The 72,089-nt window shown below is 40.5% G+C and overlaps 3 protein-coding genes and 1 long non-coding RNA gene across 4 annotated transcripts; 1 reads left to right on the forward strand and 3 right to left on the reverse strand.

Annotated features, from left to right (window-relative positions):
* Window positions 1-3,475: 3,475 nt before the first annotated feature.
* LOC149464437 (keratin, type I cytoskeletal 17-like) lies at window positions 3,476-13,275 on the reverse strand. The gene is made up of 8 exons (XM_089674408.1): window positions 12,894-13,275; window positions 11,679-11,761; window positions 8,947-9,103; window positions 7,516-7,674; window positions 6,953-7,078; window positions 5,243-5,457; window positions 5,120-5,154; window positions 3,476-3,989 (listed from the first exon to the last, which is right to left on the reverse strand). The coding sequence occupies exons 1-8, from the start codon at window positions 13,215-13,217 to the stop codon at window positions 3,886-3,888; spliced, it is 1,203 nt and encodes a 400-aa protein (XP_089530534.1). The 5' UTR covers window positions 13,218-13,275; the 3' UTR covers window positions 3,476-3,885.
* Window positions 13,276-32,231: 18,956 nt separating this feature from the next.
* On the forward strand, window positions 32,232-39,931 carry LOC149464438 (uncharacterized). The gene is made up of 3 exons (XR_016312356.1): window positions 32,232-32,983; window positions 36,128-36,182; window positions 36,291-39,931. It is a non-coding gene; the product is annotated as an uncharacterized LOC149464438 (long non-coding RNA).
* On the reverse strand, window positions 33,249-47,836 carry LOC149464439 (keratin, type I cytoskeletal 17-like). The gene is made up of 8 exons (XM_089674409.1): window positions 47,454-47,836; window positions 45,305-45,387; window positions 39,176-39,332; window positions 38,354-38,512; window positions 38,136-38,261; window positions 37,496-37,710; window positions 34,833-34,867; window positions 33,249-33,493 (listed from the first exon to the last, which is right to left on the reverse strand). Exons 1-8 carry the CDS (start codon window positions 47,790-47,792, stop codon window positions 33,396-33,398), a joined length of 1,212 nt encoding a protein of 403 aa, XP_089530535.1. The 5' UTR covers window positions 47,793-47,836; the 3' UTR covers window positions 33,249-33,395.
* Window positions 47,837-65,017: 17,181 nt separating this feature from the next.
* On the reverse strand, window positions 65,018-70,070 carry LOC149464440 (keratin, type I cytoskeletal 12-like). Its single transcript, XM_089674410.1, has 8 exons — window positions 69,621-70,070; window positions 69,317-69,399; window positions 69,058-69,214; window positions 68,737-68,895; window positions 68,520-68,645; window positions 67,281-67,498; window positions 67,099-67,136; window positions 65,018-65,296 (listed from the first exon to the last, which is right to left on the reverse strand). The coding sequence occupies exons 1-8, from the start codon at window positions 70,059-70,061 to the stop codon at window positions 65,199-65,201; spliced, it is 1,320 nt and encodes a 439-aa protein (XP_089530536.1). The 5' UTR covers window positions 70,062-70,070; the 3' UTR covers window positions 65,018-65,198.
* Window positions 70,071-72,089: the final 2,019 nt, after the last annotated feature.

Below are 72,089 nucleotides of genomic sequence, written 5' to 3' on the forward strand. Positions count from 1 at the left end.
CCCAACCCTTTTCTTCCCAAACTGTTTACCATCCCCGCCTTCAAAAACCTTGATACCTCTGCCCGCTGCTATGCAATACCAAAAAACCCCTTTAGCAATGCGCCCAATGTCAGCTCCCCGAACATCCTCACAAAGCCAGCCCCCGAAACCAATGCAGCAGTAACTGCCCCAATAGAAACAAGAAAAGGGACGGTGGGTTTTAGAAGCTTGTCCAATGCTGCCCGTGCTGGGAATGGTAATACAAGAAAGACCACCTCCCACAAAACCCCTCTCCAGCCAGGTTTGACCCCTCCCCACCACACCCCATGATCCTCCAATAAGATAAGGCTGTCTATATTTAAAACATGACCCTCTTAACCCTCTCAATTCCACAGCCCTGCATCAGCAAACCCAGTCATGAAGGCCTTTTAGTAATGCTGTGCAAAAGTTCCCGGCCTGATGCTTTCTTGCTGTATATTTCAAATATGAGCAGAACTACAATTGAGACTGTGACCAATTTTTACAATCAATTTGTTTCTGTAATAAAGTTAAAAAATGAAAATAGTTCTGACTATCTAATCGCTTCCTTTTGTGACTGAACATCATAAAATACTGATTGAAAGCAACTAAGGCCCTGTTCATACCTGAAGGATTTGAAAGGCGATTTGGGGCTTCACCAGAAGTGCTTCAATGCACAACCCTAGGATCTCCATCATATTCATTGATGCCTATGCACAACTGAGTGTAATGTCGCTTGAAGCTCCTGGCTTGAAAAAGTACAAGCTTCTTTAGGGCCAGAAGCATCCGAAAAACGTGCTAGTAATTAACTGTCCATTGGCTACAAATGAAAAAAAAGACAGTCAAGCTCACGGCACACACAAAAACACTCAGACAAATTACCTAAGATGCTCACCTCCAGCATGAGTGATCTGGGAGAACCGAATCCCAGTACGTGCACTCACAAATGGTTTTCTAGCCCACAGTATACCTCTAATGGTTAGTGGTGGCCCGTGGGAAGAATATCATCCCCTTACATTGGGGATCAAAATGTCACCCTTACAGTCATAGCAAGAGTTCTGCCAAGTGTCCTTGGACCTGGAACTATGCAGACACAATCAGATGGAAGGTCAGTTAGCCACAGCTCAAGAACCTTGAGCAACCTCTAGAGGAATGATAGGGTTCCACATAACCCTGGATGAGCATGGCTGGCATAGAGTGTCTACTAATTTTTCAGCCAAATTTATATTCACTAATATATCATTTGGACAGTATAGAAATCTTGTTTGACTACTAAGAATATGATTTATTATCCAACTTTCTTTTGTTACCAAAACAAGGTAGTTTATCATGGCACCCAAACAATTGGATTCTACAGACTTGTCCCTTCATGTCTAAATCTGTTAAAAGTTAGACCTCCCACAATCAAGCTTGAATTGTTTTTTATGGCCCAAAATGTAAAATGTTAGAAACTAAACAGCTAAGCAGCTTAGCCTTTGGTAGCCACACTGTAATCACCAAGTACAAGGTGCTTCTTGATGTTTTGCCGTGGATTAATATATTTACTTAACAAAAAGCAACTGTCTTCATTAAAAATGAGGCATCCAGTTTCTGGATACCTCAGAATCTCCTACCTCTGAGCTGCCAAATACATGCATTTGTTTAGAAATTACCTTTATACATACCTTAAATTGGGCAGTCTTCTGGTTGGTCACCTACTATTGTAGGGTCTTCTACCTGTGGCAGTGGTGTGAAGTCTTCCATACTGCATTTTCCTATATGACGAGGGTACTGTTTCCCAATAAAAGTCTCGAAATTGAAGTTTAGATTTAGGTTAATAGCATTTATGGGGTGACTAAAAAGATTGTAATTCAAACTTTTCAGGCACAGTGGTCTCTTCTGTAATTAATATCTTCTGAAGAAAAGGCCAGCATACCTAGAAAATGTGCACTGCAATCCTTTTGATTAGCCAATAAATGGTATCAGCTTAAATCCAAACTTCTTTTGTTAAAATCCTCTTGTGATTGCAATTTCCACCTGCAATCCCACAGCTACAGCTAGGCAAAGGATGAACAGACATGGATTTGGGTTATATAATCCTTACTATCAGCTTGCACTACCATAACAGGTCCTTGTGTGGTTCGAATTAACACCTCAAGAGGTCCATTAAGTTCAACAATTCAGCAAATCTATGCTCTCTTCAAACACCTATTCAGTTAAAAGGCATTTAGGAAAATAAAGTTTATTGGCTGCTCAGATTAAACATGGGTTTGCCAGGTCACAGTTTAATTATCCAAACTCAAATTTGCTAAAGAACAGGACTACCATCTAAGTGCCTGAATATCAAGTTTATATGCACTTTCAGTCTTGAAAACAGTTATCCTGCTTATGCCATATGCCTATGGTTATCACAAGATTCCTTGAGGGTTAACTAGAGTGGGTTACTGGTGTTTTTTCTCAGAATGATTTTTATTTTCATGAAAAGCAACTCCAGGTAAATAATATATCCTTTACTTTTTAAATTACTCCATCTGTACTCTGCCCAGATACCCAACTTTTCTTATTGAGAAAAGCTCTCTTATTTCCTGATAGTGTTAAGCGGTCCCCACTTCCTTCTGCCTCTCACACATTCTAGTTGGCCAGTGAGGTGGGCAATCATAATGATGTGCAAATATGTACCTATACCTTCCCACACCTTACCTAGTTTATACCTGATTGTTCATTCATTGATGCTTTAAATTCCTAATTTATTCCATTGTACTTAAGCCAAGGGGAAATAAAAGATCTATGGGTCTCCAAAACATGTTGGATGTTCGTTGTCCTTTCCATGGTCAGTTATTGAACCAAAAAATCATTGCTGGGCTTTTCTTTGCCACTACCTTTTGGTACAGCTGTACATAAACTACTCAATTTGGTTGACCTTTGAGGAGCCCCCACCTTGTGGAGAGCTGCCAGAACCAAGCTATTGGGCTCCACTAAGGAATTCCTTCTATTGGTAGAGGATCCATATCCAGCACCTCTCGCCCACTTCATCTTAGGTTTCTGTACTTTATACCAGCAACTTTTTGTTCCTTTGTTAAAGTAACAGTCAGTTTTACCTTTCATTTTAGCAACCCCCCATTACCTTTTCCTATACATTCAACAACATGTCAGCTAAGAGTTGGATTTAGGACTGTAGTGGGAGTACCTTATGTACAGTGGTGAGTTGTGTCTTGTTAAGGAGCTTAGATTGTTAGGAGGTAAGGTTGAAATGAAGGAAGAATGGCCCTACTTGTTGTAGTAATGTTCACCTGTAGCCCAAAGAGCAGCCAAGATGAGACAGTGACCAGGAGCCTACAAAATTGCAGCCTCTAAAAAGGCTAGTCACTCACTCTATAATTATGTCAAGGTCAGATATAATGAGTTTACTTTAGCTATGTGCATTATGAATTTCACCTATTAATTTGTTTTCTGATAGTGACTTCCCTTCAGTTATAGTAATCAGAACACAAAGCAGAAATTATTTGCACAATAAAGCTTTATTGGATAGGTAAGGAAACAGATACTTCACACCAAGTTCCCACTGATACCACTAGGCCTCATTTATGAAAGCATCTAAGAGAAGAACCATCACAGACAGTATCAACATATTCAATAAATTAGTGCAGAACAATTATGTCCAGAGAAACCAATCAGAAATTTTGTCTTAATTTAACTCACTGCAGAAAAAAATAAACCCTTTTTGCTTGACATGAGTTGCAGCCTCTTAGCACTACCTTATTGAGTGTGTTGACCAGAGCATTTGATCATATGGGTCATTCTTCATCTAATTGGATTCTGAGACTATTGTGGATACTGTCCTAAATGAGGCCTAAGTGTTGCCTGGCACATATGAGTCATGAAACTTTTATATGTGCTTCAAAGTGTCAGTTAGATCTTCAACTTCTCTTCAGTAGCATTCACTTTCTGTGACACTATCCGACCGTTCACCACTTCCTCTACAATGGTTGTGACTTTCCTGGTTTTGTTGGGCTCTAGAAATGAAAAAGAGGTTTTAAAGTGCATCTGTACCAGAGAACACAACAGGTCAATTATTTTAGCCTTATAATAGAGATTACAACAGCTAATTGTTGAGGGAAAAAAAACTATACTTAGAGAAATATATAGGCAACCTTTGCCGACTTCCTCTTGTACGTTGCCTGGCTGCCGTCCTGACCCACTGAACCAAACATGTATGCAGAATATGAGTTCTAAATTGATGCTTATTACATTTTTGTTTCCAAATCATGACTACTGCAGCACTGAAGCTAGAGACAGCCAGACAAAGGCGTTTTCCAAAGGAGGTTAGCAATGGCAGCCTATCTACAGTATCTGTCTCAAATGTTTTTAGGGGTGCGTGGATACGGTGTAATACCTACTGTATTCCTGGCCCTACCAGGCTTCTTCCATCCATCTGATCGGACCAGCACTGAAGCCTCTCTAAGGTGTTCTCTGCCATGGTCACATGCTTGCCTCCTCCACATTCAGTGCATGGCCCTAATAGCCCTGCACTGCACTGGATAACACCTAGGGATCTCCCACAGCCCAGAGCATCAGGTTAAAGAGAACAATGCTGGAACCTACCCCCAGACTAAACAAGCATTTAAAACCTTTTAGTGTGGGGGGCCACACTTCAAGGGTAGATATTTTTCAAATCCCCATACCTCCTGTGGCCATTATGAGGGGCTCCCACTCTCTGTGTTAAATTTGTGATCAAAATTGCATAGGAAGGAATGTAATAGTGGGAGCTGAAAAATACAAAGATGGGCAGTAACACTCAAAACTCAAAGGTGGAAAGGAACAGAGTTGGGAACTATGGCGAGAAGATCTCATTTTTTTACGTTTTTCTGGCATACCAATAGGAAGTCAGAGGTTGACTCTATCTGCCAAAGTCCATTTATGACTATATATCCCATTTGGATGGACTAACCCTTGAATTAACTTGCTTTTCACAGGTTGTAAATGTCTAGAAAACCTTGCTGAGATAAAACTTTGGACCAGTCAGCAATCCTGCATGGTATTGAAGTCCCAGCACTTCCAGAGTATGCTGGGATTGTGGCTGAAATTCATCTGGTTTCTCCTGTTTTCTTAATGTCACCAAAGATTTTTAAAAAAGTAAATATACCTTTCACAGGGATTGTTACTTCTTTGTATTGCCATCTGCAAAAATGATGTTTATAAATATCAGTATATTTTTTTAATATCAAAATAAATATGTAAAGTAGATCAAATAAATGACCAGACTTACGGTTCTCCATCAAGAAGTCTGCGGTATGTCTCAATCTCTTGTTCCAGACGAGTCTTGATATCCAGTAGAAGTTTGTACTCTGCATTCTGACGTTCCAGATCACTGCGGACCTGGCTGAGCTGTTCTTCTACATTTCCTACAACACCCTGCAATTGTGCGAGCTGTGTGCTGTAGCATCGCTCTGACTCTGCCAGGGAGCACTCTAGAGACTTTTTCTGGAAGAAATAAATGTTAAAGTGTTATTTCCACCAGGAAAAAAAAATGTCATGCTACATCGAATTATGCTATTGTCATAAAAACCTTTAGGTTTGTCATAATTAAAGAGTTCTTTGAACCCATACACATAGACTGAGTAAGGCTTTCACATTTTGGGTTGTATTCTGAACAGTATATTCTGACAGTGATGGGTACTGCTGTTGGCTGAATGAAAAAAAAACTACCCGTCTATGGCTAGCATCAGAAGTAGGTGTCCTGGTACTGGGATTCCCAGGCTATCAATGCAGCAGCTCTTAGTGGAGGATCAGGTGAGTATGCAGCAAAATATGGGTTCATTAGTGCTATGGTTTACTCTGGCCATACACTATTAGATTTTTTTTGTTCAGCTTGTAGGGCATGCTGTACAGTGTGGATAGATAGATCCCCTTGCGGGGCTATTATATTCTGACAGCTGGCACCAGTGGCTGTCACAATACCAAACAGAAGCTGCATCTGGTTGGATGTAACTGCTGTTTGGCTGTCAATGTTCTTCCCTGTTCTTTTGATTTTTCAATTGAAGGATGTCAGGCAGGAGGCCAACAGGGCCACCCAATATGTGAATTTTTCCGACACATCAGGAAAATTTGCAAAGTGTATGGCCAGCTTTAGTATAGAATATAATGGTTCAGTGTATTAGGAATATTTTTTTTTTTTGGGAGGGGGGGGACTTGGGGTTAAGTGTAATGTGCTCACTCTAGGGGTTATGTTAAGCAATAGAGGGAGTTAAGTGGTAGGGTGAATGGTTAATTTATAGCATTGAGAGTGTTGGGGCTTGTGTAGGAATTTAATTAGGTGTGAAGTGATCAGGTAGGAGAGGGTTACCTGTTAGGGGGCTACTTAGGTGTATGTGAAATTTTCTTTTTAATTGCTGTAAGGGTCATGTCACCTTAGCTGTTGGCAAAGAAAATACTCATTGGTCTATGAGTTGCTCCCTTGCCAGCTGGATGAGTGAAGAGTCACCATATTGCTGAAAGAAATGCTGCAGAATGTACATTTTCTCTACCCTGTTTAACAGTGTTAAATTTATAGTAATCCTGTTGCTGGGAAATTCTTGCCAGTGGAATGATCTCTAATGCAACATGGCCATTAGGAAAGCAGCAGATTTGACACTTCTACTGTAAACTCCCAATGCTGAGAATAAATGTATTATAAACCCCTGGTCTTTCTAATTGGAAGTTTGAGGAGACCTGCAACAGAGGTTTAATGCATGAATGTTGTGTTCTCTATGTCTTTTTTAATTATATGACTTTATACATAACTGGTTTATCTATAATGTGTAGACATTTGTATCATACCAAAACCTCTGCTCTTTCGGCAAGCTATGCTGACAGATTACCAACAAATTCCAGTCAACTGTAGGCTCTCCTTCATGTCTCAGAAGGCAGGATCTCTACCCCACGTATGTGAGATGTGGTGTGGCATGTAATTGTTAAAGAATTAGGGAGGAAAGGTTACCATAGCAAGTTGTGCCTGCAGCTCAATCTCCAGTTCTTGAAGAGTACGTCTCAGCTCTGTCAACTGCGTCTTCTGACATTCAACCAATTCACTGCTGTGGTTTATCTCCTTGTTGAGCTCCGCACTCTGGAATGCATGAATAAAAAGAACATGTGATGAATATTGACAGGCCCCATACAATCCAACTTTGAGAGACATTTCTGGCTTAGTTGTAACATGAGCTTGGTTATTATGAATCTTCTATCTTGTACTTGAAAAAAAAACTGACCTAGGCTGTGGAGTAGGTAGGCCAGGCTGTGGGGTAGGTAGGCCAGGCTGTGGGGTAGGCACATAAGGCAGCCTTGTGCTCTTCAGCAGGACTATAGGTGTAAAAAGGACAGGACCTGCAACCTATACTGCTACAGCCATTCAGAGCTCATTGTGGAAAGGAGGGCACACTTTGACCTTTTCACTTTTGGTGCCAAAGGACCTTTTCCCGACATTGTCATCCCATTGACATCCCTTGTGCCAAAACAGTTGAACAGCAGTGAAGTACACATTGATCTTCTTGAGGATTGGATTACCTTCTCATTGAACCAGTCTGCAGCCTTCTGTCTGTTCTTTTCTGCAATTTCTTCATACTGAGATCTCATATCATTGAGAAGTTTGGTCAGGTCCACTCCAGGGGCAGCATTCATTTCCACGTTGACATCAGCTCGCTCTCCCTTCAGAGAATTAAGTTCCTAGACAAATGCAATGGGATGGCACATGACTACAATCTGTTAGTTTACCCTTCTCTTGTAATACTATTTAATCATGCCAATCTTTGAGTTGATACTTTACTCATTGAAGTAGATCTAAAAACATGTTGTGAGGCAGAGGTACGAATTTCAGTTTTCTTACCATCTCTAGTAAAAGGTGATGGACTTAATGTAAACCTCTAAGAATCCATCCACTGGGATTAAATGGACAATATTTTGGTGTTTTTTAATGAACTTCTTTAAAAATGTGCCTGTCTGGTTGACAAGGACCTGGTAGCAGTTGGTTTGTGGCCTGCTGCTTAGAGTATTATAGAGTTTGTACTAGGGTAATCATAACACGGCTTATAGGCATCTCTAAGATTATCATTTCAGCACTGTTCTAGAAACATTTAAGGCTCCTGGAGGTGACATGTATTTAGAATGCATACCAAACATAGGTCAGTAAAATCCCATTGGCTTGAATTGAGCAGTAGACAAGGCAGTTCAGAGGATGCTTTAATCTACTTTGCATTGGGATGTGTTTCTTTGGCTTATCCTATTGAGGTGCTTTTGAACTGCAAACAAAGCAGGTCAAACACAGCTTTTTCTTATCAATTGCTGCATTTACCTTTCAAATACATGCATTTGCATTTGAATAGCAATCTCAGTGTTTAAAAAGAACACCCCTCAACATAAGCCTCTAAAGAGACCCTGTCTCTCCAGGACAAAATGACAGTGTCTGCACATAGCTAGGCCTCTAGATGTGTATACTTACCCAGCCATGCTCCTTCTTTGTCTCCCCACCCTGCTGGTGCCCTTACCAACAGATCGGGGTTTCTGGGTATGGGGAGCACATGACCTCCCTTATGTGACAATGCTTGGGTCTAAGTGACCGATCACTAGGCCTGAACACTGTCACATAGGCTGTGCTATTATGTCATCTCCAGTAGGTGTATGTGCATGAATGGTAAGTGGCTATGCCCATTAGAAACATCATCATTGTATCACTTTTTAAATTTGCATTTATGTGCTACTGAGCAAATGGTCAAAAGCCAAGAGGCCAATCATGACAACTGCGCAGGAAACCTAATGCAGGTTCTCTGTCTTCTTCAAGGTTTTATCCCTCCCTTACATGCTGATTGCCTCAGTCCTTCTTCATGTTTCGTATATGCATCCTCTTTAGTCTATATCTGCCATTGGCAATAATTGACCCGAAGCAATATGGTAACTGTTCACTAAAAACATTGACACGGTTTTCCCCACTAAAATCCATACCACTTCATGGTTCTTCTTCATGCATTCAAGCTCTTCGTTCAAACTCTCAAGCTGTGGTGCCAGGATGGACTTAGCAAATGTCAGTTCTTCTAGTACCCTACGTAGACCACATATGTCTGACTCTACACTCTGACAGAGGCACAGTTCATTCTCGTACCTGAAAGAGAAACATTCATTGAACATCTTCATAATGAATTACAGCCAAGGTTGTGTATCAAGCTCAAGTTGGCCTAGGCATATTTGAGTGATAATTCTATTTTTTAAGGTCTTATTTTTTGTCAGTCTGCATCTTATGTGATTTTTTTTCTGTGAAGATTAAAGTGGCAAAAAAGCAAAAGAATCAGTATTTCTTTGGAGTACACGTTTCCCCCTATTTTATCCCTTTAAAGATGTTGCAAGTACAGAAAATGATCTATGCATCACCAGAAATCCAGAGTTCTCCTAACTTCCTGTTTTGTACTGACAATACAAGACTACCAAACTCCCCAGCCCTTTTGTCCCTCTGTTCACGCATACAGTAATTTCTTTTCTCCAAAACAATGCAGCCGTCTTGGCCTCCAAGAGCTTCCCAGTATACTATATGTAAGGGAAAGAGTCTTGAGAGATATAGTTCTGGGGGCAACGCTACATCAAGTGGAATTGTGTTTCCAGCATCTGCCCCATGAGAATTTTACCAGCCTGGTGATGGTGTCACAGGACAGAGAAATAAAAGCTGTTTTCGGCTGCAGAAACAAAGTAAAAGAAAAACAATAATGCTGGGACATGCTCAAGAGGGGCAGAATGTAGACTTAGTGATAAATTGTGCTGTCCTCTTGGAGTTCAGCATTAAAACCAGAATGATTGAAGACAGCATGCTTGAACAGAAGATCAATCAAAACACAACTTCCTGTAGACCTGAGAAACTGAATAGTTTTACATGTCATATTTACTCTACTTTTCAATAGCAGGAAAACCACCAAGCTGAATGAACAAGCAACCAGAGAACCTGCTTACTTCATGGTAAACTGGACCATAAGTAGAACTAAAGCTGGTCATACATGTATGGATTTCTTGCATGCAACAGCAAGGATGAAGGAATTTCTCCTGCTAGTTTTGTATTTTGACAGCTGGTGCTCGCAATTTTCAGAATACCCAAATAGTAACTTCAACTGATTGGTTGCAGCCACTAATTGGGTGAAAGTTTTTCCCTTCAATCTTCAGATCTAAGTTTGTCAAGACAGATGGTTCCAGGAATGCCACCCACAAATCGAATTTCAGCTGATTCGACAGGAAATGGTTGAAATTCAATCTGTTTTTGGCCACCTTTATTGCCATCTCTTAACGGCTGTAATATATTACCAACAAACAAACATTAAAAGGGGAGATCATTCAAAATGATGAATATAAGCAAAGTGGTTGCATCCTTCAAACTAATCTAAAAATAACAAATCCCCTAATGCAATCCCCTTTAACCCCTAAACCAATCACTTTTATTATTGCTCCTTGGACGAGACACATTTTATTTAAGGACAAAATTCCTGTCCTATATGTAGAGCTGTCTTTTAACTGTATAAGTAATTTAGGTGTGTGTGTGTGTGTGTGGGGGGGTAATCTATCATTAAAGAATCTGCTGAGATGAGATAACGACTTCTTAATATTAAATTTAAAAAAAGAAAACCAGAAGAGTTAAATAAGATTTAACAGCCAGCTAACAACAAATGTTGGCAGCCAGAAGAGAACTGAGCTTCCCTGTTGTTTTGCAATTAACAGGCTTTCTAGCTATGTACTGGTTCCTGCTGTGTAGACAGGATCTGCCATCTGCAGGTTGATAAAATTGAATGGCACTTGCTTTTATTCACTTTCAACCACCAGGGTCTGACAGCACCCATTTACAACAAAACATACATCTGCCTGCAAGAAAACATATATACTGCATCAGTGTAATATCCCATTGGGTTGCACTAAATGGAGGTAAATGCTGATGGAGCCTAAACATCCCGAAACACCCATTATACCTTTCCATAAAGTTAGGCCTGGAGTAAGAGAGACAGAAGCATAGACTCAGGGTCTAAGGGCCTACATGACTGGTTTTGAAGGAGTTTGGCATAGCAGGGGTTTAAAGTTTCAAAAGAAATATAGTGATGGGGTGCATACCTAATTGGTGGGGCCAGAGTGGAACAAGAGGAGCTTCAGGAGATGTTCTAAGGAGGGTTCAGAGGATAGCTGACATTGGGCAAACTTCCCACCCCCTTTGTTTTTCCTTTTTTGTTACTTTCATTCGGAAATGGGCTGTTTGTTGGATTTTTCTGGAAGCCATAGCAGCTGGTGGGGTTACAAGATCCCCGAAGCTGGTTATTATGGCCAAATGTAAATTGGGTAGAGTCCCATCTCATTTTATATGGCTGAGTGCAAGTAAAGTGGTGGTTGTTCATGATTGTATTATTGGTGCAATTGTCTGTGTTGTGCGGCTGTAGGCCCAGCTTCGGGGTTTATGCAGATCCTGAGTTAGGTAAAGTGCCTACAAGGACCTTGGGGGCCATTCCTATTGTATTGAAATTATTCTGTTATTTATATGTCTTGGTAATAAAAGTCTGTTATGGGCATTAAACTCCATTTTGTGTCTTGAGTTGGCTATTTATATTTGTTGTTGAGCAGTCTTGTGCTGGTCAGACAATACAGGAAACAAGTCATCTTTAATGCCCTAGTCATAAAAGAGGAGTGTTAATCATATCATAGCTGGTGTCTCCACTTACTTAATTTTGAAGTCCTCAGCAGCCAGCTTGGCATTGTCTATCTGCAGCACAATTCGGGAATTTTCAAAACTTTCAGCTAAGATCTGGAGAATAAAAATAATTTTGGGTAAATAGAACAACATGTTTCTTTCTTGCTCATACAATACATTAACATTTGTTTTATGGCATTGTTTTCTTTTTAGGTTTTCACTAAATTATATATTACGGAAGAGCTTATCAAGTATCCATGAAGAATACCATATTTATTTAAATATTCCAAAATCATATAAATTTAGCATTAATATCATTTCATATTTAAAATATTTTCCAAATACTAACTTAAAAGCCCAATTGGACTTTCAGTTTAAATCAGCAATGTACAGTCCAGGAACACCAAAACAATCAATGTCTTACAATTCATTTTCTTTCAAAAAGTAGTAGAAAAGCCTGTCCCTGTTAGCAGTTGCAGAAAAGAACCCTTGGATCCTTGTTCTCTCTGTGGAAGCAGTAGGCCCTCTGCAGAGGTCTGACACCCCCCCAGCTGAGTTAGACTCCTCCAATACATTAAAAACCTGTTCTAACTGCTGGCAGTGTTGACAATTTGGGGTTTATTTACTAAAGCTGGAGAGTCCAAAATCAGACTCCCTTCTGCATAGAAACCAATCAGCTTCTAACCTCAGCTTGTTCAATGAAGCTTTGGCAATGAAACCTGGAAGCTGATTGGTTTCTATGCAGAAGGGAGTCTGATTTTGGACTCTCCAGCTTTAGTAAATAAACCCCTTTAAGTCTGCTGTCTGAAGTGTTGAGAAGTGCAGACTACTTTTTCTGCCTGAACCTGCTTAGTTTCATTCTACCATAAAGAAGAAGCTTTTTTTGTACATATAACAGGTTTAAGCCCAGCATCAACCCATGAGGAGGTTGCCAAGTCTCTGACGAGAGCCATTCCAGTTATTTCTATGTGGTCAGATACAATGGGTAACAGTAATAAGAGATATGGAAAGGATCCTTCTAGACATGCATAATGGGATGCCCATGTCTGATCTTCAATGTTTGGGGGTATAAATAGTATCGCCTTGATGCACTTGATGGTGGCCCATTACCATTTTGCTTTAGAGCCCTTTGAGTTCTTCCACTGATGCTTGTGGCCTTTTTTTCCCACATAATGTTCTGTTTGACAATACCAGCTCCAAATTTGTTAGTGCTACTAAAATCCATCTAACGTCTTCTGTAACCCACCTTGGATCTGAGTTCCTCAATGATGCGAAAGAATGGGCTGTAGTCTTCAACTTTAGGTTGATGCTTAATGTACCACTCCTTGATTTTTGCCTCAAGGTCAGCATTGGCATCTTCCAGAGCCTTGACTTTATCCAAGTAAGAGGCTAGGCGAATGTTGAGGTTTTGCATGGTCTCCTTTTCTCCTCCATGCAGAAGACCATCATTGGCTCCATGACTTCCAACTGCAAAGTGTTCAGCTGCTGTAGCCAAATCTCCAGCTAGACTGCTGACCCTGCTCACGCTGCTAACTGATCTTACGGATCCACTTTTCCAATGACAGGACATGGTGCAAGATGGTGGGTGCAACGTTGTAGATTTCCAAGTAAGAAGCCCTCAGTGGATCATGCAATACTCCACCACCACAAGGTTTATATACAGGTTCTGGGATGGGTGTAGTATCGCATCGCCTTTTTTTTATATAATAAAACACAAACTAAATCCAGGTTGGATTAATACAAATTGCATGTAAAAAATATACAAGCTCTGTTTTACATAGATTCGTGAATGCGTACAATTTTTATGTTGTAGGGGAGATCCTTGGTGTTGAAAAACAGAAAACAATTACTCAGGTAAATAACAATTATGACGTTGTTTTTTATAGGACAGCTTTCTAGTGATATGTGTTACTGATATTTTAAGGATTATGACTGTCTCTGAAAATGCATGGGGCTAATCCTGCATTTAATGTGACACACTAATGCCCACAATTTGTTTGTAAATTGGTTTAGTAATAGATATTTGAAATTGTTATAGAAAAAATACTTTATTCAGTAAATTAAAAAATAAACCTGTTACATTAAACCAGGGTTCTCCAAACTTGAAGGTCGGATGGTGCCCTTTGTTAGCCTTTATTTGGCCCTTGGGGTACTATGCCTTCCAGTGATTTAAGGGAATATTCCTGCCACTGACACTAATGATAGGGCAATATTCCCCTCCCTGATATCAATGATGGGGCACTATTCCTTTCACTGAGATCAACAATGGGGCACTATTTCTTCCATTAATGCCAATGATGGGGTACTATTCCTTCTACTAATACCAAGGATAGGGCACTACTAACCACTAAGCCTGAGGTCACATTTATTCTCACTGATGCTGCACCCAGTACATTTTCTACCTCCAGTGGCACCTCCTAAAGTCTGAAGGACAGTAAACTGGCCCTTTGTTTGAAACGTTTGGAGACCCCTGACTTAAACTGTTAAAAGTTCACCCTTAGAGCCTGTTCACCAGTGCATTCTAAAGCTTTTAAAATGTGCTGTGGTTAAATATAAAGTAGAACTGGGAAAAACCTTTTTTGATTTTTTTTACTTATTCTCCATAGAGTAAGAGAGGGTTTTAACCCTTGTCAGGTTTTTTTTTATTTTTTTACATCTGTGAGATGTCCCTTAGCCAAAACAGGAAGTGGGATGATATTCCTCTGAAGTGAGGAAATCCCTGGAAGACCCCAAGGTCAGCAGCACTAATGTCCCCATTGGAAGATTTTACTGTTGTAGTGATCACCAGGCCCCAAGAACAGGACACAAAGGTGCTTGCATTTAACTACGTTAGTCAGAAAACCCTTCTCTGTGCACCCCTCTAAAATATATTTAACTTTGATGTTAAGAAATAGATTTCCATGACCTGTGCTACCCACCTAACCACCTTTCCCCTGACCAATGAGTGGGCATTTTCTGGCAACAGCGTCACCCCACATGGAAGAAAAATATATTTTAAATATGTCTCTTAGATTGTAAGCTTGAAAGAGCAGGGCCCTCAATTCCCTCATGTTTTGCATTGTATTGGTATTGTTCTGTCCCCCTTTGTAATGTACAGCGCTGAGCGAACTATTGGCGCTTTATAACTACTGTATAATAATAATGTATTAAAAATATTATTCTCAAATATATTGACATACTGTATATTTGAAATACTACAATTTTGGCTGTATTCAATATATTTCAAAATATATTATAGAAATTATATATATATATAATTATTATTATACAGGATTTATATGGCGCCAACAGTTTGCTCAGTGCTTTACAATATAACGGGAGACAATACAGCAACAATACAGTTCAATACAAGAGGGTTAGGTGGGCCCTGCTCCTTGGAGCTTACAATCTAAGATATATATATATATATATATATATATATATATATATATATTTACACATACTGTATGTTGAAATGTGTTTTTTATATATTACAAAATATATTAAAAATATTTTTAAAAATACATTTTCAAATACACTGTATGTCTTTAAAAATACATTTAATCTACATTTTTGGAACGCATTTACAAATATATGTAAAAATCTATGTTAAAATTACTTTTTTATATGTTAAAAAAAATCTGAAGACTATATTTCAAAAAATATATTTCAAAAAATATTTTTCATATATTTTGCAATATATAAAAAACGCATTTCAACATACAGTGTATATGTAAATATATATTGAAAAATATTTTGAAATATATTGAATACAGCCAAAATTTTTGTATTTCAAATATATGTCAATATATTTGGGAAGAATATTTTTAAATATATTTAAAATATATTTTTCTTCCATGTGGGACTGGACAGGGGGTAGCAGGTTGGAGGAGTTTAGCCCTAATATGGAACAATCAAACCTTTACCAACAAAGTGAGTCCAATGAGTCAGAAGTGGCTTTTCTGTTTAATATTATAATAGTGGTGACCTTGGGTTACTTTCTCTTAGATGGATATTTTAGTCCGAAAAGCTTCAAAATAGTTGACAGATTTGCTTGAAAGAGCATCCCTCTTTCCAGAAACATTTCCTCTGCATCACTTGGGAGTCTATGTAAAAAAAAAAATCCCTGTGTGAATGTCTCAGCATTCAAGCACCCATCGCGAATAATGTGTTTAATATGTATATTTCATATGATCATTAGATTCACCGAGTGGCCATACATGGTGTTTTCCTGAATTACCTCAATCAGGAAAACACTGCTTTATGGCCACTAGATGGAGCTGATGATCATATGACATAAACGTATTAGACACATTACAGGGATTATTCATGACTCATAACTCTGCATTGAAACAACTATTTTTTAAATAAAAAGACCCCATAAAGTAGATTTATACCCTAACAGAATAATATTTAGTTTGAAAGAGACCATTGCTTCCACACAGAGAGAAATGGTCATTCATTACAATATGCTAGTGAAGGACAGGAATGCAACCAATGCATGGAAACAACTGGTAGTGTGGCATTTACAGGGTTAAAGCAGGCTGAGGGAAGGTGACAAATCTCCATCTCACTGTCTGTCAGGTGCCTCAAAAGTGATCTGAACATGGATCGCTTTTAAGAGGAGCAGCAGTGACAGCCACATATATAAATATAGCCTTTAGCTTGAGTGTCCCCAACAAAATATAGTGTTTGCAGATAGGTTGTTTCCAGCCTGAGCTTTTTTCATGTTATTTGGGTTCATTGCTTTCTGGTAAGATCAAGGATATCTGCTTTTTCAGCTGCTTTTGAGTGTTCTCCAGTTGAGAGAGTATTAGCCTTTTCACACGAGTTTTCCGATCAGGTCTTCTTTTAAGTTTTTCAGGTGGACCTGATTGTAAGCTCCTTGCAGCCCTATGGACAGGCGTTTATACCTTCCTAGGTCATTACATCCTTTTCCATTTTTGCAGACCTAAATGTAGCAGATCAGAGGAAGCCTGATGTAAAAGGACAGCAGAGTCCATTTACATCAGACCGCCCAAAAAGTTGTCACGTGTCCGCTCGTGTTCTGAATGGGCACGGATGGGCACGGATGACAGAAAACTGACATTCATTCCGAATCTGCTCAGGGATCTCCTGCTGATTGGAGTGGAGTCTGCTCCATGTGAAAGATGCTTAAGAAGATACAACGTATTGGGTTTTACATATCTATCCTACCTTGGCCAGACTAGCCTAGTTTTTGCCAGTGATGTTGGCTGGGCAAGAAGATAAATAGCTTCTAAAAGGGGCCTTCCCAGTCAGGCTGCTGCCTGCCTGGAGAGGATGTAGCTTCAGAAGAGTATTTGCCTCCCAGGCTTTGCTTGGGGAGGATGTAGGTGTAAGAGGTCCAGTATTTGCCTCCAAGACCCTTTGCCTAGAGGAGGAATCCAGAGCTAAGAAAGGTTTTGTTGTCCTAGCTTTGAGTGTCCTAAGTGGCCTATGACAGAAGCCAAAGAAACTAGAAGGTAAACCCATCTGTGCCTACAAAATCTACATTGGCCAGTGGTAGAGGCCCCAAAGTGTTCTAAACCTGACCTGTGGCAGAAGTCAAAGTAATCTAAGCTTGCCTGTAGTAGAGATCAAATATACTTGAAGATAGTAGCCCATTAAGGCCATAAAGCTGCCTATGGGGAGAGATTTTTGCTGCTGTTTTGGGCTATCCTGTACTCCTAACCCTCTCTTCTCAAGACAATTGAGGGAATAAATTAGAAGGAACGGATTGAAGGTGTTGAACTTTGCCACCATTGTTGAGTTGGGTTGTTGAGTTGTTTGGGGTTCAGTTACCAAGCAAGTCACCATTAGAAAGGCTAGGAGATTCCTGTAAAAATCCAGTAGCTCTTTTGGGGGTAATGCTACATTAGTATTCATTTCATTTAAAGATTATTAACCACATGCCGCCCAGCCACTGTAGAAATACGGCGGTAGGGTGGCACGGCTGGGCAAAACCACGTTTTAAAACGTGTGTTTTCAAAACAGGTAGGGGGCACGCACAAGGCATGCCGCCGCCCTACCTGTCCCGCCGATCACGGCCGCGGATGTCAGTTGCCGGGTCACAGCCGGTCGTTACCAGCTGAGTCCCGGCGATTAGCGGCAATCACTGACAGAGAGCACAGCTGCAGTAGCTCTGCTTTCTGTCAGTTCCCTGACAGCTCCTGACAGGCTGATCGGGAGAGAAGAGTTTATCTCTCCCGATCAGCGGTGTTCCCTGCAGTACACACCCCCGCCCCCTAGTAAAACACTCCCCTCACACAGTTAACCCTTTCACTGTATTATAAAGTTAACCCCTTCCTCCCCAGTGCCATTAGTACAGTATCAGTGTTTTTTTTTTTGCACTGATCACTGTATTGGTGTCACTGGGGATGTCAGTGACCCTAAGTCAGTTCCCCCCCCAGTGTCAGAATGTCCGCCGCAGTCCCGCCATAAGTCTCTGATCACCGCCATAAGTCACTGATCGCCGCCATAAGTTGCTGATCGCTGCCATTATTAGTATAAAAAAAATTTAAAATCCCAGTATCTTTCCCGCCATTTTTAAACGCTATAACTTTCACATAAACCAATTAATTTACACGTATTTGGGTTTTTTGTAGCAAAGACATGTCGCAGAATACATTTTGGCTGAAATTTATGACTAAATTTGATTTTTAAATTTTTTTTTACTGGACATGTTTTATAGCAAAAAGTCCAAAATATTTTTTTTTTTTCTCAAAATTGTCAGCTTTTTTTTTTTATAGCACAAAAAATGCACAGGCGATCAAATACCACCAAAAGAAATCTCAATTTGTGGGAAAAAAAGGAGGTAAATTTAATTTATCTACCGTATTGCATGACCGCGCAATTGTCCGTTAAACTAGCGCAGCGCTGTATAGCAGAAAAATGGCATAAATTGCAGTATTTATACCATAGTTTGTAGACGCTATAACTTCCACACAAAGCAATCAATATACACTTATTGGGATTTTATTTACCAAAAACATGGAGCAGAATACATTTTGGCCTAAATTTATAGCTAACTTTGAGTTTACTATATATTTTTTATAGCTGAAAGTAAAAAATATCATTTTTCTTCAAAATTTTTGGTCTTTTTTTGTTTATAGCGTGAAAAATAAAAAGCGCACAGGGGATCAAATACCACCGAAAGAAAGCTCTATTTGTGTGAAAAAAGGACGTAAATTTTGTTTGGAAGCAGCATTGCATGACCGCGCAATTATCAGTTGAATTAGTGCAGCGCCGAGTAGCAAAAAGAGGCCTGGTCATTAACCTCCTTGGCGGTATTCCCGAGTGTAGCTAGGGGGAAAATTTGAGTACCAAGAGCGGTAACCCCGAGCTACACTCAGGCTTACCATGCGGCGTTGCTCAGGGGGTCCCTGCAGCACTTACCTTGTCCTTCGCTCCCATGATGTGTCCCCTGCAGCGTCCCCGGCCATCTCCTCCGGCCGATGCCGGCATCCGACTTCCGTGTTCCGGTCCCTGTGACGTCGGGACGTACGGGCGCCGGAACCGGCGGCAAATTTGAAATTTTAAAAAAATTTCATTTTTTTTCAAATGATTATTACATTGCTGTTTCAATGCATTTCACATACATTTTGTCCCCAGTGCTTTGTCCTGTGCCCTGCCTGCACAGGACTCTTCTTTCTGCCTGGAAACTTAGAAAAGTCCATGGCGTCCAAAAAGCATCCCTTTACGTCAAAATCGGTTTTAGACCGGCTAGAGAACAGCGATAGTAAATCAGAACCACTTGCAGAATTGAGTGATAATGATTTGTGGGGAAATTCGTCATCAGACACTGAAAACGATTTTGCGACTTTGCTCAGTGATGTGCGAATTTGCCTCTGTATTTCAAATTTCAGTGTTTTTGGTTTGATTATATTATTGAATTACATTTTTTATTATTATATTATTATTTTTTATGATTATTTATTAAATTCTAATTTATGATTTCGTGTTTCAAATTTTATCATACCCGGGATGTTTACTAGACTCTTGTTCGTACAGATTTCAGTGAGTTATTCCTATAAATTACAGCCTACAATAAAAAACTACATATTTCCATGCAAAAAAATTGGTACCGCTTTCAGCACAAAAAATCGGAAATAATCATACCGCCAGGGAGGTTAAGGGGGGTAAATCCTCAGGAGGGCAAGTGGTTAAAGGATTTCAGTGCAGCAAAGGTACTTGTTTGCTCAAACAGAACTCTAGGAGCTCAATGGATATTTGGCAGAGCAGCAGGTACTGTATTTTTCTTTTTTGACTTTTTCTTTTTACTTTTCTTTGACGAATTTAAAGAGATATAACATTGTGAAATGTGCTTTTTTTTGCTGAAATGTACTACGCATACATTTTTACCTTTCAAATTTTCTACCCATTTATAGAATGCATTTTCCATATTTGTAGATCCTATCCTATATACAGTATTAGGTATCTGTGGGAAACCACACCAAGCATTTTAAGTGTAAGTCCTGGTTTACAGCCACTCCTGTTTTATTTACTTCTTCATAAAAAAGTGGGTTTGCCAAATTCTATCTTTACTAAATCTAAGGCTATTACTTATGATAATGTTTTCTATCAGATGCTGTTGTATGTGTCTTTGAACAGTAAACTCTACTAATCTATGATAATAGATGGCTTATGATAGTTTGCTGGACTAGGAGTCTTGCTGAGCCAGCAGGCAGAATAATCTCTAATTGGGCTTATGTTGCTAATTCACTCTAATTTAACATTTTTATTATTATCTACTTCACGTCATTTTATGTAATGACAATGAGAAAGCTAATTAAATGCATTACACGGTATTAGGAATTTTCCCATGATCATTTTTCCAACATGAATTTTATTTTTTTCTGCATCCAACCAGCAGTATTGTTCACTGTTTTATTGCTCATGGTCAGGCTGGATGTAGGGGGTTGCTGGGATGGTCTGTGTCCCCCCAGATCATTCATTTTTGTGGTGTCTGGGGGCAGACAAGAACGCATGGTGTCATTGCTTTGGTGCTGGCGGCCAGTCCACCGGCTTCATGGAATCAGATGATCCAGGGCAACAAATCAGAAGAGGATGGAAGTCCTGCCTCTGTATGGAGCTGCCTCATCTCCTGCCCCCTACCATGATCCTGCATCTAAGTTGAAGATATGAAGGTAGGACTGAAAACTAGTTAAGGAGGCTGACTCTGATGTGATGGGAGCTGATTCTAATGTGAAGGGGGCTGACTCTGACCTGATGGGAGATGACTCTGATGTGATCGGGCTAACCTTGATATGAGGAGTGGACTCTGATGTGATAGCAAAGTACTCTGACGTGAAGGGAATTCTAATGTGATAGACTGACTCTGATGTGATGGGAGCAGGGGCGGACTGACCATTTGGAAACTCGGGCACTGCCTGAGGGCCCCGGGTCAGTAGGGGGCCCTATGAGATGCCCCTGGTACCTTTTTCATAGGCTTTTTTGAGTTTGGGCAAGCACACAGGGGCCCCATGATCCCCTATTGCCCGGGGGCCCCATGAGTTGTCAGTCCGCCCCTGGTGAAGAGGGTACACTGATGTAATGGAAGAACTTTAATTTGAAGGGCGGGCGTCTGATGTGAAAGGGGGACTCTGATGTGATGGGAGGAGTGGGTTGTAATTTGAAGGGAGAGCTCTGATGTAATGTAGGGACTCTGATGTGAAGGGGAAACACTGATGTGATGGGAGGAGTGGGATATAATGTGAAGGGGGTGCTCTGATGTAATGTAGAAAATCTGAAGAGGGGACACTGATGTAATAGGTGAACTTTAATTTGAAGGGTGGACGTCTGATGTGAAGGGGGGACACTGAAGTGATGGGAGGAGTGGGTTATAATGTGAAGGGGGAGCTCTGATGTAATGTAGGGACTCTGATGTGAAGGGGGGACATTGATGTAATGGAAGAACTCTAATTTGAAGGGTGGAAGTCTGATTTGATGGGGAGGAGGGGGCTCTAATGTGAAGGGGGAGCTCTGATGTAATGTAGAAAATCTGATGTAAAGAGAGTAATGGGAGAACCTTCAATTGAAGGGTGGAAGTCTGATGTGTGTGTGTGTGTGTGGGGGGGGGGGGGGGGCCTCTGATGTGACAGGGAGGAGGGGGTTCTAATGTGAAGGTGGAGCTCTGATGTAATGTAGAGATTCTGTTGTGATGGGGGGCTCAGTGCCAGATTACAAAACAGGCAGAGTAGGCACCGTTTTATGGGCCTCATACCGTTTAAGGGTCCCGCGACAACAGATGAAATTAATATTGATTTTATCTTGAAAGACATTTATAATGAAGCTTTTGTAAATTGTTTTACAAAAGATAGAAAAAAAGAATCAACTCAAAGAAATGAAAACTTGACATTAAAGACTCTATAGAGAGAGAGTGGGTGTAATGTACAGCAGTGATGGTCATCTCCATCTGGTGGCCAACCTGCACACTAGTTAGATCCATGATATCCCGCATGAGAAACCTTCAGAAACCTTCTTAAGCGGACCCCAAGGTTTTGACTGCCTAGGGCCCACCGCAGAGTTTAATCCGGTACTAGGAGGACTCTGATGTAATGAGAAGACTGTGATGTGAAGGGGGCTGGCTCCGATGTAATGGCAGGACACTGATGTGAAGGGGGAATGCTGATGTTGGTGGCTCTACTATGTGGTCCCTAGGACAGAATATCATCATCATCATCCAGTGCAGTTGTTAGTGTCCTTCAGACCAATGAATACATTTTGGGACTGAGGTGCCTCAAAGCTTTGCATACTTTTAAAGGGTGCCTTGAGAAACACTGGCCTAACACATACACTTTTCTAGGCAGTAGAGACTAGTGCTCCCTGTTCACTCCTGCACCACCTCTACACTACCCAGAAGTAGTGCTCCCTGTTCACTCCTGAACCACCTCTACACTACCCAGACGTAGTGCTCCCTGTTCACTCCTGCACCACCTCTACACTACCCAGAAGTAGTGCTCCCTGTTCACTCCTGCACCACCTCTACACTACCCAGACGTAGTGCTCCCTGTTCCCTCCTGCACCACCTCTACACTACCCAGAAGTAGTGCTCCCTGTTCACTCCTGCACCACCTCTACACTACCCAGACGTAGTGCTCCTTGTTCACTCCTGCACCACCTCTACACTACCCAGAAGTAGTGCTCCCTGTTCACTCCTGCACCACCTCTACACTACCCAGAAGTAGTGCTCCCTGTTCACTCCTGCACCACCTCTACACTACCCAGAAGTAGTGCTCCCTGTTCACTCCTGCACCACCTCTACACTACCCAGAAGTAGTGCTCCCTGTTCACTCCTGCACCACCTCTACACTACCCAGACGTAGTGCTCCCTGTTCACTCCTGCACCACCTCTACACTACCCAGAAGCAGTGCTCCCTGTTCACTCCTGCACCACCTCTACACTACCCAGAAGTAGTGCTCCCTGTTCACACCTGCACCACCTCTACACTACCCAGAAGTAGTGCTCCCTGTTCACTCCTGCACCACCTCTACACTACCCAGAAGTAGTGCTCCCTGTTCACTCCTGCACCACCTCTACACTACCCAGAAGTAGTGCTCCCTGTTCACTCCTGCACCACCTCTACACTACCCAGACGTAGTGCTCCCTGTTCACTCCTGCACCACCTCTACGCTACCCAGAAGTAGTGCTCCCTGTTCACTCCTGCACCACCTCTACACTACCCAGAAGTAATGTCAGATATTCCGTCCCGGTTGTGACTTGTGGTACAAGAGCACACTGAGCAGGGGCGGACTGACAACTCATGGGGCCCCCGGGCAATAGGGGATCATGGGGCCCCTGTGTCCTTGCCCAAACTCAAAAAAGCCTATGAAAAAGGTACCAGGGGCATCTCATGGGGCCCCCTACTGACCCCGGGCCCTCGGGCAGTGCCTGAGTTTCCAAATGGTCAGTCCGCCCCTGACACTGAGTGAACAGTGAATACTGGTTACCTTCATCTCCATCATTGATGCACACACAGCCAGTGCCAGGGAGAGAGCTGGAGAGACAAAAAAAAGGAGAGCTAGCTGGATAAGATGAAATAAGATGGTGTTGACAGTATGTCCTCCTGACTTTTTTACTGCACCCCGAGAGGAGACAGGCTGGACCCGGCCCTGATCATGACAACATACATTTATTAAGTGGTACTTGATTACATTATTATTATACAGTATTTATATAGCACTAAAAGGTTTGCTCAGCACTTTACATTATAGTGGGGGACAGTATATGAGACAATACAGTAACAAAACAAAACACGAGGGGGACAAGGGCCCTGCTTTGGAGCTTACAATCTAAGAGGGAGGGGATAGTGGTACAGGAGGAAGTGGCTGTGGGGGATGGAGTGGTAGGAGGAGTGGAGGAGATCGGTTGTTAGGTGAGGGTGGGGTAGGCTTCCATAAAGAGATGGGTTTTCAGGGTGCGCCTAAAGGTGAGGAGGGTAGGTGACAGTCTGATGGATTGGGGTAGTGAGTTCCAGAGGATGGGGGAAGTCCTGGAGAAGTCCTGCAGTCGGGCGTGGGAGGTGGAGACCAGGGAACTAGAAAGTAGGAGGTCTTGTGAGGAGCGGAGAGAAGGGGTTGGGTGGTATTTGGGTATCAGGTCAGTTATGTAGTTCGGGGCGGCATTATGAATGGCTTTGTATGTCAGAGTTATTAGTTTGAATTTGATGCGTTGGGCAATCGGAAGCCAGTGGAGGGAATGACAGAGGAGGGTGGCAGAAGCGGAGCGGTTGGTGAGGTGGATGAGTCTGGCCGCTGAGTTCAGGATAGACTGAAGCGGGGATAGTCTGCTATGAGGTAGGCCGGTGAGGAGGGACTTGCAGTAGTCGAGTCGTGAGATAATGAGGGAGTGAGCGAGTAGTTTAGTAGTGTCTGGGGTTAGGAACGGACGTATTTTGGAGATGTTGCGGAGGTGGAGCCTGCATGAGTTTGCCAACGATTGGACATGGGGTTGGAAGGACAGGTTTGAGTCTAGAGTGACACCTAGGACTTTGGCTTGTGGGGTGGGACTGATGGTGGAGTTGTTGGTCGTAATTCTAGCTTGGCCTTTTTCTTATGTTCTAGGAAGAGTGAAGTAGTGTTTGGTCCCTTGTTCATTATACTGAAAGTCAGAACCCACTTTTTTCAATATGATGATGAAAGTGAAGTCATTGTTGTTGTTCCCTTCTCTGGAGATCACCAGCCTCCCAGGGAAGCCTTCCAACATTATTGTTGAGTTCCTTCCCGAGCCTGGAGGGGCTTTGTGGTGTCTAAAGCCCACTGTTAGCTGATTTTGGGTCACAAGGGATCACAAGTAAGTGCACTCCCATGATCCACAAGAGAAGTATGGGCAAAAAAGCTTTGGCCATGCTTTTCTTTTAAAGGAACTCTTTCACTTTACGAATGTGTCTCCTATTAACCCATTTCCTAACCCACTTATATGCACCTTCTTTGTACTCCCCTGCCACTCCCTTTCTCTGGCAGTCAAATCCTTACAGTCTTTGTCGGATGGTATTGGAGCTTCCACAGGGTTGATAAAGTCACCCCTCTCATCACGTGAAAGAGTTTAGACCTGGAAATTGGTTACTCTGGCTGAAACACTGAATCCTTGGAGTACCCCATAATCGGAAGTGGCAGATATTTGTGGCAGAGAGGTAAGGGAGCACGGCGAGCTAGTAAAAGCAAAGTCATTTAAAACTGTACTTCCAAGCCATAAAGCTCAATATATCCCCATAGTCACATAGTTACATAGTTAGTCTGGCTGAAAAAAGACAAAAGTCCATCCAGTTCAACCATTTAAAAAAAGAAAAAAAAAAGTTATAATCCTACACCCACAGTTGATCCAGAGGAAGGCAAAAAAACCCAGCAAAGCGTGATCCAATTAGCTCCTGCAGGGAAAAAAAATCCTTCCTGATCCCCCGAGAGGCAATTGAATATTCCCTGGAATATTCCCTATAAATGTTAGTATCCAGTTATATTCTGTGTATCTAGGAAAGAATCCAGGCCTTTTTTAAAGCAATCCACTGAGCTGGCCAGAACCAACTCTTGAGGGAGTCTATTCCAGATTTTCACAGCTCTTACTGTGAAGAGACATTTCCGTGTTTGAAGATTACATTTCTTTTCCTCCAGACGTAAAGAGTGCCCCCTTGTCCTCTGTGATGACCTCAGGGGGAATAACTCTACACCGAGTTCACTATATGAACCACTGATGTATTTATACATGGAGATCATATCCCCCCTTATGTATTATACATGGAGACCATATCCCCCCTTATGTATTATACATGGAGATCATATCCCCCCTTATGTATTATACATGGAGACCATATCCCCCCTTATGTATTATACATGTAGATCATATCCCCCCCTTATGTATTATACATGGAGATCATATCCCCCTTATGTATTATACATGGAGATCATACCCCCCCTTATATATTATACATGTTGATCATATCCCCCCTTATGTATTATACATGGAAATCATATCCCCCCTTATGTATTATACATGTTGATCATATCCCCCCTTATGTATTATACATGGAGATCATATCCCCCCTTATGTATTATACATGGAGATCATATCCCCCCTTATGTATTACACATGTAGATCATATCCCCCCCTTATGTATTATACATGGAGATCATATCCCCCTTATGTATTATACATGGAGATCATACCCCCCCTTATATATTATACATGTTGATCATATCCCCCCTTATGTATTATACATGGAAATCATATCCCCCCTTATGTATTATACATGTTGATCATATCCCCCCTTATGTATTATACATGTTGATCATATCCCCCCTTATGTATTATACATGGAGATCATATCCCCCCTTATGTATTATACATGGAGATCATATCCCCCCTTATGTATTACACATGTAGATCATATCCCCCCCTTATGTATTATACATGGAGATCATATCCCCCTTATGTATTATACATGGAGATCATACCCCCCCTTATATATTATACATGTTGATCATATCCCCCCTTATGTATTATACATGGAAATCATATCCCCCCTTATGTATTATACATGTTGATCATATCCCCCCTTATGTATTATACATGGAGATCATATCCCCCCTTATGTATTATACATGGAGATCATATCCCCCCTTATGTATTACACATGGAGATCATATCCCCCCTTATGTATTATACATGGAGATCATATCCCCCCTTATGTAATATACATGGAGTTCATATCCCCCCTTAAGTATTATACATGTTGATCATATCCACCCTTATGTATTATACATGGAAATCATATCCCCCTTATGTATTATACATGTTGATCATATCCCCCCTTATGTATTATACATGGAGATCATATCCCCCCTTATGTATTATACATGGAGATCATATCCCCCCTTAAGTATTATACATGTTGATCATATCCACCCTTATGTATTATACATGGAGATCATATCCCCCCTTATGTATTATACATGGAGATCATATCCCCCCTTATGTATTATACATGGTGATCATATCCCTCCTTATGTATTATACATGGTGATCATATCCCCCCTTATGTATTATACATGGAGATCATATCCCCCCTTTTGTATTATACAAGGAGATCATATCCCCCTTATGTATTATACATGTTGATCATATCCCCCTTATGTATTACACATGGAGATCATATCCCCCCTTATGTATTATACATGGAGATCATATCCCCCCTTATGTATTATACATGGAGATCATATCCCCCCTTATGCATTATACATGGAGATCATATCCCCCTTATGTATTATACATGGAGATCATATCCCCCCTTATGTATTATACATGGAGATCATATCCCCCCCTTATGTATTATACATGTTGATCATATCCCCCCTTATGTATTATACATGGAGATCATATCCCCCTTATGTATTACACATGGAGATCATATCCCCCCTTATGTATTATACATGGAGATCATATCCCCCTTATGTATTATACATGGAGATCATATCCCCCCTTAAGTATTATACATGTTGATCATATCCCCCCTTATGTATTATACATGGAGATCATATCCCCCCTTATGTATTATACATGGAGATCATATCCCCCCTTATGTATTATACATGGAGATCATATCACCCCCTTATGTATTATACATGGAGATCATATCCCCCCTTATGTATTATACATGGAGATCATATCCCCCCTTATGTATTATACAAGGAGATCATATCCCCCCTTATGTATTATACATGTTGATCATATCCCCCTTATGTATTACACATGGAGATCATATCCCCCCTTATGTATTATACATGGAGATCATATCCCCCCTTATGTATTATACATGGAGATCATATCCCCCCTTATGTATTATACATGGAGATCATATCCCCCTTATGTATTATACATGGAGATCATATCCCCCCTTATGTATTATACATGGAGATCATATCCCCCCTTATGTATTATACATGGAGATCATATCCCCCCGTATGTATTATACATGGAGATCATATCCCCCCTTATATATTATACATGGAGATCATATCCCCCCTTTTGTATTATACATGGAGATCATATCCCCCTTATGTATTATACATGGAGATCATATCCCCCCTTATGTATTATACATGAAGATCATATCCCCCCTTATGTATTATATATGGAGATCATATCCCCCCTTATGTATTATACATGAAGATCATATCCCCCCTTATGTATTATACATGGTGATCATATCCCCCCTTAATCTCCTCTTCTCAAGAGAGAATAAATTCAGTTCCTCTAATCTTTCCTCATAGCTGATCTCCTCCATGCCTCTTATCAATTTGGTTGTCCTTCTCTGTACTTTCTGCAGTTCCCCAATGTTTCTTTTGTGAATTGGTGCCCAAAATTGAACTTCATATTCCAGATGAGGTGTTACTAATGATTTGTACCGGGCTAATATGATATCTCTCTCTCTGGAGTCTATACCTCTTTTAATACAAGAGAGGATTTTGCTTGCATTAGAAACCTCAGCTTGGCATTGCATGCCATTATTAAGCTTGCGATCTACTAGAACTCCCAGATCCTTCTCCACCATTGATTCCCCCAGTTGTACCCCCCTAGTATGTATGATGCATGCATATTCTTAGCCCCGAAGTGCATGACCTTACATCCACATTAAACCTCATTTGCCACATAGTTGCCCAATTAAACAGTGCATTGAGGTCGACTTGTAAGTTGGAGATGTTATTCCACTGCACAACCTGGTGTCATCTGCAAAGACTGAAATGGTATTTTTAATCCCAGACCCTATATTGTTTAGAAATATATTAAAAAGTAAGGGTCCCAACACTGAACCTTGGGGTACACCACTGACAACCCTAGACCATTCAGAGTATGAATCATTAACCACTACTCTCTGAATACGATCTTTTAGCCAGTTTTCTATCTATTTACATACAGATTTTTCCAAGCCTATAGACTTTACCTTACATATTAACTGTGTGTGTAAAACACTTTTGCAAGATCCAAGTATACCACATCCACCGCCACCCCTCTGTCTAAGTATACCACATCCACCACCACCCCTCTGTCCAAGTATACCACATCCACCGCCACCCCTCTGTCCAAGTATACCACATCCACCGCCACCCCTCTTTCCAAGTATACCACATCCACCGCCACCCCTCTGTCCAAGGTTTTGCTCACCTCCTCATAAAAAGAAATCAGATTTGTTTGATAACTTCTGTCTTTCATGAATCCATGTTGTCTGTTGCTTAAAATATTTTTTCCAGCAAGAACTCTTGATCTTTTATTAAACTCTCCAGTATCTTCCCAACTATAGAAGTTAAACTAACAGGTCTATAATTACTTGGTAAATATTTTGATCACTTTTTAAATATTGGCACTACTCTGCAAAGTACTCATTTAAATATGAGATATCCATTGCAGATGTTCTCCCTACCCGACCCTTTATTGGGCAGAGAAGTAGCCTGCAAAGAAGGTGCCACTGGTTGTATGCAGGTGATGGTGCTGGGCAGGAGCGGGACACTGTGTAGTATGTTCCCATCACCTGTCTATCATAACTGGTATGGCCACCTACCACTTAGCACTATCAACTAGGTCAGGCTACAGGCTGTAATTGACTGGTGGTGGGCACATGGGATCATCACTGTGGCCCTGGCATGTATAGTGATGAAAGATATAGCCGACATAGAATGTCTGTGCAAGCCAGCACCTCTTTGGCTGTAGTGTACTTATGTGTTTATAATAATCTTCCATGATTCTGTGAAGAATAAAAATTACCTATGTAAATTGTGAAGGACAGATGGTTGGGTTGTCAGGGAGCATGGTAGTGGTGGGAATGGCCAATGAATTAGAGCTAAAGAAGGTGTAGCGGGGAAGTATAATTGAACTAGAGTGTGCTGTATAGTGACATTGAGCTGAATAAGGTGCAACAGGGCAAATCATTGGACAATAAAGCAGTGAATGTAACATTCACCAATCATTCAATGCAGGGGAATCTCTCTTTTATAAGGGTTTTAAATAATGGCGATTGATTCACCTGTAGAAAATGTTTGGTGAATGTCATGTTCAGGGCTTTATAAATATTACCCTAATGGGAAAATTAATAATTTATTGGTGGGGCAGCACAGTGGCTGAATGGTTAGCACTTCCACCTGGCAGTACTAGTGTTGTTGGTTCAAATCCCAGCCACGGCACCACCTGCCTGGACGTTTGCATGTTCTCCCTGTGCCTGCATGGGTTTCCTTTGGGTGCTCCGGTTTCCTCCCAGACTCCAAAAACATGCTAGTAGGTTAACTGCATCTTGTCTAAATTGGCCCTAGTATGTGTATGTATGAATATAAGTTAGGGACCTTAGATTGTACACCCCTTGAAGGTTAGGGACTGATGTGAATATACAATATATATGTTAATTGACAGTGCTATATAAATAAATAAATTGGTAACTTCCTGGTATTCAACCAATTTTTAAAAATTTTCAGTGGTCAAATATCAGCCAAGATGCAATGGAGAAAATTCCCTTTGTTAGTTATAATGGATTTGGTTGCTATTTAATGGACATTTGCTTAGCAATTGAAAGACGAAAATAACATTTTGTGTCATTTATATATTTTCTATCATATTTGTTCTTTGGTTGAAAATGTTGCTTATCATCCTATTTGTCCTATTTATCACTGGGCGTTTGGCGAGTGTGAGTTACAGAATTTTTTCCAACATAACATAATTTTTTGGTCCAGCAACAAGGATACGGAGAGTTGACTTTTTTCTACCCATTAAGAGATACATTCAGACGTGGCTAGTTGTCTGTTGGCAGTCTTGCTTACTTTTCTGTTTCCCACTTATGTTACATGTACTCGGTTTCTTGCTAAGATATGTAAGTGAGGAGGCCTAATCCCCTAATGGTCTTTAGTAATAATACATTCCAGTCTGCTAGTGCATGTTCATTTAATGTCAGTTAGACTTTCTTATCCATACATTTGACCTAGCTCCTGCAGGTGGCTTTGAAGTCTACATTTCTCAAATTCCTATTACCAGTGGATGGGTGACTAACTGGAAAGAGGCATTTTTACCATCTGGATGATGTGCCTAACCTCTTGGGTGCAGTTGAATTCACTCATCTATTGCTCACATGTCCAACTCAAAGGAAGTACTGTAGGCATACCAGAACCACCAGCACTTTCTCTCCGTTAACATTTAGGCCAGAGCATTATGATTGTCAGCTAAGGTTTCCCATCAGATTCTTAAATTTCTTCAAGGCTAAATGCCAGAAGGATGACTTTTTGGGAAGTAGATATTATATAGTGGTAGTCTCCTAATTCATTCTGCAAAATGTAAGTGTTACTATGGGATTTTTTTAATTACTCCAAAAACATCCTGACTGATGTCATACACTTTAATGTCCTCTGTAACACATACTGTATTGGCTGTTAATAGGGCCAGGTTTGCATGTAGGAAACATAAGCTATGGCCTAGGGGGCCATTGCCTCTGAAACAGACATTAAGAAAAGCATTTCATGTGTTTTGGATTCTAATGGGTTGTCATATCCGCCAGTGAACTCTTTAGCACATGTTAGCTACTACTTGTACAACACCTTGAAGGCCCAGATCTGATTTTGTATGCCATGTGCATTGGGCATTAAAAGTGGGTAGTGCATTTGAGATAACTGGGTTATATTTTGACTTTGCCCATGATGTAATGTGTATTTTGCTGTAACATTCTCGAAACTTAATGTATATTGAACATGTAAGTCGAAGTATAGGCAAAACTTTTTTTTTTTCATTTTGGATAACAAGGGAGGGTTATAACCTCTATCAGATTTTTTTTTTCGCATTCTGTATTCCATTGCAGGGATTTCCTTTCACTTCCTGCCCCATAGCCAAACAGAAAGTGAGACTAAATCCCTGCAAATGAAGGGAATTCCTTGGGGACCCCCCAGGTCATGAGAAATAATGTCCCCATTGGAAGATTTCCCCTCTTCTACTTTTCTGGAGAGAACCCAAAATTTGGGATATTTATTTACTCTCACTTTCAACGATAATGGTACAGTACAATTAGAGAGGGTGAATCTCCATAACAGGGGCACAGACAGCAATAAAAACTAACAAATGTTCTAATCCCTCTGTACTTCATCCAAAACAAAAAAAAGTTTTGCCTTTAGTTATACTTTAAGTAAGCTCCAGAATCTTGACTCTACTTTGCATGTCCCTAGAATGGTGAATAATGTTCACTTATCCACTTTTTGTCTCACGTGTACAGATGTGCTAGACTTAATAATGTTAGAGCAATTCTAATCGGAATGTTTGTGTTTTATGATAATGTTTTTGTTTTACTCCTAGGCCCGACCTTCATCCTGCAGTTTGAGCCTTTCGACATAGGGACAGTGGAGCAAGTTCTTTTGAAGATAGGGCTATTGGATCTCTTCTGCTGTAGCCTAGCTTCCCATCTCTTGTTATATCACCTAAGCCAGGGGTGTCCAAACTATGGCCCTCCAGGTGTTGAGGAACTGCAAGTCCCATGAGGCCTTGCAAGACTCTGACATCCACAGGCAAGACACCCAGAGGAAGAGGCATGATGGGACTTGTAATACTTCAACAGCTGGAGGGAAATAGTTTGGACACCCCTGACCTAAGCACCCATTGGGGTTTTTAACCATCTTTCTTCTTCTGGCAGTACCCCTGTGAAGCTAGCAGCTGAGATATGTCATGGTGATTCCAAGGCAACAGCTTCTAACAAAGCAGCAGATGCAGCAGGTCTTGGACCTTCAGGTATAACAGCAGTGCCTCTATCATGCATCCAGGGAGATGGGGGAAAAAGAAGAATTACGCAACATTTGCTCACATTTTTCCAAGAGCTAGTGGTCATCCAGTGGGTGCTCCACCAGTCCATAGTAAGTATTCATCATTTGCACATTTTACAAAATGTGAGCTTGTAGTAAACAGTAATCACAGAACATAAAATAGGGTGGAAGTGTTTTATGATTTAAAACAGCCAAAATGACCATTTTGATTAAAGGATTTTAGAATAAATCCTCTATATTCCTTTGCCCATGTGGGATTTCATACCTGTGTCAAAGCAAATATTGTGTTTCACACAACATAGCCTGTAACTATTCCATTGTTTTTCTCTTTGAAAGAATGAAAAATGACTACAAATTGTACTGCATGATAAAGTTTATTGAATATAAAAGAACATAGATGCACCCAGTTCCCTGTTGCATTGTATATAATATAATATAAAAGCATACACATATCATATAATTGAGAAAACCGCACACCAGTGCTATAGAATGACATTCTTGGTTACACCTTCTCTTCGGTTGCATTTACTTTTTGTGATACGACTTTGCCGTCTACCACTTCCTCCACGATTGTTGTGACCTTCCTGGTTTTATTCGGTTCTGATGAAAACATTGAAAGGAAAGTTGGTTAAGTTCATTATATTTATGTTGGTGATAATAAACAATCTTAACAATCTTATCTGAGCTTCTGGCCCTGCAATATCAGACATGCCCAAGCCTAAGCCTGATATCACACAGGCGACAATTAGACAGTCAGGACCAGCCTCTAAGGAGTTCCTCCCTCCTTAGCAGGGCCAGCCACATGTCAGTCCATTGCTGCCCCCTCATTAGGGAGATTTGGCAGATTTGGAGCCAGCATGGGAGTGTTTCCATGGAGGTAAATGAAAGGGTCGCCCATGTTACTTGGGTTAGCACCCATAGGACATCAGCCTAAATGTGTTATTAATCCATGTTTTGATATGCCTAAGCTTACTGCAGACCAAGCTTCTAAATACACAGTTGAAATGCATACAGGTGAAATGTTTTACATTACACAATATTTGTAACTTTGTTCATATAACCTAGGAGGTGACATCATTATTGCTATGATAGTTAGGAAATACATTTTTGTCACCACCTATCCCAAGCCTGTTGATTGGACGGTTGAGGAGCATCAACAAACTGATATCATCTGTGTGCTATTCCCTTCTGCAAACATGCTCACTATGTTAGACTGACAGCGTTGTGCAATGCTCTTATTGACCTACATTATTGCCTATCACAGTATCTGAGTAGAGGAAAACACAGAAAGCTGAAGCAAAGACAGATTTAGGAACTTATACTAGCCCTATCTAAAACACATTTATGTATTTTTATAATAAATACATAGCTGGGTAAAAATGGGTTTAAGGTGGTTGTAAAGGCTCAAGGTTTTTTCTTTACCTTCACGCATTCTATGCATGAATGTAAAAAACTTCTGTGTGCAGCAGCCCCCCAGCCCTTCTAAAACTCACCTGAGCCCCATCTCGATCCAGCGATGTGCATGAGAGCTCTCTGGAGCCTCTGCCTACTCTTTGGCTGAGACAGCAGCAAGAGCCATTAACTCCTGCTACTGTCAATCACAGCCAGTGGACCAATGAAGAGAGAGCAAGGCTGAGCCAGCCTCAGTACTCAGTATCTGAATGGAGAGACAGAGCAGCAGCTCAGGAGCAAGTCTGGTCAAATGCCCCATAGCAAGCTGCTTGCTAGAGGGGCACTGGGCAGGAGAGAGGGGACAGGGGAACCCGAGAAGAGAAGGATTGGGGCTGCTCTGTGCAAAACCATTACACAGAGCAGGTATGTATAACACATTTGTTATTAAAAAAAAAAAATAAAATCAGCCTTTAATATCACTTTAATATTCAGCTGTAAACAAATCTTGTTAAGACAACCTGTTCTTACAAAAAACACAATTACTTACCCTTCACTGGAACTGGTTGAGGTTTGTACTGATATCTAAAAAAAAATTTACAACATTTGTTAATATAATGTTACATTCATTTTGAAAATAAAAATAATGTACTTGAGGGAAGTGTCACATATACTGTATGTCCCACCATATCCCAAATGTGTAAATGTGGAAATTCAAAAAAGTCTTTGTGGGGATATTTAGGTATGCAAACTACACAAAACAAATAATAACTACACATGACTAAAATGTATTAATACTCAAATTATATTGGAAATATATTTAAACAATCCCTCTAACATAAGAGGGAAATGGGTTCAACTGACTTTACTGTATACATCAATGAATAATAGATAAAATACACAAACCTCTATGAGTAGTGTCTTGTTCAGATTATAGGAGATATAAATATTTGCTCTAAAGCATATTCTTTTTCTACACATCAGGTATCCAACACATTTACTGGAACAATATTCAATTTTTCAAGGATTCATATGCACTCATATATAGTATATCTCTTCTACAAAATAGATCTGTCCCATTTGCCTATTGACCCATTTCAAAATATGAAAAATTATACACACGCCTTTTTTTCCTTCCTTTCTCAAGGTGCATTCCCTCAGTCTAAATCAGTGGTTCTCAACCTTCCTAATGCCGTGACCCTGTAATACAGTTCCTCATGTTGTGGTGACCCCCAACCATAAAATTATTTACCCAGTAATTATAATTCATGAGTGTCGTCTTACCTCCAATACTGCTGCTTTCAACACAGTAGCTGCTTTTAACAGAGTAGCTGCTTTCAACACAGCAGCTGCTTTCTACACAGTAGCTGCTCTTTACACATCGGAAATATGTGTTTTCTGATGGTCTTAGGGGACATCTGTGAAAGGGTCGTTCGACCCCCAAAGGGGTCACGACCCACAGGTTGAGAACCACTGGTCTAAATGGTTTGCAATGGTTTTCTGCCACAGGTGGTCCATACTGCTGAAACCACTGATACATTGGGTCCACTCCCAATACAGATCTGCCCCAAGGTATTTGACTTTTATTAATAGTTATTATTTGTATATGAAATACTGCTTTGATTTGCAGTGCTGCAATACACAAGGGCTAACCAAAATATGTGTTTACAAAAAAAGATCTTGTATGAGAAAATAAGATGATCAATGTCTCTGAACTGAATGAGTGTCCTTATTCCCTTTCTAAAGGGCTCACCTGATTATTGCAGGCAAAAGTTCTCTGTATCAGGGCTGCACTTATTTTATTTAGCAGGAGACCCTTTTGACATTATTCTAATACTATTGCAGGTATATTTTAGGATCAGACCATCCAAAATTGATGCAAAGCTGAAGAACTGAAGAGGTAAACCACCTGATATTTTATTATATCTGTTTTGAGACAGATACCTCTACCTCTTGTGGACATTATGATGTGTTTTCACTCTCCTTACTGTTATTGTTATTTATTTAGATAATGAAAATACACCAGAAGGAATAGAAACATGAAAAGTGGGTGAGAACATGGAAAATTCAAAAATATCAGGTGCATGGTAGAAAAAAATGGTATGAAGATCTTGGCACTGAAGTAACCAAGACACAAGAAGCCAGGTGCTGACTCCTGGACTCCTGCCTTTAACTAAAATATCATTTTAGTGTAAACTGACCTATTAACATGGCTATTACCCTTCACTATTCTATCTGAGGCACCCATAAAGTCACCCTCACTTTCACTCCAGTTTCCAAACCTTGCCCGCAAAATTTAATTACAACCATCAGTGACCCTGGCCATTCATGCTACTAAGAAACTAAAACAATGGAATATCATAGCCTGCATCTCTCTATTGCTTTATATTTCTCATTTCTACCGAAACAAGAAGGAACCAAGGCGCTATGAACCCCTGTCCTATGTTGCCTCTACAGTGTGCCTCCTGACAAACTTCATCTTGCTTTTTGATAGGACCATCTCGTTACTTTTATGAACTGTAATTGTTTAGACATATTTTTGCCTGTATGACCATTCCTGATTTCTTGGTATTATCCAAGGTTCTAGGATTATCATCCACTAGAGAATAAAAAGGTCAGCTATCCAGGAGATCCATGTAGCAACACTAATACAAACTTAAAACAGACAAAATCCAGCATATGTGGTTTGTTCCTAGAAAAACTCTGGTACAAAAATTTAAAAAAAAGTCCTGTCCAGAACTTTCAACTATTAAAAGCTCCTAGGTTGACCCTGAATTAGCTTAAAGGCAGTTACTTTCCTGGTGGCCAGGGGACATCTTTTATTATCCCTGCTGCAGCAGTCTTCAAACTTTTCAAACAAAGGGCCAGTATGCTGTCCTTCAGACCTCTTTTGGGGGGGGGGGGGAAAGATTGTGGCCAATGGGGTAGAAAGTGGTAGAAATTGTCCCAGGCCAGGCATCAATGAGATAAAACATGGGCTCAGGGTTGGGGGACAGTAAGAGGAGGAGTAGTGCCCAATCATTGGTATTAATGGAAGGACTAGTACCCCATCATTGGTATCAGTTGAAGATATAGTGCCCCATTGTTGGCTTCAATGGGAGGCATAGTGCCCCAAGGGCCGGATAAAGGGTAGCCCTCGGGCTGCAGTTTGGAGACCCCTGCCCTAGAGGGAAGATGAGAATTCCCACCAATGTTTTGCAACTTGACACTTACGGCTCTCCATCAATCAGTCTACGGTATGTCTCAATTTCCATTTCCAGACGGGTCTTGATGTCCACCAGAAGTTTGTACTCTGCATTCTGACGTTCCATATCACTGCGGACCTGGCAGAGCTGTTCCTCCACGTTTCCTACAAGGACCTGTAGCTGTGATAGCTGTGTGCTATAACAACACTCTGTTTCTTCCAATGAGCCCTCCAAGGAGCATTTCTGTTTTTGAGAATAACAAACAATAAATGAGCTCTTTTTTTAATACACAGGGTTCTGCTACAAAATATTAATCAGCAAATCCTAACATAATTTTGCTACATACGATACTTGGATTTAACCCAACATTTAGGCTTTGGTGTTTAGAAAAAAACACAAAATGATTTTCATTATCTTGAGACCCATCAGCTTGGTACCCAAGCTAAGCATTCAGGTCGTGCACACAGTATAAAGATTTCCTACAAGGACATACATGGACAGATAAGATTATACAACTCATTTGCTATTAAATTGCCGATCAGGACTACCTGTATGGGGCACAATGGTCTAATGGCCTCTCTTTTTCACCCTACTTATGGCTACCTTAAAGTATTTTTTTTAGATGTTTTCTTCCCATACCCTGCAATATGGCTATAATAAAAACTTACCATAGCAAGTTGTGCTTGAAGCTCAATTTCCAGTTCTTGCAATGTGCGTTTAAGATCCGTTAGTTGAGTTTTATGGGTTTCAGTCATCTCACTGCTGTGTGAGATCTCCCGGTTCAGTTCTGCACTCTGCCAACATAATGGACATTATTTTAAAAAATCCACATGGTTAGATTCAAAGGAAAAAACAGCCTATGCTGTGGCCTAAAGTTCAAGATCACCTTTTCTCTAAACCATTCTTCAGCCCTCTGGCGGTTCTGTTCCGCAATTTCTTCATACTGGGTGCGCATGTCATTTAGAAGTTTGCTTAGATCAATACCAGGTGCTGCATCCATCTCCACATTAATACCTCCCTTCTGTCCTCGAAGAGCTTTCATTTCCTGAGGGAGAAATTAAGAAACTCAGTTGTAACGCCATACTGATAAATGTTGTTTTTGCACATTCCCAGGTTGTCAGGCAATTAATAGACACTACTAGAAACTTCTACTGGTGTCCAAGAATCATTTCCAACTACAACAAGAAAATGTATGTTACCATTTATACTGTAGATAAAGATTTTCTCACTGTTAGTTTAGACCAGTTTTTAACCCGTTTCCCCATTTTCACACCTTTTTAAATGTACAAGGCAGTTGTTGCACTATTACCCCAATTTGGTGATAAAGCAACAGTAATCTCACGAGTATCTCTAAGTGTAAGATGTGATGGAGCGATAAACATCACAAGTGCCTAGAAACATTGAAAAAATGTTTGTAGGAGATCCAATTTTGCTGAATAACAACACTTTAGCTGTCGGTCTACCCACACCATTCTTCAGAAACACAAAGGTTCAATTTTTTTTTATTAGTTTTGGACAGTGTGGAAAGGTTAAAACCTCTGGCAATGGTTTTGTATTGCTTCTGTATCACTATTTGGGAGATATCCATACTTCCTGTATTTTTGTTGGGTGGAAAGCAGAATAGGGTGAGAAATGCCCTTGTGGGAACAAAGATAGCATTAACATCTAGCAGGAGAAAAGCTAAAAAATTTTATATCTCATTATGTACCTCTTCGTGGTTCTTCTTCAGGCACTCAATCTCTTCCTTAAGGCTTTCAATCTGAGGTTCAAGGGTGGACTTGGTGAAGGTCAATTCATCCAATACTCTACGAAGACCACAGATGTCTGATTCAACACTCTGGTGGAGTAATGCCTCATTCTCATATCTGAAATGAAATATTCCATTATGTACATTTTTTTTTTTGAGTAGATGCCTCAGTTTTTTTTTTATTGTTGCTTCTTAAGTAGCATAGGCATTTATTCAAATTAAATATTTTTTTTAATTAGGTTAAATAGATTACAAGCAATAAATCTTCCAGTGGCTGCCCTTGCTTTGATGACGACTGCCTAATTGGTGGTTTTCTTCACTTAGATAGAAAATTCCATCGCTGTCTTGGAATAAGCTATGCAACCTATTCAAAATACAGTATGGCATGCAACAGGTAAAGAAGGGAAGCTACAGCAGCAAAACATATAAAATATCTCTTTTAATTACAATGTGTTTGATCCCTTGTGTTTTGAACTTCTGTTTTCCAGTTTATTTAGCCATAATTTTCTGTATTGTATATAATTCTTTGTCTGAGAATACTCATATGCATATGTATGAGCTGGCCATTGGGAAACACTCTACACCATCTTGTAATTTTTTTGTGACCCCATATCTCTTTTGATTTCCCTGAAAGTAATGCTTATTGGAGACGTGATCTATGTTTTGTTATACCATTGTTTCTTTTATTCTTTTCAATAAAAATATTGGAATATAAAATATCTCTTTTAACTTATCATTTAAAATCTATTATGAACAATAGGGATGGATTTGGGCATGCTCAGATCATAGTCTGAACACACCTGAGCAAGTTCGGACTGACAACTCATGGGGCCCCCGGGCAATAAGGGATCATGGGGCCCCTGTGTCCTTGCCCAAACTCAAAAAAGCCTATGAAAAAGGTACCAGGGGCATCTCATGGGGCCCCCTACTGACCCCGGGCCCTCGGGCAGTGCCTGAGTTTCCAAATGGTCAGTCCGCCCCTGCACCTGAGAAATCCTGTCAGAAAGCTGTCATCTGTCCTTAGCCAATGATGAGCAACAGGGAGAGGAATGCTTTGATTGGCGCAGTACAGATCGCAGCTTCCTGGTTGGATTGCTCAAGCGGGTTCGGATATTGATCCGAACATGCCTAAGCTCATCCCCAATAAACAAATAATAATAGATATACTGGGGCCCCAGCAAATATGAGTGGAAATGTACACCATAGTTCGAAAATTGACAAATATAACAGAGGAAATGTCACAATTTCTAAGCCAGGTTATGAGCAGTAAACAAAGTATTCTGTGTAAGGGTCCATTTGCATCTAGGCGGTCCATTGTGGTGCAGTATGTTGTGCATTGTGTTAAAGGATGCATACAGCTGACTGTTTACAAGCATCACATTTACAAGTTTCACATCAGTGACCTCACAGTTCATTCAGACCTACAAGTCGTCAGCTGCAATGGCTGACAGTAGTTGTAGTTCATGCATTCACAGGAAACTGTGGAGCCCCACACGGCCCTGCTGCTTTTGAATTGTGACAACGGGTGCAGAGAAAATCCCCTGCCCACTGTCACAATGAGGGGACAATCAAGGGAACTGGCTGCCAGAGTTGGAACATGTTACATGTTCCACCCTAAACACGTTTGAAACTTTTAACATGTTCTAGAAGGGGAACTTATACTTTAAGGCAGCCCTTTCTTTTGAATCGGCTACCAATGCACCACACTAACTAAAAATTGTACATGCACTATTTTTTGTAGCACACAACAACACATGTGGTGCACTGCAATGCTGGTTTGCTTTAATGCATCAGGGTGCTAATAAAAACGAATGACACCGCAGTGCACAACACATGTGTACACATATAACACATAGGTGTAAACAGGTCTTAGTCTAAAGTCGGCCATAGACGTTTTGACTCCCGGCCGGTTTAGCAGGAACTGGCCGAGTTTCAAACCATGTATGAGCAGGCAGAATGTACCCAAGTTCATAATTTGATCAAGTGGGGTACAACCAGCCTGCCGGATTTTACATGCGATCAGGGTTTTTTTCTCAGAGAATAGGTGCAGGTACCCCTCCACCCCTTTCTGAGCCACTCCTTGTCTCTTCCCACTACTCACCTCTGAGCACTGTCCCTTGGTTCCACCCCCTATCTACCTCCCAGTAGAGCACCTTTTAATGAATACAGAACAAAATATAATTTTGTGTTACTAAGTCATGTTTATGGAATTTGTTAATTATATCAGGAAAAACAGTATAAAAGATCCCTTAGAGCAACAATAGACCTCCCAGTAACAATAGATCCACCCCAGCAACAATAGACCCCTGCCAGCAACAATAGATTTTCCCAGCAGCCAGCATCAATAGACCATCCAGCATCAATAGACCCTTCAATAGCCAGCAACAATAGACCCCTCCCTCAAAAGATGATTCGTTGGATCAACAATTGACCCCCCATCAACAATAGATCCCCATTAGCAACAATAGACCCCCAACAACAATAGATCTCCTAGTGGCAAGAATTTCCAGCAGCCAGAAAAAATAGACCCTCCTGCACACCCCACCACCCCTTGCCATTACATACAGTCACTTCTGGAGTTGCTGGAACTGTGTTCCCCCCCATGTTCCCACTGAAAAAAAGCCCTGCATGTGATTATTGCTAGCGGCTTCACTAGGTGGGGACGGCTCCTCCCTCTCCCCCGCCTGCCTTCTCAGAGAACACGATGGCTTGGTGGGAGGGATTCTGCTGCCAACACTGTCTGTATTGCGGGGGGAATCAAACAAAGAAGTGTGCACCGTCCAGGGGCGGACTGACAACTCATGGGGCCCCCGGGCAATAGGGGATCATGGGGCCCCTGTGTCCTTGCCCAAACTCAAAAAAGCCTATGAAAAAGGTACCAGGGGCATCTCATCGGGCCCCTTACTGACCCCGGGCCCTCAGGCAGTGCCTGAGTCTCCAAATTGTTAGTCCGCCCCTGGCACCGTCTATGATCTGCCTTAGTCGTAATTCTAACAGCTATGGTGTCACTTTGGATGGCAATGATTGAATTCCTACAGGCTCCAGTAATGGAAATGTCTCAGCTTTAGTTACATCATATCAACACCTTTTAAGGGCCCATTCACAAAATGAGCATATTACTGCTGCTTATTGTGAATTGTGCCCCAAAGTACTGTACAGTAAAGGACAAAGCTAGGGTTGCCACCTCATCCCTTTAAAACCAAACACATATCAATTACACAGGTAATAAGACTAATTTAATGCAGATAAGGTACTTAGTGAGTTTAATGACCACCTTAATCAGCCCCAGGGTGCGTGAGAAGCACTAGTGGCTCATTGGAACTACTTCGGCTATGAAAGGGTGTTGTGTGCTCCTGAGAGGCAGTTCTAATCAGACCTTGTTATGTCACTGTTGTGGTCCATAGAGGAAGCAACTGCCAACACAGAGCCTCTAATAAACCTTCAGGGACACACTTGGTGGAGCCTTGTAAGTAAAAAGCTTAAATAAGGAATTTTTTTTTGTTTGATGGTGGAAAATCTACCTTTGTTCCTGGTCTGTAGGCATGATTGGGAGATGGTGGGGCAGGCTCTTGACAAGTGACCTGCCTGTGCTGTTACGCCCCTGACCTTAATGGGGTTGCTATCTCATCCCTTTAATCCCTAACACATATTAATTACACAGGTTCTGAGGATAATTTAATTCAGATAAGGCACTAAATGAGTTAGTCAGCCACAGAACCTATGTAATTAATATGTGTTTGGGTTTAATGGGATGAGGTGGCAACTCTAGACCTTAGCCCTCATCAATTTATGTTGCAGTTGGTGTCCCTGTTGCTTCCTTTCTGTTAAAACTGAGAATTTTGGATGGGCACTAATTGAATTGGATATATAATTGGTATAGATATTGGGGCTTTCTAAAACAACAAAAAAACCATAAACTTTTTACACTTATGATATTTCATTTGGCAGAGGTTTGAGTCTGGCATGCCTGCTGTAGAGACTTTGCTTGGGTCTCAAAGAGATTGTTCTGTTCTGCACACTTCTGTTTACAATGAAGATGGGCATTCTCTTTTTTTTTTTCTAAAAAAAAAAAAGGATTTTTTAACTATTTTGTAACTTTTTTAAAGTAAGCATGTGCTTTGCTTAGTCTGGGCTTTGCCACAGGTTCACTTTAATGCTGGCCAACCAGCTTCTTGTACTTTCCTTCCCTTTGCTCCTCCATCGCTCTTTTCAGTCATGGCAGAGAAGAGAAAAAGCTCTCCTTTTGTAGGTCATTCTGGATAGAACTTACACAGGGCTAAGGTCTCTTTCTCCACCTCCAACTGAGAGTACTGGGAAATGGTGGTTAGGTATTCAGGATCCCAGCTCTGCATTATGGCAAGAGGTGGGGAGACTCAATGAGCTACCTATACCTTGGAATGATGGGTGTTTCAGATGGATGCATCAGGAGAGCAAAGGAAAAATTAGTACATGCATAGAGATAAACAAATCCTGCACTTTTTTGCTGAGAAAAGAGCATTCCCCCTTGGGTTATTTATATATCTTGCAGGGGTTTTAAGAAACTTTGATGCAGATTCCTATAGTACCTTTTGTTATTCTGAAGAAATAGCTGTTTGTCCATGTGCAAAATTAATGTTACAAGCCGACCTCAATGCACTGTTTAATTGGTCAACGATGTGGCAAATGAAGTTTAATGTTCATAAATGTAAGGTTTTGCACTTGGGGGCTAAGAATATTCATGCATCATACATACTTGGGGGGGGGGGGTTACAACTGGGGTTATCAATGGTGGAGAAGGATCTGGGAGTTCTGGTAGATCACAAGCTTAATAATGACATGCAATGCCAAGCTGCAGTTTCTAAAGCGAGCAAAATCCTCTCTTGTATTAAAAGAGGTATAGATTCCGGAGATATAATTTCCCCCGGTACAAATCATTAGTAAGACCTCATCTTGAATATGCAGTTCATTGTTGGGCACCAATTCACAAAAAGAACATTGGGGAACTGGAGAAAGTACAGAGAAGGGCAACCAACCTGATAAGAGGCATGGAGGAGCTCAGCTATGAGGAAAGATTAGAGGAACTGAATTTATTCTCTCTTGAGAAGAGGAGATTAAGGGAGGAAATGATCTCCATGTATAATACATAAGGAGGGATATGATCAACATGTATAAATACATCAGTGGTTCATATAGTGAACTCGGTGTAGAGCTATTCACCCTGAGGTCATCACAGAGGACAAGGGGGCACTCTTTACGTCCGGAGGAAAAGAAATTTAATCTTCAAACACGGAAAGGTTTCTTCACAGTAAGAGCTGTGAAAATGTGGAATAGACTCAAGAGTTGGATCTGGCCCGCTCAGTGGATTTCTTTAAAAAAATGCCTGGATTCTCTCTTGGATACACAGAATATAACTGGATACTAACATTTATAGGTAAAGCTGATCCAGGGAATATCTGATTGCCTCTTGGGGGATCAAGAAGGAAAGTTTTCCCCTGCAGGAGCAAATTGGATCATGCTTTGCTGGGTTTTTTTGCCTTCCTCTGGATCAACTGTGGGCATCGGATTATATATATATTTTTTAATGGTTGAACTGGATGCAATTTTGTCTTTTTTCAGCCAGACTAACTATGTGACTATGGATGGAGTGATTTATAATTATCAATCAGTTGCTGCACTTGCAGGGTTCTAATGAGGAAAGTGGCAGGGTCTGCAACCCTTTAAAACATGGCTTTTCTTTGTGAGTATCTCACCATAAATGACACCTTTGTTGCAGGGGATGCCCAAAATCTGACTTTTATCTGGAAGTTCAGACTTCTGGGAAAATCAGCAAGTCAATCACACAATAAGGAGATTACATTTCTAAGGGGGTGTTTATGTACAGAACACCTCTAGGTTGTCATATTGCATTGCATTTTACAGAAAATTACAGCGCTGTAGATGGAAAAGGAAAAAAGGAATGGTCATTTTTAATAAGTTTCATTTACAATATGACTTGTGTAGCAATTGTACACGATATATATATATATAGCTTTTTTATAAATCTGATATGATTCTTCAAGTGATGCTAAAAAGTCTATGTAAATGTAATAACAGAATATGTGTTTAACTTACTTAATTCTGAAATCGTCTGCAGCCAACTTGGCATTATCAATCTGCAACACAAACCTGGCATTTTCAGTGCTTTCCACTAAGATCTAGGAATCAAACAAAAAATAAAGATATAGTTTATCCTTTAAGTCATGTTGGTAAGTCAAAGAAATCACCCGAATCTTATATCCCCAGGAACTCTGGTGAAGAACAGTGGTGTATTTTGTTTTTGTGCTACCCTAGGCAACACTAAGATCGGGCCTCCCCCCTCCCGCACACACACAATCTAAAAAAGGAGAGGGAAAGACGTTCCTCCATCATTCACCTCTGGAATGAAAGCAGCTGGCCATCCTCGGAGACATGGTCTGGAAAGTCCTGTGTTGTCATTGTGTGGGAAAGAGAGTCAGCCACTACCTACACCCTCCAGCAGCCGTAGCCTCTCTTGGATCCCATAGCAGAGCTGGTCCCCATCCTCTTTCACCTGCCACGTGCCCCTTCTTCTGGGGGGTGGTGCTGCTCCCACCTGAAAAATGCCACCCAAGGCAAACGCCTTGTTTGCCTCGCGGTAAATACGCCCCTGGTGGACAGATCTATAATTCCCAACTCCTCCTTCCCAACAAGATCCTTATAAGAAGGCTCACACTGATCATTTTTAAATAATATTGCAGCAAATAGAATGATGCTACCTCTTCGTGCAGAAGATCCAATGAGTCTAGAAGGGGCAGAGTCAAAAAGTACAACAGGAGGAGCATGCAAAAAAAATTCTCAGGGGAGAATAAAATGGTGATTGATTCACTTCAACGGCATTTATCAAAAGCAGAAATATACATTTTGGGTCGTATTTCTAAAGCAGTCAATCTGACATTCACCAAACGTTCTCCGCAGGTGAATCTTCCTGGTGCATGTTTAAATGACAGTGCTTGGATCATTCACCACCACTGTGTGTTTGGCAAAGTCACATTCACTAATTTATAACTTTTCCCCTTTCTGTAGATTTCCTCTTTAGGTTGCATCAATGGCTTTGCATTACTAATCTTTTTTGTATTCATTGCTATTAAATGTAGTTTTTATTATTTATATTCACCTTACACCCCTGTATTTAAATGATAGTAATTGATTTACCCACATTTCACATTCACTACTTTTTAAATATTCTCTTTTATGTAGACTGACCCTTTTGGGATGCTGTACAGTGGCTTCTTTTCATTACTAAGTTTTTAATATCATCTTTTGTATAATATTCTTATTGACTCCAGACCTCCATATCAAATAAATATCCAATAAAATATAGTTCTTTATTTTATATAGTCAAGTGATTTCAGAAACCAGCTGCTGGGATTACATAGTAGACTAATGGTGAAATCAAGATAAATCATCCTCATACTCAATGTAAGTACTTGTCAAATTAACTTTTCCTGTGTTAGAAATTATATTCAAGATAAAAATTTCTGTAACACTTAGTACATTCATCAACCAATCAGATTCTAGCAGGTTTTTTTTTTTTAGCATTAGTAAGATCTTATGGGTGACTATTGAGTTATTGTACTCTGTAGTTTGCCTTGGCTGAGGTAAAGCCACTAGGGATTTAGAGGTTCAAGCACAACAGCTGGTGAACCTATAAACTTCCATTGACATACCTTAAAAGGAGTCTGTGCTGCCCTTCCTGACCAAATTTGCAAAAATAATACTTGTCTAGTTGTTGTCCCATTTAGTGTGCATGCTGAATGGCCAGCTAAGGCTGAGGGGACATCAAAGGTGGTTTAAAGGCTCACACATTTTTACAGCAGCTGTTGAACCTCTAAACTTCCATTGTTATACCTTTTAAAAGGAGCCTGTTCTGCCATTTCTGACTATTTTTGGTGAGTACTTACCTGGTTGTCATGTTGTCCTAGCTTTGTTAGTTACTGAATCCCTGTCCTGGAAAAACTAAGCAGGTTATCAGACTCCCAACCTACATAGTTGTCTTGAATCAATGACTAACTGATGAAGCTTATGAATCAATGTAGCAGTCAGGCAACTGTCATTTTCCGAAGAGGTTTAGGAATGTCTACCCAGGCACTGCTCTGATAGGCTCATTCTAATAATAGTAGAAGGGACAATAAGCCGTATGCCCATAATTTAGATATACATTAATGGTCTTATTAATGATTTTTGACTTGGTCCTCAAATTTACCTTGTTTTTGAGATCCTCAATAATGGCAAAGTATTTGCTGTAGTCCTCTGGGGTGTTTTTGGGCTGGTGTTTTAGGTACCATTCCTTGATCTTGGCTTCAAGGTCAGCATTGGCATCTTCTAACGCTTTCACTTTGTCCAAGTAAGAGGCCAGTCGGATGTTGAGGTTCTGCATGGTCTCCTTTTCACCTCCATGCAAGATGCCATCATTGGAGCTAAAATTGCCAACAAAGTGTTCGGATCCTTTAGCCAGGTCTAAAGCCAAACTGCTGATTCTGTGTCCACTGATACTGCCACCCATCGATGATCTAACTGACCCACTCTTCCACTGGCAAGACATGGTGTTGAGTGCTAGCTCCAACTTCCTTGAATTTCAAAGAGCTACTGGTGGATCTTCACAACCTTGCTTGCATAGACTTATTTATACTTGTACTTTGGGTGGGTGTAGTATGCTCTTCTTCATTTTTTTTACTATAAAACAACTCATAAATCCTGGATGGATTAATATAAAATGAACATATGAATAGGTTCCTCATTTTGTTTTGTTTTCTGTCCTCAGGCAATCTGGCTGGCTTTCATTGTTTCTGTTCAGTTTCTGCTAGGTGTTATATCTGCAGTTTTTTTTAAACTTTGAAGTTTGTCAAGTTTTCTCTGGTTTCTTTGTCTGCATCAGTAATGTCAAACAGCCGGTCGTGAACATTATTGTGTGAAGTTTTATATATGATATTTCTAACGCACTGTCTAGCCAAAGACTTCAAGTCTTTTTGAAGTTGGAAATTAAGTCATGTATTAAGAAATAATGTATGTCTTGAATTCTTGTGAATGCCTTGCAACATTTAGTAACACACATCATCAGAAATGTTAAACCTGGGAAGGTACTATGGGTATATGTTTGCCATTATTCTTTGCAATATGTTTGAAGCTTACATCCAGTCAAAATGTTTTACTTTTTTTAGCAGTTTTGGTGTCCACGGTAGAAACACACACTGTTCTAGTAGGTAAACTTCTTTCCTCTGGCTAGAGAAGAGTAAATTCAAGATCTGATCCTGGTGGGGGCATAACCTCAAATAGCAGATATATTTTATTACCAGCCCTCAATCTATACAGATTTTATTTTCATTTTATGATTTTTGCTTTCAAGACATGGAAATACCACATAAAAAAGCTACTTAAAATAGAAGTAATGCAGAACTTTTTTCTTCTTTTGGATAGAGTAAAGGTGGGCTACATCTAGCGGTGTATCTAGGTTTTGTGCTGTCCTAGGCAACAAAGCTATCGTCTGCCCCCACGGACACTGACCAACACCCCCCCTTCCCCCTCATGTGGAGAGAGCCTGATATTGACCAGCAACACCCCTGCCCCCCACCCGAGAGAACCTTCCACTACCCCCCCCCCGGCAATAGAGTGAGAAACACTCATCTTCAAAGCTCTGAAAATCCCTGGGAACGAGAGTCAGGCTCTACATACACAATCAAGCAGCCTGTAGCCTCTCTTAGGTTCCCATGGTGCACATGTCCCTTCTTTCATCCCTTCTTCTGGGGGGAGGTGCTGCCCCCTAAAAAATGCTGCCATTGGCAAGTGCCTTGTTTGCCTTGTGGTAAATATGCCCCTGGCTACACCCCATGTCTGGTTTCTGTTTTTCTTGTTTTTTTTATTACATCTGTGTTCCATTGAGGAGATTTCCCATCTGTCCCATAGCCAAACAGGAAGACTTAAAGTGGTTGTAAACCCAAAAAAATCAAAATTGAAATGACCGGTCTACCTCACACAGCATAACAGCAGAAGTCATTTGTCCGTAGTCTGGCCAAGAAAGGAGCAGCCAGTCATCTGAAATTCTCTCCGCTTTCCTACGGTAAAAAAACCCTACACATGAAGAAACATTTTGTTTCCACACCCCTCTTCTGGGGTAGACTGGTCATTTCAATTTAAATTTTTGGGGTTTACAACCACTTTAATCTCCCATTTGCCACAAGAGTCACCAGAAACAGACACCCCCATTGAAATTCTTTTCCCTTTACTCCTGTTCCGGTGACACCCCAAAAGTTTAGATTTTTTTTTCACTTTCAGCAATACTGGTAAACAGGAAAAAGAGATGGCAAATATCCCTAAAGGTGGCACAGATAGAAATACAAATCTAGTAAAATATATGACAAGCGAGCGCACGATTATTTTCAAGCAGCTGGCATTAAGGATGAACCCCTATATCCTCAAAATGACAAAATAAACAAATAATGCAGCGCAAAATTCATAGTGACAAATGCATATAAAGTGCAGTGGAAGGTATTAGCTCTAAAGTGACCACAACACATATAAAGTGTATTGTCAGAATTGACGAAAATAAATGTGACTGGAATTTCTGTAGTGACCATGGTGAATCATTCCACAAAAATAATAGTAGTGATGAACTGATAAATATTGATGAATAAATATGAATAAAAATTGGATATGAAGTTGCATAAAATAAGTCCAAAGTGTTCTGTAAATCTCCGTGCACGTCACTTCCGTGATAAGGGTTTGTAGTATGATTGCAATCACCAGAAGCGCAATGATAATGCGCATGAATATATATCCAAATGATCCTTGGCAAACACCTGGGCTCAGGAAAGGAAAGGGACTCCACTGGCACACTGACAGCATACAGGGAATGACTCCAGACCTCACACGCTGGACCCTCACAGTACACAGGGACAGCTCCGTTAGTACCTCTCCACCAAAGATATGAGTTGCCAAAAGAGGGTATTCTCTACCTTGAATGGCTCGCAAAAACAAGCCACAAACGAAAGTACTGATAGTGTAGTATTTTTTATTACAGAGAAAGATCATCCATGTGGGTATATCAGCACACTTACAGAAACAAAGATGGCCGCCGGCCTTCCATGTGGCCTCGGCGGCGTGACGTCAATGTGACAAGGCCCCTGCCTGATGCGTTTCGTGCGCATGCACGTTGTCAAAGTTGCGCATGCACGTTGTCTTGCCTTCTGGAAGCAAGTCAGTTGTACATAATCCCACCATTCACAGACAGCTACTCCTATGCATTGAAGACTTGGTGAAGTCTTGAACCCATCAGCATGAGCTGGTACCTATGAGCTGCTATAAATATAAAGGTGATCAATCTCCTCATATGTCTCGGGGCCTCCTCCGCTGGCTCGCTCAACAGTGCTTGCCAAGGGGATTTTCAGAGGTTTACTTGGGTAAGAGAGTCAATAAAATTGTAAAGTTGTATCTAGAAGTGTCTTACCTTTAGGCACTACTACCAGACATGAAAAACTGTACCCTCCTGCCTGCAGCCTTAAAAACAAAGTGGTGAGGCACTTGGTACATATGAAGCCACCCTGGTTGGCACCAGGTACCGCCATAACAACACCTTGTAATTAGCTTCTATAATTGAAGTATTGATAAGCAATCTAGAGACTTATTTCACTAGTTTATGCCATTCATCCATTTCCAAAGTTTCACTTAAGTCAAATTCCCATTTGTTCATGTATAACTTTACAGACATTGAAGTTCATATCGAATAGATTTCATAAATATGACCTTCGAGCAGATCATATTTTGTACAGAGATATTCCATAGATAACATAGTAGTTAGATCAGAATTACGTTGCAAAGATCTCAAGTAATTTTGCGCACAGAAAAAAGAATTCCGTCTCTGGTAGGCATTGTTTTTCCACCAGTAATTGCCTAGACAGAATACCCTTCCTATCGCAAAAGTCAGCTATGCGTAGGAAAGCTTTGTTGGTCAACAATCTGAATGCTTGAGAGGTGAGATCTGGGGTGAAAGCAGAATTTTGAAGTAAAGGAGCCAGGGGGGTTATGCGAATATTTTAATTTATATGCTGCTGACAGCTGTCTCATAAATGAAAAGGGATAGAGATGTTCAAAGAATTGTAGGCTGTCTGTAGATGGTAGCCACAACATGTGATCAATTTGGATTTGATATAAACGGGATCGATTCCATTTTCATCTACAGGGGATGTGAATTTTTGGAGTGATAGTTTATAAGCTGGGACAGCTGGGTGGCATAATAGTAATTTGTCAGGTCCAGGACTCCCAAACCTCCCCTATTTTTTGGAGTATGAAGGGTGCATCAATTCATCCTGTCTCCTCATGTAAAGTTAAATATTTTCCTTTAAAAGGCCTTAAGATCAGACATCTGCAATGCTACATGTAAGGTCCTAAACAGGTGCAGGATCCTCAGAAGGATGTTCATGTTAATAGAAAACAACCTGCCAACCATGCAGGAGGATTGATCTTCCATTTGTCTAGATTCTCTGAGAGTTTCTTTTATAAAAGAGGGTCATTTTTGAGATACAAGGTGTGAAGTGAGTAAGAAAAGTACCCAGTTAGGGAAGCGTCGTGTTATCGTCCAGAGATAATTGTAAGGCCTGAGATTTAGTGTGATTTACCTTAAGGCCTGAAATTGATGAAAAAGTTTGCAAAATAGCATATACATTGCTAATGGAGGTAATGGGGGAGGACAGCAACGTCCAGGGGCAGACTGACCATTTGGAAACTCGGGCACTGCCCAAGGGCCCGGGGTAAATAGGGGGCCCCATGAGATGCCCCTGGTACCTTTTTCATAGGCTTTATTGAGTTTGAGCAAGGACACAGGGGCCCCATGATCCCCTATTGCCTGGGGGCCCCATGAGTTGTCAGTCCGCCCCTGGCAACGTCATAATGTCATCTGCAAATAGGGCACATTTGTGTTCACGATCACTGCAGTATATCCCTTGTAAATCTACAGATGAATAGAATTGAAGAAAGGGGGCAACCTTGACAGGTCCCCTGATGAATACTGAAAGTTTTGGAACTGTATGCATTTACTAATAGTGAGGCAGTAGGGGAACTGTATAGAGTCTGCAATAATTATTATTATTATACAGGATTTATATAGCGCCGACAGTGTCTCAGCGCTTTACATTAAGGTGGGAGACAATACATGAGACAGTACAGTAACAATACGATTCAATACATGAGGGGTTCGAGGGCCCTGCTCCTTGGAGCTTACAATCTAGGAGGGAGGGGATAGTGGTACAGGAGGAAATAGCTGTGGGGGATGGAGTGGTAGGAGGAGTGGAGGAGTTCATTAATTAGCTGAGGGCGGGGTAGAGTTCCCTGAATAGATAGGTTTTCAGAGTGCGCCTAATGGTGAGCAGAGTAGGTGATAGTCTGATGGATTGGGGTAGGGAATTCCAGAGGATGGGGGATGCCCTGGAGAAGTCCTGGAGACGGGCATGGTAGGAGGCGACCAGGGAGCTTGAGAGTAGGAGGTCTTGTGAGGAGCGGAGAGTACGTTTTGGGTGGTATTTGGAGACAAGATCGGTGATGTAGTTTGGGGCAGTATTATGAACAGCTTTGTACGTCAGTATTAGCGTTTTGAATTTTATCCGTTGGGCAATCGGAAGCCAGTGGAGGGATTGGCAGAGGGGTGTGTCAAATATGGAGCGGTTAGTAAGGTGGATGAGTCTGGCCGCAGAATTCAAGATGGACTGAAGCGGGGATAGCCTGCAGTGAGGTAAGCCAATGAGGAAGGAGTTACAGTAGTCGAGGCGTGATATAATAAGGGAGTGGATGAGTTGCTTAGTGGTTTCCGGGGTTAGGAACGGTCGTATTTTGGAGATGTTGCGGAGGTGAAGTCTACATGAGTTTGTCAGCGATTGGACCTGGGGCTGAAAGGAGAGATTGGAGTCTAGGATGACACCAGAACTCTGGCTTGAGGGGTGGGACTGATGGTAGTGTAGTTGGTCTTGATGGAGAAGTCAGGGGGTGGGGGGCGTGGGCTGGGGGGAAAACTAGTAGATCAGTTTTGGAGAGATAATGACAAAATCCTTGGTCCAAATCCATACCTTCCTAGGACATAAAATAAATCATTCCATGAAAGGGAATCTAAGGCTTTGTGTAAGTCAAGTGAGAAGAGTATACATCTCCCATCCAGGGGCAGACTGACCATTTGGAAACTCGGGCGCTGCCCGAGGGCCCGGGGTCAGTAGGGGGCCCCATGAGATGCCCCTGGTACCTATTTCATGGGCTTTTTTGAGTTTGAGCAAGGACACAGGGGCCCCATGATCCCCTATTGCCTGGCGGCCCCTTGAGTTGTCAGTCCGCCCCTGCTCCCATCGCTTCCCAGTTGAAGTGGACAGCGGAAATAATATCAATTATTTGCTTGTTTTGTCAGGGGCCTGTCTGTGAAGAACGAATTCTACTTGGGCAGGAAAGTATTTATTTTGGTTGCCAATATTTTTGTCATAATTTCTGGATCTACATTGATAAGAGAAATGGGCCTGTAGTCTGCACAATCTCCAAGGTCTTTCCCAGGTTTAGGTAACGCATGGATAAATGCTTTATTGTCATGGGGAGAAAGGCCTAGCCTGGTCTGTATAGCATTAAAAAAAAGAGTATAGATGGGGGGACAGAATCTCCAGGACCTTTATGTAATAATGAACAGAGAACCCATTGGGACCCAGGGCTTCAGACGGGTTAAAACTCTTGTTCAATAAACTCACTGCCCATGAGTTCCCGATGAGCCTGGTGTAATTTAAATGATGGGATATCCTGAAAAAAATCTGTCTGCCCATGTTTCAGAAAAGGCTTCTGGTTTAGCGTACAATTTAGAGTAAAAGTTAACGATTTCTCTAAAAATAAGTTGTGGATTTTCAGTCGGTTGACCAGTTTGCATTTGTAATTTAGGGAGGGCTGGGTTGTAATTCCTGGGTGTTAGTTTCCTTGCCAATAAGATAGTGGGTTAGTCGCCCATGGTATAATAGTGATGTCTCGACCATCTGATATTTTTCTCTGCCTTGGAAGTAAGGCTCAAGCTTAGGGAAGTAGGAGCCATGTCTATTTTGTGTCTGAGATCTACATTCAGGGACTTGCGCTGTTCAATAAATGCTTTAGTTCTACCACCTGTTGTTGTATGGTACGTCCAAGGTTTTTAAGGATAAAATTCATAACAGAAAAAATCCAATGTGATTCTGGGACCAAACTTATGCAGGCCATAGATGGGGAGAAAAAACGGCAGATTTTTCTTTTAAAAAATGAAAATTCGGTCGTTCAAGCGGCCGACGTTACCATCAATGGTAAAAAAAATCAGCCGATTTTCATCCCTTCTACAGCTGGCAAAAAGTGTCCCTGCAGAGAGCTCCGCTATTTCTGACAGTTCTCTGACAGTTCCTTCACATTTACAGCGGTTGAAACATTGTATCTATTTGTTTCCATTTAGGATACAGATGTTTTTATTCGGAAACAAATAGATACAATGTTTCAACCGCTGTAAATGTCAAAGAACTGTCAGAGAACTGTCAGAAATAGCGGAGCTCTCTGCAGAGATACTTTTTGCTGGACTGGAATTCTTCTTATTTTCATCCTACTTCTTCTTCTTCTTCTTCATCCTCATCCTCTTCTTCTTCATCATCCTCATCCTCTTCTTCATCCTCATCCTCTTCTTCTTCTTCTTCTTCTTCCTCTTCTTCTTCTTCTTCTTCTTCATCCTCATCCTCTTCTTCTTCTTCATCCTCATCCTCTTCTTCTTCTTCTTCATCTTCTTCTTCTTCATCCTCATCCTCTTCTTCATCCTCATCCTCTTCTTCTTCTTCATCCTCTTCTTCCTCTTCTTCTTCTTCATCCTCTTCCTCTTCTTCTTTTTCTTCTTTTTGTCTTCCTCTTGCAGGTCACTGCTCATGCGCAGATTTTTTATTGGTAAAAAATCGGCCGATTTGCCCACTAATTGCCGCGAAAATCGGCCGATCGGCAAAATCGGCCGATTTTTTTCCAACTTTACCGAAAAACAAAAACGGCCAAAATACCGAAAAACGGCCGACCAAATCGCCCACTAACGATCCGAAAATCGGCCGATTTTATTTTCGGCCGACAAATCGGCCGATTTTCGACCCATCTATGGCCTGCATTACTCCCCCTTCATCAAGGTTACAAAACAAGGTCATAAATGATAAAAATACAAATATATGACCTTTAAATTTGTGCTTTTTTTGTAGCCCTGATAAAGGCGGAGTGTGTTTGACCCCTAAAACACATTGGGTTTTTCCTGCTATGAATCAATTTTATCATTAAAAAACTTGGATTTTTGAACGTTTTTGTTTGGCATTCTTATTGCGACTGTATGTATGTGGATTCTCAACTCTGGGTTCTTTCCCTATTTCTAAGGGTTGTCCCATTTTGTGAAGTGTTGCCGAACTGGAGCCAGTGTGCCCAGTGACATTTTTGGTGACCCTTAGAAAATCTGAATCCAGTGCCCATTTGTTTTTATGGTTAACAATAAAACCTGACACTCTCTATCAAAACAACTAAAAAAAAGTTTTGTCTGTAGATACACTTCGAATGATTTCACACTATACTAACTGCATATGAGATGCTACTGCTACATTTTCTCACATGGTCAACATAGTAGTGTAAAAGAATTTTATTTTACAAGCTCATAAATCCAGTTTAATTGGGTCAATAAAATATGTTGTCTCGATTTAACAAGTGCTGAATTTTTTCTCTGGATTCCGTGCTGGTTACACAATGTAACTAAAGAAGTCTGAGATACAGTATGAGCTCCTAAACAAAGAACATAATTGACAGTTGGTGTTCAATGTTAAGTGTGATGGACGTGTCAAGAAATACTTATTACAATCTTGTATCTCAAGAAGATTTGGTTGTCTATTGCCAGGGTTGGGCTATCAAAGTGTATTCAATCAAAGCAGCACTTTTGTCTTCCTGTCAACAACATTAACATCTATAGATGGAGAAAATTATTAACTTGGGCTATCATTCTGAAACATCTGCTTCTTGTGATCTGTTCAAATTTAAAGTACTATATAGCGCCATCAATGTACACAGCACTTCACATATATTATACATTCACACAAGTCCCTGTTTTAAAGAAGCTTACAATCTAAGGACCGTAACTCACATTCATACATACACATATTAGGGCCAATTTAGACAGGAGCCAATTAATCTACCTGCATGTCTTTGGAGTGAGGGAGGAAACCCACGCAGGCACAGGGAGAACATGCAAACTCCAGGCAGGTAGTGCCATGGTTGAACTGACAACCCTAGTGCTGCTAAGAGGAAGTGCTAACCACTTAGCCACTGTGCCACTGAGTATAGGTTTATAGAAAAAGATTGGGCGGACCAAAAAAACTTGCCTGATCACCATTTTTTTCCCCTGGCATCAAGAGTGTCCGTATATGCCTCGTCCGCCTTCCTCTAGTGCCCTAAAGAGAAGTGCTGTGTGATTTGACAGCTCCTGTTTATTGAGGATCAGGCAAAGGAGACATTGTGAGTTGGTCAAATCATGTACGTACCTATGAGCGTTCACTAAAACCCTTAAATTGACCCTGTTGCTATCTCTGTCACACACCGTGTGTCTTCATACTCCTCCACCTTGCTGCTCTCCTGCCACTGCAGGTTTTCAACCATTCCCGGCACACACTGTGGTTCGTCTCACCAACTTGTACATCAGGACAGGCCAAGGGAGAAACCACAACGTGCAGTAGGGAGAGTTGGCATTCAATACACCTGGAAGTGTTGAATCCCTGCAGCACTAGAGAGTAGCATGAATTCTAAAAGTCATTTATAAGGGCCAGTGAATCCGTCAAAATCAGACTTATGCTACAGTGAATTGTACTCTAGAGGAACCAAAAGACCAGGTAAACTTGGTAAATATTCATCACTTTTTTCATTAAGCTGATTCTCTAAATGCTCTATCAATGGTTCACATCAATACGTTTTTTATTCCTTTTTCATTTTTGCAGAAAAGCACCACAGTTCATTTAATATGGTTTCCTATGAACATGTTCACATCTATGCGTTTTTCAGCCGCTGCGTTTTTGGAAAGGGTCAGGGACTTTTTTAAATGCAAAATGCAGAGTGTTTGTTACAATAAAGTTCAGTACAAAATGAGCAGCTGATCAATGCAGTGGGGGCACAGCCCCACTGCATGGTAAAAAAACTCAAAAAACAAATAACTGGAGTTCTGCTTTAAATCAGCTAAATTCATTACATCATATCAAAGTGTGCTTAGTGAGAATGTCAGGCCATCCGTCCAAAAGAGAAAATGGACATTGGTGTTTTCAGCTTAAAGGATAAGTTCACCTTTCAACAAAAAATAAAGAATGCACATTGTTTTGCAGGTAAAAAAATGTGGATTTATTATTTTTTGTTGTAGGAACCTGGAAGGCATTGCACCAGCGATCAGCAAATCACTAATATCATGCAAGACTCCTGCAGACTTGTCAGTGTATCTGTGTGCTCGTACCTCATATGGGCAAGCTGAAACTTTCTGACAGGAGGAAAGAATGAACTACCACAGCGCTCACAACCCCTGTTAGGTCTCTCGCATATTATTTGGTAAAGGCCCCATTCCCAAGTATGAATAGGGCCTAACAGAAAAATTGCAAACAAAGAAAAATATCAGTTGCACTAATAACATTTCACAAACAAGATATCCGATTTCACAGGGAACCTGAAACCAGGTTAAAGGGCAAAGTCTGCACCTCCTAGGCCCTGACTTAAGGAGAGACTCCAACAGATTGCAGCAGGTGAGATGGGTTACAACAGCATACATGGGTGGCTGTCAGTTGCATGGGGTCATGCGGCTGTATGACAAAAGCGCTGTGGCCAGGCTACATACACATTAAAAAATATTATGTCAACTATAATTAATATTTTGCCTCAAGTTCAGCTTTAATTAGTGTACTACAAGGTATCCATTGTCACAGGGTACTTGAAACCTGTTTCAAAGTGCAAAGTCTGCACCTCTGGCCCTGACTTATGAGAGACTCCAACTGATTACGGCACGTGAGATGGGTCACTGCAGCATGCATGGTATTTAAGTGTTTGGGCAGTATTGTCACCAGTCCCCAGGTGCAAACAGGGATTTTAGAAGAATGGAATCCAAGGAGAGGAACCTTGGGGAACAGTGCCTTAGTTTTTATGTTACATCCTAAACTGGGAAGAGATCTCTCTTCAATGGTCACAGACAACAGGAATATCCAAAATGATAAAAAAGTGATGGAGTTCAGTTTTAAAGACAAGCAATCACCACCCATGATGCCAGTGCTACACGTGTAGTTCATGTGCAGGCATGTTCCATGATATCTCTTACAGAAGCCTGTGTACTGCAAAGTGGCCTCCACAAGCAGATAAGCCTGACATTCACATACAGAAAACTTTTATTACAACATAATAAAATCTTCATTATGATCCACCCAGTAGAGTTCTGTTCGCAAAGCGGAATTTATAATACATAATTATTAACAATTATGGCAATTGTACTCATCCCTGTCAACATTTATCTTTCCTCATGAGATGGGAAATGGGCTGAAACTCCTTCTGTAATCCTTTAAAAATCCCTTAATTTTAAGATATTGTTCCGTGCGGAATGACTGATGGGTGTGACGGGTAATAAACTTGGTTCAGACATATCTCTTCTACTATTGCCTGACAATTCTATTTAGAAGCCACAGACATCTTTAAAAGATGTAAAGCAGATAATGATAAGGCAAGATTTTAATGTATTTTTATTAATCAAGGTGCTTTATGTACCCTTAAAACATTTAACTGAGAATATGTTACAAAGGTCCAAGTTGGCCATGTTGGTGACCAGCTTGTGATGTGACAGCAAAAGAATAGTAGCAAACATGAGCTCAAATGCACACTGCACATCTGATTGTATACTAGTGCTACTGTGCGAGGGATTACAAGAAGCTGATAGCAAGTCAAATTCAGGTACTTATGTAGCTCCCTCTAGTGCTAGATAGGATTTTTTTTGTTGGGAAGCAGCCTGGGATGAGTCAGCCTGGGAGTGAGGTAGAGTGAGTTCACCTCAGGACAGGCTGGGAGGCTCTACAGCTCAGGGCTTCTGAAGCCCTCCCACCCTTCCAGAAACTGTGATAACTTTCTGGAAGAGGGATGGAGGAGGGGAGTAGGCCCAGATTTGCATGAACCTGGCCAATCCCCAGGCAGGAGGCCAGGCATGGTGGCTAAAGGTAACCTTTAAATGTGACAGAAGCTGTGCAGCAGGGGAGTTGTTGCTGAAGTCAGGTGGAAGATGGACTGAGAGGAGGTGGAGTGTGGAGTCTGGGAGGGGGCCCCAGGGTGGGGAGCCTACCTACAGACAGGATACTAGAAAAAAAATCTTCACTGCCCAAAGTCTCCTGAGGAGGACATCCTGTGCAGCAGGGAAGGAGCCAGCCCAGCATAAGGCCTGAAATCAGTTACCAACCCATCAAGCTTACAGGACAGTGTGAGTACTTCTACACCCTTTGGGCCAGAAAAAGGGAGAGGGCAGTCAGACCCAACCAGTTCTCATCCGCGGCTACTTAATTGGTAACTCTTGGAATCCCTTACTCCAGGGATATCCTCAGTGCAGCCGGGTGAAGAGGAAGGATTAATATGGGCTCTGAGGAGGTACTTCAGTGCTACTTAAAAAGACAGTGCTATTTTTTTAATCTGCTTTTTTATACAGTATACAGTTTGTCCTCAAGTTTGTCCTCAAGTTTTCAATTCCTTGTGCATCCCATATACCCCTAGACCCCATCCAAGTTGTTTACCCCTCAGTAAAAACAACTAAAAACCAGGACTGTCTTACTGACTTTGAGTGCAAGATGTGGAAAAATGAGTGTTGCCTAGCGGTGCAGAGCTTAAGGAGGACCCAATCAAATTCCAGCGGCTCCTGTGGGGGTAGCGCTACACTTAATGTTGTACATTAGGTGCATTTAAAATGAGTTTAAAGAGGTTTTACGCAGCACCAGATTGTTGTACCATGTTAAGTCTTTGGGGTTCATTTACCAAAGGTACCCTTTTCCATTGTACCCTTTTCAAGTGCAGTTGCACTCTGCAAGTGCAGTTTCTGGTAAAGAGCCTGGTAAAAGAGGTGAAGCTCTGCCTTCATCTCTCAATTCCAACTTCCAGCAAAAATGCTGTTTTTTATTTTCCTTGCATATGGTTGAGTATTCCTTGCAAAGTGAAGCTAGTAAAGCAACACCACTGACAAAGTAATGGTTGAATTTGGAGTGATACCAATTATAGACTAACTAAACAGATTGTAGTGCAAGCTTTTGAGGCACACTGGACTCTTCAGGCAATATCTGTCATTGATAAAATATGGCCAAGTGGCCATATTTGGTCAATGATGTCACCAGCATCCCTACCCCTATGTTACGTGTGGCTACAAGGCTGTAAATTCTACAGCCACAGCAAATTGGGCCAGTGGCCTTCTATCATGGCCAAAATGAGTTTGACCCAAACCTTAGCTTATCCTTCTGGACCAATGCTGTGGTTTATGGGTTGAAGACAGGGAAGAAAATGTATAACCCTAATTTTCTAGCTAACTACTGTCTTCATAAGCTCACTATTTTTTCAGCATCAAATGATCTCTTTTTAGAAGTATAAAATCTCATGTTGTAAATTCTAAGCTCTATTACCCCTGCCACAGCAAGCAAATGCTGAAAGAGATAGTGCAGTAGTCAGTCAAAACAAAAAAAATACAAAGTAGCAATGATATTAATAACTATACTTATACAAAATGACATTATAGCCCTTATACAAATCCCATTAAATGCTGTGTTTTTTTAGTAGAGCCAGAAATCTAAGTTGTCTTTCAAGTTGTTAAGAAATTTAGATTTTTTTTACGACCAGTTCAACATATAGGGCTAGTTTCAAGATGCTGGCCTAGTGAGTAACCAGTTACACAGCAGCCTTTAAACAAATTCTACTTGCTGCAAAGAGAGTTCTGCTGTGTGGCTTGCTTCAGCTCTTCTAGACTGTAGACTTCATGGGGGGTGGAGGGGTCAGCATCAACTGCAGCATCTCCAGTCCCTAAAGATATAATATCGGATCTATATTATCTTCACTTGTACACAAATTTTCTACATTTAATTTCCCTCAACAGCCTCCCTAATGCCCCCCCCCCCCCCAACGCCCAGGTCCCATAGAAGCTTCATGTAATCCGATGGCTATAGTTGCATCATTCCCTGACAACAGGCCAAGATTTGAGAAGGTGATGGTGCCACCTGGAAGGGAAGATGAAGACAAAACACTTTTTCAGTTCAGCTTTACTACACTTGACGCGATTTTTCAGTTCAACTTTAACTGGATGCAGTTTAGTCTACAATTGTAATCAGAGTCATGTGTTTGTATTTTTTTAATTTCTTCAATGAATTGAACTTCAGAATTCTTCCTGTTTTTCTCTAGTTACCATACTCCAATCTTTGACATTTAGCAGTTTGGTCAGATCAGTTCCAGGGAGTAGCCTTCATCTCCACACAAAGTTGGCCCATGGCCCATTGGTAGCTGTTTATCTCTCAAAGGCAATAATAAAAAGGATGAACTAGTTAAAAATGTTTCATGATTTTTTTTTGGTGACCTTTTCAATTTACAAGAAAGACAAAAGCATATGATATATTGGAAACATACTATGCCAGAGAGTATTGCATCCTTGGTAAAAGACATTGAACAGATTACTATACGATACCCCTTTATGGTTCTTCTTGAGTCACACAATCTCCTCAGTCAATCTTTAAATCTGAGAGTTAAGGTCACGTTTAGCCAAACGGAGGTCATCTAGTACTTTGTAGAGACCATTAATATGAACTTCCACACTTCGACAGAGATTTTTCCCATTTTCAAACCTGTATGGCTGACGGTGTGATTATTCAATTATTCCTACATAACTATGATAAAATAAAAATATTAGTCATCTTCGAAATGTTTTGGTAATTGTTAGGATAATACTTGCACTATCCACAGTGGCTGCTTGAATCTATAAGAAGACAGAGTTTCTGGATGTGGCCCTTTGCATGCCTTTTTCCGGCCATGGAGCACTATTTGTCCTACTGACACCAACAAAGGGGACATAATTCTTGCTACTGACACCAACAATGGAGCACTATTTATACCAATGATGGGCACCCTTCCTGACACCAGGATATTTTCTACTCACTGGTCACAGTCTGGCCCCCCTAAAGTCTGAAGGACAGTAAACTGGCCCCTTGTTTAGAAAGTTTGGAGACCCCTACACTACAATATCAGTTTGTTTTCAAATGAATGAATTCCAGATATCATGCATACATATAGATGTAATGCTTCTTGAGGTCTACAGTGATTTGGTAACATATACAGCATTCTAGTCCTCTAAACACCTTATGATAGTCTCTGCTTTCCAGCTTCTACTAGGTGTTGTTTGTACTGACCATTTATGGTCTTATTAACAAGTTCTACAGATATCTGACCAACATGTTTTAACTAGAATTTGTGATGGCCTGCTTAATGTCTTGAGCTCTGTTCTAGTGTGGGTGTTTATTCTTGTCTGGGACTTTTTGTTGTCTTTTGCTGTAGCACAAACAACTGATTCAAATCTAAGCCCACTTTCACACCAGAACATTGTGTAGCTCAAAGCTCCAAAACACTCAACAAGCCAAAACTCATACTTTTGTAGCAGAGTAGGGTTTTTTGGCCCCATTTCCCCTTTGACGTCAGTAGTAGCATGTGAAAAAAACGTGCAAAAACATGTCATTTTTTATTATTTTGTTCCAAAGAAGCTCATGGCACATCCTGCCTAATTTGCAATAAAAAAGTTTAACATTTCCTACATACACTACACTCAAGTGTGAGTAAATGATTTCTTGCAGATTTGTGAATTTTGGAGATGTGAGGGTGGCACTTTGTGCAGCTTGACTTCCCCATTCTTCCCACTCAATTTGGGAGTCATCAGACCTCATTATCATCATTGAAGGATCATGCCTATCCATTCAGATATTATAGCATTTGTATGTTATAAATTGTTATGGATTTATCTATGCCACAATTCTCTACATTTTCAGCAATACTAGACATGTTAATTTATCCCTCAAAACCTTACAACACAGTCTCATTAATTTTAATTTCATATAACTACTAGGTTCTCAAAATAGTTCTTGGCTATGCTTCATTTTTTGAAAGACTCAGACTTTGATTCTTTTAACGCTGACCAAATTTTTATATAGGGTCAGGCATTTTATACTTATATTTTTAATTTTTAGCAAAGTTTAAATTAACAGCCATTTTATTTAAAGCAGACATAGCCTTTGCCAATGATTTCAGAAACTGCTGCCAACTATGAACTGTTCAGCCTATGAAAAACCCATTGGTTCAATACAGGTGAGCAAAATTTGTACCCCAGTCTTCCTCCAGGGACCCATATATCCTTACAAGGGGTGCTGTCAATTTGCCTTTCATAAAACATAGATAAGGCGGAGCTAGGTTCTCAGTCAAAGCCTGCAAATAAAGGCATATCTCCCCTTCAGTGAGCCATATCAATGCAATCTGCTGGGATGTTGGGATATATCAACAAGGGGGTAGTGATTAGGGATAGAGATGAGGTTTAGCTGTGTTTGACTTTTAAGAGAATGTAAAAATAGCTGAACAAATTTGGAAGACACCACTGTAATTACATGCTGGATTGAAGGGAAAGTTTCACTTTGTCTGCTGGTGGCTTTCCAACTCTTCCAAAAACCATGGCCAACTTGCTCTGTCTGTTCACCTTTCATTTAGGCAACTTTAGAGATGGCAGCGATTGACGTAAAACTGGTTATGGTCCAGGAGTAGCTGGTGATGGCTGCACTACCAGACACAGTATATTTTATGTGCATAATATATGTATACATTATATGGTATAATAATCTGCAATTGGCTTTTGTTTTGGACCTTTGGTGTGCCACCATAAACAGATTTCTGATCAGTTTCTTATCCCTCGTTTTTCATTTTTGTACATCACTTATGCTTGTCCTAAGCTACAAAATAAGACAAGGTTGCATAGCATCAGTTTGTACCCTGTTCCTTTTTGGAGGTGAAATGTCAGAGTCATTTCTGAATAAACATATGCAAGTTTTGCCATAGACTATGTTTTACCAATAGTTTAACTTTCCTTATAGGAAGGACCAATAAATGGAAGCAGTACCCCACACCCCACTTCTGAAGGAAGGAAGAACTTTCTGTGTCTGGAAAGTCTCTGAATTGGATCATTACTTGTTAACAACCCTTAAAGCAAACACCTTTTACTTAGACCTCATGTGATGTTGAAGGGAAACTTAAAAGGTGGTATTGATAAGTAAGATAAGTTGCCATTGCTGAATTGGTTTTTATAACATGGCATCCTGGTCCCATTCTTTCACCCACTGACCTAAGACAGGAATACAGAAAAGAAGATCAGGCTTTCAGACCTAATTGTCTAATTGTCTCTTCCAGGTCCTTGACTCAGATAGTAAAACCAGGGTTGGGATTACAGACTTAGAGCCTGTATATTTAAAAAAAAAATGACTATTGCTACAGTATATTTAATGTGTATAGCAACCACACTAGCAGATAAATGCAAATCTATTTCTGATCAGGTGTCCTGGGTTAATAAATGGCATTGTTATAAACAGTATATTGTAAATTAAGGGTGTAATTAAAGAAATGAGATTTAAAGCTAATTTATTACAAGAAATAGCCAAGTGTCTAAACTACTTTTTGCTTCTACCTAACTCTTTGTTACTCAAATAAGATAGCATTGATTCAGAAATACACGTATTTAGAGACACGTTTGCATCAAGAAAAGGCTTTATTGATCAGAAATCAGAACAGAAGACAGAAGCAACTAATTTTATATTACGCAAGATTAGAATTGAAGATACAGAACTCTAGAAGTTAGCTCCATGAGAACATCAGAAGAGGTTGAGGAGACTGTAGACGTAAATGATACAGGAGGGCTTCTTGGTACCAATCAGACCTTCTCCTCGCATTCCTTAACTTGCTGGGACACTGTTCTTCCATCAACAACTTCCTCAACAATGGTTCTTATTTTTCTAATCTTGTGCGGCTCTGAGGGGAAAGCGTTAGTGTTAGTTACTGAAAGGTTTCAGTTATAGAATGCATTCTATACACATAGTGAGTTTGATACAGTTTTGGCCTGATGTCTTGAAGTGACCTTTCTCTAGTAGTATTTATGTGTGGGTTCTTGTGTTTTGTAAGTTACTGAGCACAAATTTTCTAGGGTATATGGATGGGGCCCAGGATGGATCCCTTCATAGTCAAATCAGACTATGACCTAGGGCTGCAAGGAGCACATTGCAGCCACCCATACATATCATAAAATGATCCAGGCTCCTTGTCTAACACTGGTTCCTCTTTGTTACTACACTTGCACAGGCTGACCATTTTTCTTAACATGGTAGTTTACTGGTTATAAATCTGGACCTGTAATCTTGCAACCCAATTGCTATTAGAACAAGCAGACTGCTTTTCTTTTCTTTCTTTTGTAATCATTGGTTAAGGTCTACTGACATAGAATGAGTAAATAGTCTTTTTCATCCCCTCTGTCCCTATTCCTACCTTCTGCAGGTATGATGTCTGAATTTGTTAGTATGACACTAAAGCCTACTACTCAAGTGAGGTAGGGGGAAGGGGCACATACCCATTCCTACCTTGTGCAGCTATGATGGCTGAACTTGTTAGTATGAAACCAAGGCCTGCCACTCAATTGAGATGAGGGGGGGTGATAGATGGTAGTTGTCATAGGGGACAGTAAGTCAAAATCAACCCTGGATGACGCATTGAACTCAATCAATCTTTCTCTAATGTGCAGCATAATAGGTTGGTTATATGATGTATGTGTCCTATAATTATGTATGCACTTTACTATTAGAACTATTTACTTTGGAGATACAACACACAGCAACAACGCAAAATAGTGTTTAACTACCCCCCAGACCCAACCCATGCCCCTTCCCAATGATGTAATATAGGGGCAATAAGACAGTCAAGTCAGTGTGGAGCTGACATGGGATTTTTTTCCTTGTTCCCAATAGCCAAATGTAGTGGTGGAGGAGGGCGAGAAAGGTGAGTATATGCTGCTGCCAGGGGAAGGGGAGGGGGGTGTTAAGTGTACCTGAATAATGATGTACATTAAAAAAGCTCTGCCCCTTGTGTCATGTGGCTACTGTAGTAAAAGTCATTTTAGTAGTACTAATGGAGGCAGTTTGCAGTTTTTTTTAACATAAAGAACTACTTTACAGACCACCAAAGCATACTGAGGATGTAAGGTTTCATGTTTTCTAAACTAAAGAGCAGGGGCGGACTGACCATTTGGAAACTTGGGCACTGCCCGAGGGCCCGGGGTCAGTAGGGGGCCCCATTAGATGCCCCGGGTACCTTTTTCATAGGCTTTTTTGAGTTTGGCCAAGGACACAGGGGCCCAATGATCCCCTATTGCCCGGGGGCCCCATGAGTTGTCAGTCCGCCCCTGCTTAAAGAGTCTTCTGACTACTCAATATTCTCTTCCCTTATCCTTCTCTTGCTGAGTTTTGCCACAAATTTACAGAGGTGGCCAGACACTAAATAAGGGAAAAGTTCTCACAATAGATAGATTTTGAGGCTTGGCACTAACTCCTTCATTTATGTGCCCTAGACACTGGTCCATTATGATAACTACAACCTTGGAGGAAGTAATACGTATTTAGAAAGTTCCTGTAGGCATAGAGATCATAACATGTAACTAAAAATATATTATCTAACATACTGTATGAGCAGTCATTGTTGATGACTGTAAATCTGGCAGAACATTGTTTCAGAATGATTCACTTTTGCTAAAGCCCATAAGGAGAACAATAATTTATTCTGTTTACCTTTAGGAGCCTGAGTGGGTTGGGGGGGATTGGCTGAGCTATAATAAAGAACGAGAACAGGAATACAATTTTACCCTCTCAGTTTGGTAAAGGTGGTTATTAACATATACTGATAGAGTCAGGTATGAATACAAATCTTATTCACAGTAAAGGTACCAATGTCTTAACAAAACATTTCTTACATGGGTTGTCCATCAAGTAAGCAGCGGTAGGTTTCAATCTCCTTTTCAAGTCTAGTCTTGATGTCAAGAAGTTGTTCATATTCTAGGCCTTGTCTCTCCATATCTGTCCTTACTTCACATAACTGTTCCTCCAAGGCACTTATTTTTGCCTGGATTTGCCCAAGCTGCACACAATAGTTGCCTTCCGTTTCAGCCAAGGAGCTTTCCAGTGTTTTTTTCTAAAAAAAGAAACCATTATTCAATAAGTATCTAGCCCTTCATATATCTAGATATATCAGTATTACCAGTCTTATACTGTTTGGCTTTACTTTTTACCTAATCAGACATATTCAGATCTTGAATATAACAATATTCTACTGGAGCCAAATCTTTTTGGAGCAAAGAATTCTAGCACACAATTTGAAGTAACACATTAAAGAGCATGAGCACATCTGGTTTAGGCCAGTGTTTCTCAACCTTTATTTTAGTCAAGGCACCCTTTAAAATGATGGACAGATCCTAAGGCACCCTTTAAAATTATGGACAGTCTTGAGGCACCCCATTCTAAAATGTAATAAACTATTCTAATAGTTTTATATAACACAGCTGCGTCCACACATGTAGGACGCCCAACGCTAGAGATGATTTATTCTTCCAAATCAAATACACTTTTTCACACTGGTACTGACTAATATTACTGTGTTTCTCTCTGTTTTTCTCCATCACTGAGCTAATGTGACCTCAGCACTAATGGAGAGGGGCGGGGGAGGGGCAAACAGGGATGCTGTGCAGGCAACTGACATTCTCCTTATCAACTGATGATGTCATTGGTTGTCAGGACGCTGATGGCTAGAAGGTTGTAATGGTGCACAATGAAGACCTGTGGCTTTATGTAACTTAAAGGCAGGCTTCTTCCACCTGCTTTCTTGTATACAAGTTTTGGGCAACTTTTAGACATTTTGCCAAGGCACCTCTGAAGAAACCTCAAGGCACCCCAGGGTGCCTGGGCACCCTGGTTGAGAAAGGCTGGTTTAGACAATGGGTGCTTACATGTACAGTACATAGGAAAGTATTGATAATATTTTGTTTAAAAAACTTATCAATACAGATAAATGGCATTAAATGAAATGCAAAAATTCTCCTAAGAGAAAAACAATTATCTGTGAAAAAAGATTTTTCAAGGTAGTCACGTCTATAGCAAATACTAATAGAGTGCAGTGATAATAGAAGCATTTTTATTTATATTTATTATAGTCTTACCATTGCAACAGCAGCTTGTAGTTCAATCTCTAGAGCTTGTACAGACCTCTTCAGATCAGTAATTTCACTTCTGCTAGATTGGATCTGCTCAACACCAGAGGAAATTTCCTGTTTGAGGGCTCGACTCTGAAACACAACCATCAAAGATTTTGGAATCCTAAATGAAAATGGTTTAGTTTACATTCATAATGGCAGTAATTTGGTTTCCTTTCTTTACCGCATCATTGAATTGCGCTTCAGCCTCTCTTCTGTTCTTCTCTGCTAAGTATTCATAGTCAGATCTCATGTCGTTCAGGATTTTGGTGAGGTCAATTCCTGGAGCAGCATTCATCTCCACAAAAAGTTGTCCTGTGACTCCTTGGTAGCTCTTCATTTCCTGAAAGAAATATTAAAACGATAAAGTTGAAATATCTTAATGTGTTAGGTGACTTTTATGACCCACAAAAAAGACTAAAACCTCTAGCACAGTGTATGATACAATAGTACATGTCTAATGACAGTGTTTTGCATCTGAAGTAAAAGAATTACTAAATGATACCTCTTCGTGGTTCTTCTTGAGACACACTATCTCCTCAGTCAAGCTTTCAATCTGAGACTCAAGGTCACATTTAGCCAAGCTGAGGTCATCTAGTACTTTGCGCAGGCCATTGATATCTGCTTCCACATTTTGACGGAGACACATCTCATTTTCAAACCTGCATGGCAGAAGATGTGACAATCCACATACAAAGTATACAATACACAACAAAGATATACTGGTTGTTTAAAAAAAATGTAATTTTTGATCAGAAACTTACTTGAGCTTAAAATCATCAGCAGCCAGACGGGCATTGTCAATTTGGAGGACAACTCTTGCATTATCCACAGTGGCTGCTTGAATCTATACAAACAGAGAAATGTTCCTAATCAAACCTGTTTAGATAATGTGATTTCATTAATTACATTTGTATTGCATTATTTCTTTATCCAAGGAAAAATATTTAATCTGCTTAATTATTTTATACATGAAGTTGAAAAAAAAATTAAACATTTCAATAAACTTTCCATTTTTGTTTTTAGCTTTCATGTATAGTTACCACAATAATGCTTTAAAATCTATACCTGCTTCTTGAGCTCATCAATGGTTTGGTAATATTTGCAGTAGTCCTTAACTTGCTTGTTATCATTGCTATGCTGTTCATACCAAGTCTTAATTTTGCATTCAAGGTTATTGTTTGCTTCTTCTAATTCGCGCACTTTGTCCAGGTATGAAGCCAAGCGATCGTTAAGATTTTGCATGGTTTCCTTCTCACTTCCAGAGAGGAGGCCATCTCCACCAAATATTGCACCACCAAAGCCACCACTAATGGATCCTGCACTAAATCCACCAGCAGCTCCTCCACTCAAGCTCCCACCACCAAAAGCACCTCCACTTTGGTTTGCACAAAAGTTTCCTGCACCGCATGTAGCTCCAGGACTTCCAAGAAAGGAGCAAATGGCTGTTCCATAATTTCCAGCTCCAACAGAGAGTCTTGAGGAAGCAGATGTTTTTGAGTAAGACATATTTTTTTTTATGATAGCCCTCCTAGTAGCTAGATGAAAGAGATAGCAAGCTTAGTCTCTGATAAAATGATTAGCCTTTATATACAATATCTTGTGGGTGGTTCAGTTTCCTACAACTCCCAAACCCATGTCTGGCTCTCAAATTCTTGATGAAAGATTAATTGAAAGATAAACTGAGTGTGTCCACTTGGCCTATTTTGGTAAATGCCTTAGGCTGCTTGCTACGATAAAATGATATAAGGGTGGAGCATGGATAAATATTTTATTTTCTTTAATCTTTTAAATATAGACAAGTAATTTTGTGTTTTGAAATTCTTTACCCTCCCAGAGTAATTTATATAGATGAAAATTATAAATGAATTGGCAAGGCAAATGCCATCTAGCGATTGTACCATTTAGACATGCATGAGTGATTCTTTTTTTTTATTTTTTATAAATATTTATTAATTTTTCAAATCATATACAAAACATTTCAACATTTCTATTAAAATAATTATCAAAACCGTATTTTCTCCTTATATAATTTATTTATATATAACTTCCTTTTCTTACTATCCCCCCCACCCATCCTCCCCACCTCTATCCCCCTATCCCCTTCCCCCCCCCTCCCTCCCACGCTCCACATTTTCTCTTCTCTGGTTAAGTCCATATTATTCTGTTGTTCCTGAACCCAATTCTAAACCCACTTCCAGGGATATTATCTCTTCATATATTTCACCTTTTTTTCTATATTCTTCCCAGCTTTTCCATTTGTTATTATACATCTACAACTTGCCCTCATGCGTATAGTACAATTTTTCTGTCCCTGAAATCTGATTTACTCTACCCATCCAATCCTCCTCAGTTGGCACCTCTCTTTTCTTCCAGAACCTGGGTATCAGGCTCTTTGCTGCGGTCAAGTAATGCCATATCCCCGAACTCTTATATGCTTTCACTGAGAGTTCTGAGATATGGAGGAGAAATAAAATAAACTATCCTCCGCCAGAACACCTGTATTTCTGGACACTCCCACCACATATGATACCACGTGCCCACCTCTCCACAACCTCTCCAACACATCCGTGAAATTTCCGTATTCATCTTGTGCTCCACATTAGGGGTAATGTGCCATCTATTCAAACACTTATAATTTATTTCTACTTCCCTCATACTAATATTTTCGTGAATTAATGTGAGCATTTTCCTCTGCTCCTCCTCTATTATTCTTCCCATATCTCTTTCCCATTTTTCTATGTGCATTAATTTTGTGTCGGTATCAAGTTCCATTAATATCTTGTGTATTTTTGCCGTTCCGTGTCTACCATTTCCCGTGACTCAAATATTCTCTCAAATGGATTCCAGTCTTTTCTAGTTCTTATAGGCTTTGGAAGGCTCCCAAAAAAGTACTTCAGTTGGTAATATCTTAGTCTATCCATCTTATTAAAGACTTCTCCCTTTCTTTCCTCCATATCCTTGTATGATCCGATTTCCTCTCCTACCGCATGAGTGATTCTTGAGAAACAATACCTCAAATGTTTATGATTACTGTAGGAATGTCAAATAGGTACTGTATAGGAGGGTTAGTGGATTGAAAACACTTCATAATAAGTTCGCATTTTTTTTTTTACACAAAAGCAACATATAGAAACATAAGAGTGGCAGGAAAAAAAAGACAAGGTGGTTCATTGAGTCTGCCACTTTTTTATTAACCTTTATATCTAAATATAGATCTATGCTTGTCTCAAGCATGTTTATATTCACTTATATTTTGCTGATCCACTACCTCCAAGCATCAACTACTTTTTTAATTAAAAAAAAAAACCTTCTAAGGTTAGTTTAGAATTTTCTAGGTAAAGGTCTTGTCCCAGTGTCCTTGATCTTAGCTTGATATTTACGATACTTTCCTCTTGAGCCTTATTCACACTTATAATGAATTGAAAGGTTTCAGTGGTGTAACTCTCCTTCCCTTCTTTCCTCAAGAATATATGTATTACATTACCCCTCATACCATTTTTGTTGTCCTTCTCTGGACTTGTTCTGTCTTTTTTT

The sequence above is a fragment of the Staurois parvus genome, unplaced genomic scaffold (genome assembly GCF_062004578.1).
Source record: "Staurois parvus isolate SC_StPar_1 unplaced genomic scaffold, SC_StPar_1.0 ptg000151l, whole genome shotgun sequence".
NCBI lineage: Eukaryota > Metazoa > Chordata > Amphibia > Anura > Ranidae > Staurois > Staurois parvus.

Coding starts and splice junctions, on each gene's coding strand:
- LOC149464437 (XM_089674408.1), bottom strand. CDS start 13,217: ATGTCCTGTCATTGGAAAAGTGGATCCGTAAGATCAGTTAGCAGCGTG. Junction 7,079..7,515: donor CAGACTGGTTCAATGAGAAG/GTAATCCAATCC, acceptor CATGCATTCCAG/AGTGCGGAGCTCAACAAGGA. Junction 5,458..6,952: donor TGCAGGCACAACTTGCTATG/GTAACCTTTCCT, acceptor TATTTCTTCCAG/AAAAAGTCTCTAGAGTGCTC.
- LOC149464439 (XM_089674409.1), bottom strand. CDS start 47,792: ATGTCTTGCCAGTGGAAGAGTGGGTCAGTTAGATCATCGATGGGTGGC. Junction 38,262..38,353: donor AAGAATGGTTTAGAGAAAAG/GTGATCTTGAAC, acceptor TTATGTTGGCAG/AGTGCAGAACTGAACCGGGA. Junction 37,711..38,135: donor TTCAAGCACAACTTGCTATG/GTAAGTTTTTAT, acceptor TCTCAAAAACAG/AAATGCTCCTTGGAGGGCTC.
- LOC149464440 (XM_089674410.1), bottom strand. CDS start 70,061: ATGTCTTACTCAAAAACATCTGCTTCCTCAAGACTCTCTGTTGGAGCT. Junction 69,400..69,620: donor TTGATGAGCTCAAGAAGCAG/GTATAGATTTTA, acceptor CTGTTTGTATAG/ATTCAAGCAGCCACTGTGGA. Junction 67,137..67,280: donor TTACTTGATGGACAACCCAT/GTAAGAAATGTT, acceptor TCTTTATTATAG/CTCAGCCAATCCCCCCCAAC.